The sequence below is a fragment of the Protomyctophum parallelum genome, assembly GCF_964188405.1.
Source record: "Protomyctophum parallelum genome assembly, chromosome: 1".
NCBI lineage: Eukaryota > Metazoa > Chordata > Actinopteri > Myctophiformes > Myctophidae > Protomyctophum > Protomyctophum parallelum.
Genome location: NC_139697.1, coordinates 44820036 through 44892124, shown reverse-complemented (window position 1 = coordinate 44892124; position 72089 = coordinate 44820036). Strand labels below are relative to the sequence as shown.

The 72089-nt window shown below is 42.2% G+C and overlaps 3 protein-coding genes across 3 annotated transcripts; 1 reads left to right on the top strand and 2 right to left on the bottom strand.

Moving 5' to 3' along the window:
* Positions 1-27422: 27422 nt before the first annotated feature.
* vps72a (vacuolar protein sorting 72 homolog a) lies at positions 27423-36603 on the bottom strand. The gene is made up of 6 exons (XM_083762805.1): positions 36205-36603; positions 34180-34332; positions 33045-33165; positions 31672-31851; positions 30790-30934; positions 27423-28933 (listed from the first exon to the last, which is right to left on the bottom strand). Exons 1-6 carry the CDS (start codon positions 36319-36321, stop codon positions 28543-28545), a joined length of 1107 nt encoding a protein of 368 aa, XP_083618931.1. The 5' UTR covers positions 36322-36603; the 3' UTR covers positions 27423-28542.
* A 5599-nt stretch (positions 36604-42202) lies between these two features.
* LOC310863099 (ATP-dependent DNA helicase PIF1-like) lies at positions 42203-43685 on the bottom strand. The gene is made up of 2 exons (XM_083771223.1): positions 43605-43685; positions 42203-43388 (listed from the first exon to the last, which is right to left on the bottom strand). The coding sequence occupies exons 1-2, from the start codon at positions 43681-43683 to the stop codon at positions 42391-42393; spliced, it is 1077 nt and encodes a 358-aa protein (XP_083627349.1). The 5' UTR covers positions 43684-43685; the 3' UTR covers positions 42203-42390.
* Positions 43686-62966: 19281 nt separating this feature from the next.
* Positions 62967-68531, top strand: ctss1 (cathepsin S, ortholog 1; the record flags this gene model as incomplete). Its single annotated transcript, XM_083783644.1, has 7 exons — positions 62967-63038; positions 64444-64566; positions 65187-65339; positions 66016-66240; positions 66940-67108; positions 67303-67408; positions 68435-68531. The coding sequence occupies 7 exons, from the start codon at positions 62967-62969 to the stop codon at positions 68529-68531; spliced, it is 945 nt and encodes a 314-aa protein (XP_083639770.1).
* Positions 68532-72089: the final 3558 nt, after the last annotated feature.

Genomic DNA, 72089 nt, shown 5'->3' with positions numbered 1-72089 from the left:
TGTAAATAGGCAGCTCTCCAGGTTCTATTCTGAATCCCAGCTAATTGTTTGGTAACCATGGAAACAACTACAAGGGCTCCTACGTGAAAGAAAGTCACAGTATGTATCTCTTATTGCTTATGTTCATATCTCTCACTGTGTCCTAAATTGTGCACACTGGGTAGTTTTCTTGTAATTTAAGAGCTGCCAAAAGGAACATCTGGTGTATTTTGTGTTTTCTGCAAGCCAAACATTGTTTTTGTTATTGGAAAAATTAAAGACCAGCCAATGCAGCTATCAGACAAATACCGCAATTCAGACTCCCAAATGAAAGGAAAGTTGAAACACTTTGAAGATATATGGGGTGACAACACATGGATTTAATAAAATGACAACAACAACTTATTACTTTGACACAACAATAATTTGCTGTTGTTTTTGTTTACTTGGGTTTGCTTGTGTATCCGTTTTGTCACACAATAAGTAAAAACATTTTATAAATATATTTGGATAGGAAACAACAGGCTACTCTCCGGGTTCTATTCTGAATCCGAGCTAATTGTTTGGTAGTCATAGAAACAACTAACCAGGGCTCCTATTGAACTGGATAAGAAATTGGCAACACAAATGCACAGAAAGGCGGATGGAAGAGAGTGACAGACATGACAGCGCAGATCACAACAACAAATGCTGCATTTGTCGAAAGAACAAACGCACGACACATGAAACTGACTGACCAGACCCTTGCTGGTGAACACGAATACGTGTATAGAGGCTATTCTGACTGTGAATTGAAGTCAGGATGGAGTATGTGGGTGGCAACAGCCTCTAGCTAACTGTGATACAGAGGGAGAGAGAAAGATAGGAAGGGAAAATAGGAAGATTATGAGTGGGTGACAGAGAAATATATGCAGCCTTTGGCATGTACACTCTCTCTATTAATATACATCTGGCATCTTGATAGAATGTATACGTTCATTTCCTTTTGACGTGCAGATTTTAATAACACACTAAAGGGATATAAAGGCTTCCGTGTACAATCTATGCATTTCTCAAGAAAACTACACTCCATGGCTACATGCAATAAAATTGGTTAAGGTTTATGAATTGCTTAAACACTTTTGACCTGACATCACAGATGACAAACTGACAAAAAGCTGCAATGCAATGCTTTGTGAGTTTGAAGATCGGTTACTTTCACTATTCGTCGTGTGAAGATTAAGGCCCCTTTTGCCCTCGCCCTTTGCCCTCCCCCTCGCAAATGTGCGTTTTCGCGTGAAGAGAGAGGGTCTTCTCAATTCTCTTTCCAGCTAGTGTTAGCGGTAGTAAGTGCAAGGGCTAGAACCCCCCTTGCACGAAGATTCTTTGGGGCCTGACTTAACACTGAGGGATATCCCACAATCCCATGCGAATCTTCAGTGAAATTATTTTCACCAATGTGGAAGGCGGAGGCGGTAAGAAGCCAACACACCATTTTTTGTCTCCACCAGCCGAAGGCATGGGGAGAGTATGTTTTGCACTCCGTCCGTCCGTCCGTCCGTCCGTGTGTCCGTGTGTCCGTCCGTCCGTGACCAGCTAATCTCAGCCACCGTTAACCCGGTCGATGCCAAATTTTGCACACACACTCCCTGGATGCCAACCATGAACCTCTGCCCCAAACTTTCCAGAACGGCCCGTTATAGCGCCACCAGGAGGCCGCTTTGTGCAAAACAAGTTTTTTCTTTTCACAGTACACCTACAGATTTTGTCCAAACATCACGCAAATTAGTACACAGTCTCTCTAGAGCCATTCAACGAAACGGGTCTTTCAGATTTCTCAGACTCCATCCTGATTGGTTAAGATTGGCTTCCAAAGTTCACAGGAGTGCTCAGTTTCAAACAAAATGCTGCAAATCATGAACACATTGCGTGATTTCCCTGAAATTGTGCACGCACATTCCCACTAGGCCGAGGACGAAATGCCACATGAACAATTTCAACTCAGCCTCAAGGTGGCGCTATAACTGGCCCAAAAGTGTTTTTACCTCTAACTGCACGGATCTGTGGATAACCTGGTGGAGACCTGTGCCCAGAAGGGCACTTTTTCTAGTTTCCCTTATTTTTGTTATTATGGAAAAATATGATAATAACCAATGTTATGTTACTTCAATGCATTATCAATATGCATCGCCAAAGATATTGCAATCTCTAGCAAAGATTAACGTTACCCAACTACGGCATTGCATTCATACATAACGTTACCCATTCATATGGCATTGGCCAGCTAGCAGCTTTATCCATAACACAATTATCTGTGGAACAAGTCAGATGCAATGCCATTGCAAGCTAGCTAGCACGCATTAGTCCAACCTCCCATTTCCTCCGTCCAGTCCTCTTCCATTTCCCCTCCCTCTCTCCCAGAATTGCAGTTCTTCTCAGTCTCTCTCTAGCCGAGCTACATTAACAATACAAGTAACAAGCCCTCCTACCTGGCCTTTCTGTGTATGTGTGTGTGTGTGTGTGTGTGTGTGTGTGTGTGTGTCAAACGCCATTTCTGTACTCTGACATAGCACGTACGGGGTCGTACGCACACACATAGGGACACGCATACATAGGGATACACATAGCTGTCTATAGGATTGGCTAGCACCACTAAAAAATAACGAACTAACGGAGTAACACACCATGTAGTACCGGTAACCAAGTTACTGAATTTAAACCAGCGGCCCCATATGCCTGCCACCGAATGGTGATCGTGGGTTAATTGACCTAGACAATGACACACTGGACTGGCTTGCTGCAACGGAGTTGAAGGTCTAAGGACATACGACAGAAGAAGAGCTAGGGAAAGCCACATTTGCCTTTTCTTCTTTGTATACATGATAGTGTTTGTATTTGTTGATGGCATGTATTATTATTATGTATTATTTTTTCATGATAGTGAATTGAATACATGGGAACACAATGGAATCAAGTCCCCAGGACCATTTAGCCTTAATGCATTGACATATAGTATACTATACATCATTTAACAGACTGTCATTGACATAATATATAGGCCTATACCCTCGTCATTTAGTGTTTTCAGTGTTTACTCTTCCGTAAGTCAAGGCCTATTCATAGTATACTCGGGTGAGCGGTGAGTGTTGCATTTTTCGGTGGTCAAAATCAGTTTAGTATAGGATTTATTTAAAAAAATTAGAGCTGGGACTCGATTAAAAAAAATAATCTAATTAATCAGAGGCTTTGCGATTAATTAATCTAGATTAATAGCATTTTAATCGCATATCAATATTCAACCCGAGAACAGCGAGAAACCTTTTTTTTTATGTTTTTTGGTATCCCAGTGAATCAACGAATAGTGACTACAGGATACCACTCATTTTCAACATTTTACTGTCATTAATATACCTGTTGTGGAAATAATAATAAAAAGTCACCCCATTCTGTGTTGCCTAGAACTGGAGGTCTGAAATAAATTTAGTAAAAGTAACAAGTACATCTCAGTGACATCACAAAGCTGTACTTACTTCATATTGTTACTGTTTTTTGTCAGACCTCCAGTTCTAGGCAACACAAAATGGGGTGACTTTTTATTATTTCCAGTTTTCAGTACTATAGAAAAGCGCCCAGTGAGAAACGTTCCGCGGTGAAAAACAAGGTGCGATTAATTTATCTGTAGTTAATCGCGATTAATTTTTCTGTAGTTAATTAATCTAAATTAATCGCAATTAGTCCCGGCCCTATTAAAAATATATATTTTTCTCTGCTTTTAGATCCCAGACAGCATTTTTGGTGAAAACAAGCATATTCAACTGCCAATAACTAAAGAACGAAAAATTGTGGTAACACTCATCTTTCATTTGAGATATTTGGCGTGTACATAGTGATAGGAAAAAATATTCTGTGAGTATTCAATCAATCAATCAAGAGGGCAATATCTCATTCAAGACAAGCAAAGCATTGATTTCTTTCCCCAAAAAGGATACCACTCCAATGTTGGAGCAAAGTAGGACACTGCTTCCGTGTTCAAACAGCAAACGTCCCAAATTGTGCCAAGTAGGACACTGCTACTGTGTTCAAACAGCAAACCTTCCAAATTGTGCCAAGTAGGACACTGCTTCCGTGTTCAAACAGCAAACATCCCAAATGGTGACAAGTAGGACACTGCTTCCGTGTTCAAACAGCAAACATCCCAAATTGTGCCAAGTAGGACACTGCTTCCGTGTTCAAACAGCAAACATCCCAAATTGTGCCAAGTAGGACACTGCTTCCGTGTCCAAACAGCAAACATCCCAAATGGAGACAAGTAGGACACTGCTTCCGTGTCCAAACAGCAAACATCCCAAATGGAGACAAGTAGGACACTGCTACCGTGTTCAAACAGCAAACGTCCCAAATTGTGACAAGTAGGACACTGCTACTGTGTTCAAACAGCAAACGTCCCAAATGTGAGCACCTTGTTCCCTGACAGTGACAGGTGTCACAGTGCAGCTCCATTGGAGCAGTGCTGGATCAGTGGTTGTTGATAACAGTGTGAAGTTGTGAACACTGTTCCTCATTAACCACGTTCAAGCTGGCCTTCCCTATTTTGGGCACATCATTATATCAGTCAGTGGTGGACAGTAACTATATATAAAGGTCAGTCAGATAATTTACAAATAGATTAATAGCTTTGAGAAAAAGATTTGTGAATATTATATTTATAATTTATATATTACTTCCTGCTCACAGCACATTAGAAAACAACCATTTAAAAGCGGGGAGCCCGCAGAGGAAAGCAGAGCCTACTGGTGGTGCTGGGAGCAAACAAAGCACATACATTAGTGGAATCACTGACAGCAAGAGCAAGTGCAAGCTTAAGTATCGCAGCAATTTAATATCAATAGCCGGGACAGTTCAAATTAATAGTTTGCAGTAAAACAAATAAGGGTATTTAGTTGAGTTATTATTATAATATATATATATATATATATATATATCCAGACAACACATGTTATCTTTGACCCACTTTTACTAAAAGTATATGAAAACCTTAGTTAAGCCTACTATTTTCTTTGTAGATTTTAATTATTACAATACACACTAATCACTTTGGCCATTTGAAAATTTATAGATTTACAAGATCACAATGCATCGCGATGCAAGTCATTGTGAGATTGTAGATGGGCTATTTTCACTAGTTTTCTTCTGGATCTCCGGTCTCTAGCTAAAGTTTGAGAACCACTTAGCCCTTTTAGACTTCGACACGTCTTACAATTTACAATTTAGGCATTTAGCAGACGCTCTTAATCCAGAGCGACTTACAATAATCAAGAACAAAAGCATGGGAATACATCACAAAAGCATTTATCATAAAACATGCGTAAGCTAAGAAAGTAACAGTGGAATATCTATATTATGAGACTATACATACTATATACTGTATATAAACTATACATATAAACTGACTATACATACTATACATATAAACTATATATATACTACTATGCTATACATAATGTACTATGGCGTGCTATGACTATATACAATGCAATTATAGTGCCGTCTACATAACATGCTATAAGTCTGTATCAGATGCTATCTAAGTCTACAGAAATGCTATCTAAGGGGGTAGGGTAAGTGATATAGGCCATGATGGAGTCTAAAAAGGTGGGTTTTCAGACTACGGCGGAAGATTGGGAGTGATGCTGCAGTTCTGACTGCAATGGGAAGTGCCTTTATTCCTGAAACTCTGTCTTCACATTGGGAATGTATAGATTCTATTCCTCTCCCTCTTCACACCAGGCATCCACTTTTTTTTCCTCTTCAAATTTTTATCCCACGATAAAATAAAAATAATTCACCCAGTGAGTGTCTATTATCTAATGTAATCCTGGGCTCTCTGCCAACCGTGGGTTATCAATATGTCTGTACACGTCCGTGACATATTTTTGATTTGTTTTTACACACCATGATAATGTTCTCATTTTGATCATAAGACCCAATCACTGAACGTCAGTCTCCAGTTTTTTTTTAGTTTTTTTAAGAATATGTATGACACTAATTTACTATCACTATGTATGTATGACACATTAGTGAGTCCACTGGCAGTGATTCTCAAACGTTTTATTTTCAAGGACCTCCATAGCTCTTGAGTGTACAAATGGGACCAAATAGTCCTGTACAGGTCCATTTGGTTCCATTTGCACACTCTGTTCACCATAGATCGTGCCATCATCAAAGCAAGCGATACTGGATAATGATTGCAACGCCTCAAGTACATCCCCAGAAGAAATGATTCAGTGCCAATCAGTTGGTAAATAGGTCTTCATTCAAAAATGATGAAGGCACTTCATTCAAAAATTATGAACTGGGTCCAACCGGATAACCTAAGCTGGTGCTAAAAATAGCAATACCCAAATTCTCTCGGAGAGGTACTAATGAGAGTGTCGTGTTACATAGTGTAATGGGAATTTTAGAATGCCACGTGGAACAATTAGACATACACATGATTAGGGTGCTTCTCATCCTTCCTGGCCAGTCTATTTTCACCATTGCTCATTCTGACTGAACGGCAGCTGTCAATCTAACAGCTGAGTCCCAATGCTCACTATACCACTGTATTTGTGTAACTATCCCATTTAGAATAGAAACAAGTCTAGCACCTATAGGTGCTAGTAGGTGCCACCTATGCCTTGCTCTGTCAACCTACAACCATGAAAGGACAAAGGACAACTATTTTATTGTTGTAAATGTGGATCTGGGAGGGAATAAAGGGGGGTGATTTCATTGATGCAGGGAGAGGCCTGGAACGCAGTAATGCTACCATTTTGCTGTACTGACTGAGATGAGAACTCTGAATAAAGATGACGATGCCTGAATCTTGAACCGGAGTACTGTTTCTGATGCTTCCTTCTGCTTGTGAATATTGAGTCCCATAACTGCCACTACAATAGTGCAGCGACTATTCCCCTATACAATAACAGACAATGACACTCCTGGATGTATATATATATATATCTCCGTATACCGGAGAACTCGCCGGATTACCAACTCGACACAGCGGAAAGTGGAGAGAAACAAGTGTCAATGTCTCCATCGTTATGCTAACATGCTGCATTCATGTGTCAAACCCACAGATGTTATAGTTCATTTCCAAAGTGATCAAATTATTTTGTGCAATTAAATGGTCAGCTAGGTAATGATAAAAGGTGAGTATGTGAATACCAATGATAGTACCAATGATATTTCAGGATATTGTTTACGAATGAAGTACATTGTTTTGGTACTTTGGTGTTTTGGCATTCCTAATTTCCTACTAAACTCTAAACATCTCTCCATATCTCCACTTTTCTGTCAGCATGGTCATCAGCATAACTAGATGATACTATGGCAGCTGTCACTTGCACTCATTATTCCTAATTCTTACACAGTCATGCGAAGTATATGGCATTATATGCATCCTACTGGCTTACCGGCGCCATTTTGACTGTGATGGCCTACATATTTGATCTGCATCAAGTGTATAAAGTTGGTGTTTGAGTGAGAGGGAGGGATGCTAAAAATGATTGCTGCAAAGTCACTGCAGGTGTTGTGGCAGTGAGTGAAAACAAATCCCTTGTGTGGCCGGATTAAAAATAATGAAATTTCTGAGTAAAATGAGTAAGATATGTACACTGTGTAGGCCTATTCTGTTACATCACATGCCTTCTCCAGAGAGAGAGAAAGACACACACACACACACACACACACACTCCTTAATTAACTCTCTCCAGGTGTACACACTCCATTGTCTCCATGCCTACTCTGAAATATCTGTTGTTTTGTCTTGTTTGGTACATGGGGCGCCTGGGCGGCCATGGCAGAGTGGGTATACAGTATAGAGACTGAGGCTGTCTGGCAATCGGAAGTTTTGACCTCTGACCCCAGTCAATGTTTCCCTCAGCAGCGAGTGCCGAATGGCCTTCGCGTTCGAGTAAGGATGTGCTGTGATTGGCCAGTAGCGTGGCAGTCGGGGGAAATGTTCTTGCCAGAACATGATATACTATTCTGTTGACTATCTGGTCGCAACTCGAACAGGGCTAAGCAAACTTCCCGCACTTCAGTGCGCTCGTCAGCATCTCTCGTGTCTCAACTTCTCTTGAGACGGTGAACTTCCATCGTGGTCTATACTTACTTTTAACAAATAATGTACACTTTTGAACAGAAATCTTCCTCCTTAAATAATAAAACCTGATGATCATGATTTAGGGTGGAAAAGAATCACGGCACTCTATCTTTAACATTACTAACAACTGTGGTGGATGTAGTTGGTCAATCTGCTCTTCCATCGAGAAATCTATATCCTGTGGTCAGGTAGGACCACTACTGGTTGACAAGTGGTACTGCATGAAGGCCAAACATTTCTTCCTTTGCCCAAATGGGATTTCTGTAATGGCTCAGCAATAATTCCGGCACTCATGCAGGAGACCCCAGTTCAAGTCCTGGGTAGGACATGAAAAAACTGGATTGCTGCTTTAAAGACTTTTTTTTTTTTTAACTCGATGGGTATTTTTGAATTGGAATATTTCTTTATGACCTAGAGAGAATCAGTCTTTGGTACTCTTATTTGGTCTGCATGGTATAAAAACGTCTAAATTCGAAACAATCATCAACAGTCAAGACATTCATGTGTGAAACTAAATAAATAAATAAAAACAATCTGATTGGCGGTTAGAACAAGGATGGAACAGCACAACTTTACATATAGACTACCGGTATAATAATCAGCTTCAAGTGAACCATGCACGCAATGACGCAATCTGCTGCTTGTTCGCCCATCTCTAACAGGCCAGTAGGAGCTTAACACCAAAAGAATGTGTTGTTTGTAGTGTGGACGAGACAATGCTCTACGCAGTTGAATTATTTGGCAGGCTGTCATATTACTTTTCATAAGCGAATCTCAGAGCTCCCACAGAGAGCGAAGACAAGTCCGATTGATCGGCAAATGATGTATGAAGGTACAATTCACTAATTAGGGCCCTCAGAACTCCGTCTTGGGGGAGGCATGTGGAGAGGTGGTTTTCTGGCTTGGGCGCACAGCTTCTATTCAGATGAAAACAGGCTCCAGGACACAGGAAATGCATGTGGATTTGTTGATTCCTGGAAAGTCAGGGTCAGACTCCCATTTTTACCCATTAAAACCAGGAAAAAAAGAATCAATGTAACCACTTTAACCATTATTTTATACTTTGGTTATGCAAAAATGGAAAATAGGCTGTACAAGATCTTCCAGAGGGTCCCTGGAACGAAGTATTTTTAGATGGGGATCGGCAGCCAAATTATACACCATTTTTCGGCCTCAAGTTTCTACCTTTGATGATGGTGTAATTCCGTTCAGGACTAGGATCGGTGTAATGGTCGGTGCTTTACAGAGTGTAAGGCCTAACAAAATGATACTTTGGTTACGATTTGGCTGTCATTTTTGGGCTGAGTAGGTAGGGAATTTATTTTATTATATTTATTTTTTCCCCCCTCTAAATAACTCTCCGTCATTTAGCTGGGGACCACCTGGAACCCCCTCAAGGACCACTGGTGGGCCCCGGACCACCAGTGAATGAGAGGAATGATAGACAGAGGAATAGATGAAAAGCACAGGCTGGGGCTGACAGAGAGGAAAAACGATGGTCTGGTAAATTAGCTTAGGAGGTGAGAGAGAACTCCTTCAGCCACTGGTGGTTCCCAGACCACAACCACTGACTAACAGATTGAAAACACACACACACACACACACACACACACAATATAGACGTTTAAACAACCGCTAATCAACGTCTAATCTAAGAATAGACGTCTAAAAAAACTTTCATTTTTAGACGTTTTTTATCCCATTTTTAGACACGCGTCTAATAGCCGGCTATTGCTCAGTGGGGGGTGTAGCTTCACAACTAACTGCTATCTTTGTCAAACAAAACTGTCTGAGCTTTTGTTTTTGACCAATGCCCACTTCAAAGAGCATCTGATCTTACACATGGAGCAAATTAATTAATAATGACCACAACGGCTGCTCTGCTCTGCAGCTCTGACAACTAGCTGCAGCTATGATGAGCAGTCACACAGAGCTGCCTGCTGAATGAGAGCGCAGAGCGGAGTGAGAGAGAGAGAGAGAGAGGAGGGGCTATCGTGGAGGAATGCAAAATGCATGCATGTCTATCTTCATTTATAAATTGACGCCGTTAAAATTAATTTGCTTGATGATTAACGTGTTCACTTTGACAGCCTGAAATAAAACTTTATTTTGACTTTGTGCGACCAAGTGGTCTCACCAAAGACAATTTTAGTGATCAAAGACCTCTTTGGTCTGACTCGATCGGATTCTGACTTTTTTTTCCTTCTTCACCAAATGCCAATAAAAAGTGTCAACCGGAGACCAAAGTATTATTTTGTTAGGCCTAATACATTAGAGATGCTGTGAATAAGGGTGGGAGTTGTTGATTTCCACAATTTCGTCATCGCCAAAATGGCAAATCCCCCCATGTGTACTGCAGTCCCCCGTCTCTGCCAACCCCCACTGTTGGCCTGGAGAGAGAGTAGACAGACTAACACATTCCTCCTCTGATGCATGTGGGGTCGCCAGCCGCTTTGTTTCAACGTACACTACAGACTAGGTATTTCAGCAGAAGAGAGTACCGTGTAGAGCCCCATCTTTCCCAGTTTCTCTCCCCAATGAAAAACAGACACCCCATCAACGGACAACCCCAGTTGTAGCTAGAGGGGCGGAACAAACAGCACTGGAAACAGACACAGACTATACCTGTTGGTTCACCATCCTATGAGCCCAACCCATCCCCAGTAGAATGCAGTGGAGAACACTGACGTCACCACATTTGACTGCACTGTAGTGCTGCCATAATTGTCCAAAAATTGGATTTGGATATTCGTTTTAAAAACCCACGTGGATTCGAGCAATTCGAGCCATTCGGATTTCAATTCGAGCCATTCGGATTTATTAATAATTATATTTACACCAATACAACCTGAGACATAACATTTAAGATCGCATTGCTGGCGCAACTCTCTCTCTCTCTCCGTGCATTGGTGCTTCTGAAAACGGAGTTGGAACGCAATATAATATAATTTTATATATTCGGTTATTCATTAATTTTTTTGATTCGAAAATATATTCGGATATAGAATATTCGTCGGCAGCTCTACTGCACTGTCTGCACTGTACACATTACCCCAGGTGAAGGAGTTTAAGTATCTCGGGGTGTTGTTCACGAGTGAGGGGAGGACGGAGAATCAGAGCAGCAGAGGCGGTATTGCAGTTGCTGTACCGCACTGTTGTGACGAAAAGAGAGCTGAGCCAGAAGGCAAAGCTCTCTGTCGACCGAGCAATCTTCGTTCCTACTCTCCTATGGTCATGAAGTGTGGGTCATGACCGAAAGAATAAGGTCGCGAATACAAGCGGCCAAAATTAGTTTTCTTTGACGGGTGGCTGGCATCTCCCTTAGAGATAGGGTGAGAAGTTCAGTCACTTGAGAAAGACTCGGAGTAGAGTCGCTGCTTCTTCACCTAGAAAGGAGACAGCTTAGGTGGTTCGGGCATCTGGTTAGGATGCCTCTCAGGCGTCTCCCTAGGGATGTCCTCGAGGCACGTCCCATTGGGAGGAGACCCCCGGGCAGACCAAGGCGCAGATGGAGGGATCACATTGACTCACTGGCCTTGGAACGTCTCGGGATCCCCCACGAGGAAGTTACTAATGTTGCTCTGGAAAGGGATGTCTGGAGTTCTCTGGTGGAGCCGTCGCCCCCGCAAACAGACTACGGATAAGCGGTTGAAGATGGATGGATGTCTGCACTGTTATTGGTTTAGCGAAATACAAGGTTCACTCTCATGCCACATTTCCTGACTCGTTCGCCAAGGCTTTTTTTTTTCCATTGAAAACAAAATACCTGTGGTTTCCGAGGCTACCCCAGTTGTGACATTCTCAGTTTTTAAAACACACTGTCCTCTTTACTTTGAAGTTGTATGTTACTAGAAGCTCTCACGTCTAGCACCATGGATCTGTGTCGCAGTGTGATCCAAGTGAGACACAGTGCCCACTGACCGTGTGTTTTCAGTGCTGGGCAGGTTGTGTGTGTCGTTTGGTTTTGTTGTTTCTCTGTGAATGTTGTGTGTCCGCTGCTCCGTGTTGAGTGCCCACTGTCCATGCATATTCTCGGGACATTGCATCATGGAAAGGGAATCCACGGAGCTGTGTTGAAAACACTCGGGTAGGGTCGGTGTCGTTATCGTGGCTGCGGAGCATGGGCGTAGGTGGTGCTTCCGAATGCTCAGCATGCGTCGCGATCTATGACTTGCTCACAACTTGTTACCAGCTCAAATGTATAGGCCTATTGGATTATCGGTAAACATGCAATCATACCATCATAAAATTCTTTCATTCGTTTCATTCTTGTTTTATTATTATTTAAGATTCACGTTTTGTTTTGACCATGACACAATATATAAGATTTGTTTTGTCTACTCTATGGTATGCAACGCCTGTGACATGTACAGTATTCATGTTGTCTAAAACGAGACAGTCCATCTCAAGGCGTTTATCCTATAAAGAAACTTGAAACAACCATGTTCGTTTTAACGCGCAGTCAAACCAACCAGAGGCACTGCTTGCTGGAAATGATTAGCCTTTTAGTTCTATGGACAGTGTACTGTAATTAGGGTGCTGTGTCAACTGTCAATGTCATTAGTCCGGCGGCTCATTATTCTGACGGCGAGTTGGTCCGACTCGCCGCATTACTAACCCTGACCCCAACCCTAACCGCACACGAAGCCACATAGTCAGAGTAATGGATATGGGCAGAGCCCATAACTAGAAAGTGAGAAAACACAAAACAGCCAGCAGACAATACATAAATGTCCTTTTCACAACACTGAGGAAGACCTGTGAGGTTAGAACACCTCCGTTGCTGAGCAGTGAGCAGTGCACCTTGATATTTTCATTTAAACGGGATTGTTGCTGCTGGGATTCTGCTTGCACTGCTTTCTCACACGCATAACTTGCCCCGAGTATTTTAGTTAAGAACAGGAAACTAAGGCTACGATTTGCACAAGCTCACCAAAAATTGGACAATATAGAAGATTGGGGAAAATGCTGCCTGGTCAGATGAGTCTAAATTTCTGCTGCAACATTTGGATGGTGGGGTCAGAATTTGGCATCAAAGAAGACAGGCTCTATCCTGTCTTGTATAAACAGTTCAGGCCACGTTCAAAGTCACTTAAATCATCTTTCTTCCCGGTTCTGATGCAAGGTTTGCAGCAAATAATCCTGACCATGTGTGCATGCCTAAATGCATGGAGTTGAAATCAAATGCTGAAAAGGGAACTGGATCAGTACCAAGACAAGACATAATATTAAAATAAAAAGGGAAGACAGTCACACAAATACAAGGTCATTAAGCACAAGCCAACACTGCTGACTGTTTCCCAGGACATACGAGAGAGTATTTTAATAACTCAAAATGAATAAGGACTACCGGTGCACACAGGAGCTTAAGTTTTGGAAGTAAGGGGTCAGTGTATTGGTTGAGGTCTTGAGGATGCAGTATTTGTCAGCAGTTGAGTGAGTGGCTGAGCCAGTGGAAGGCTCATTGTTCATGAAACGCCAATACATTTTAGAGGAAGAGAAACAAACCAAAACATATCTCCGACATTTCACAACTCAACAGATATTTTGCAAGCCAAAAAGCTAGTTCATAATGCAGGTTCATGTTCATGAGTTACTGCATTATAATTGATTGCAATGCACTGTGGGAATGCCATTAGAATGGCAATTGGTAACCCACTAAACATTTGAAACTTTCCTTGTGTCATCAGTTTTTGAGTGGTGCTAGCCACTCCTATATGCAGCTATGTGTGTCCCTCATGTATGTATGTATGTATGTATGTATGTATATATGTATGTATGTATGTATGTCCGAGCACGCTGAAACACCTCGCCAATACCACTGGATGGCACTGTTCACAGCAACACTCACACTCACTAACACACACACACACACACACACACACACACGAGGAGTACAGTACAGTAATATACAGAGTAGTACAGTATGGAGTAGTACAGTACAGTACAATGCGTAGAACTAACATTGAGCCCGCCAGAAGCGTATAATTACTTTTGTCCGGCAGCCTGCCAACAGTGTAGCCTACGTTTTCTAGGATTTATATTCTTTAACCCATTTAGTCGGGGGGAAAAAAAGAACCGTTCGCTCTGAAAGAATATATACCTATTCAAAGATTTGTGCCGCATTTTTAAGATTTTCCAAAAATAGCAGACCTACAAGCTCATAGCGCGCCACTCGGTGGCGCGCTATGAGCTTGTAGATCTGCTTTTTTAATAGCTAAAGTATAACAGAATGATCTCTTTATATGTATATATATATATATAAAGTAATATTAAATAAAAATAATTATATATATATATATATATATAATTATTTTTATTTAATATGACTTTGTTTTATTTTTATTTACCCGTTTGTGTTATTGTTAATCTTACCCCCCGATTGAAGTTGTTTATTAACCATAACCATGTGATCCCTTTCTTTGTGTCTTAGCATCTTATCTACCTATTGGTTTTATACCTGTATATACTGTATGTTGTGTGTATTGCTTTGTACTCAAATTATTGTTTTTTTTATACCTGTGTTTGTATGTTGTTTGTATGTCTGGCCTCGTGGGGAAAGATGGTGGGTGGGTGGGGAGGACTGGGAAAGGAGTTGTGGGAGAAAATGTAAAAAACGAAGAGTCGTATTCTCTTTCTGTGAATCAGATATATAGTATAACATCATTTTGCATTTTTTGTGACAGGCCTAAACATTCTCTCCTTCCTCCCCACCCACACACAGGAACAGTTTTGACGTGGGTTTTGACATATAATAATTTTGGAAATATTAAAATTTGCAACATTTCACAAGATCAGTATCGGACCTATTGGTATCGGCCGATCATGAGAAAAACAATCGGTGATCGGTATCGGTCCTAAAAAACCTGATAGGAACATCCGACATAGGATTAAGGTTGGTGAGGGGTGTGCTAAAACGACCGGATTAATAATGAATTGCAATAATGAATTGCATTTTTATAGCGCTTTTCCAAGTGCTCAAAGCGCTTTACAATGGTTCATTCATTCATACATTGGGAGGTGAAGCGGCGAACAGTCGACGCCAGCGTCCTCACTTACCACATTCACACACCAATGGTGGCGAGCTCACACCGACCAACTCATTGGAGGCAATGTAGGGTTCAGTGTCTTGCCCAAGGACACTTCGACATGTAGACAGGAGGAGCCGGGATTCGAACCGCCGACCCATGGATCATTGGACTACCTGCTCTACCTCCTGAGCCACAGCCGCCCACAAATTAAGGTTGGTGATGGGTGCATTAAAACGACCGGATTAAGTTTGGTGAGGGGTGCGTTAAGGGTTGGGAGAGGGTTAAGGTTAGGTTTAGGTGTGCTGCCCTGTGGGAGGTTAGGGTTAGGGTGAGGGTTTTGAGATAGCCTGTATCTCCAAATCAGGGTTTTTTTCCCAACGGCCGACAGCAGGCGCTGTCATACTCGCAGTCGGGTTTTTTATGCACAGAGCGAGAGAACAACAACCGGTCAAGACACCACACACAGCATTACGTCATTGTAACACCCGGTTACGGATATTTGGCTCTTCAAAATAAGGGTTGAAAGGGGAAAAACCTTGGCAATGCCCGATGAATAGATTAATTAATCCTGGCGGTCAAACGGCTAAAACACTTCCGAGATGGCTTGATGTGAACTCTATAATTGCGGCTAGCTGTTAGCGTAAACCCCAGTTCCCAGTTCCACCATATGCGTTCACTTTAAAAGACGGAGTTTGCCCGCCCCCACACACACACTCGCTACACATTGGAACAAGCACACACCGTTTACCTTTCGTCAGAAGCTTTTACATGGCGGCAGCACCGCGGTACAAATGTACAAATTAAATCTGAAAATTGGCAGAAGATCCACCAAGGACAGCGATCCTGGAGTCCGACTTATGGAGGTTTAAAAATCCTCCTTTCAACTGCTTTGCACTGTGATTCGTTTTTATTTCAATATATTTTTTGTGGCTTTCGCCAGACTGGATTACCAGCCAAGGTGCCCAGACGGCTACGCCAGCCGCCCGGGCCTATGATTCGTTTTTCAATCCCATAGTTGGAGCAGTGGGGCGTTGCCATAGGAAGTGGACCAATGTTAAAAGCTTCCGTAGGACTCAACCATTATAAAGACGGAGTATACTTTGGGGTACGTATATATACTGACACGGGAAAGAAATAATTACCTGGAAGCAGTTGTAGTATAGTTTGTGTGCATGCACTGCTATTGTCTATAGGGCATGGGTTTCCCATGATCACAGCCATTAATATTATACTGATAAATATGCTACCCTTTAAAACACTCAAAAGTAGATTATATGTACGAGAAGCAACAAATCAAGCTTAACATCTCCAATCTAACATAATCCACAACAATTAATTTGCATAATGGTTTCATTATAGTAATTCAACATGGCACATATTGGATTCACAGAAAACACGATTCCCCGAATATTTACGGATTTAATGTTTAAGGAACCCACAGCTACATTCATTTCTGATCCTTCTCTTGGAAGGGATGGAGAACATTGCTTTGATCCAAGTACATCAAGAGGACACAGATAAGAGTAGAAATATCTGATGTAGGATACAACAACAACAAAAAAATACAAATTAGGCAAAAAAGAATGTCATGATGAAACTCTAGGAAATTGAAAACCACATGACTCAGGGGGTGTTAATGGACCTCTGAAGAGGGAAGTAAATAAAGAGGTTCATTTGGAGGGGTTCCTTTTGTTAAGCTTCTTTGTACTATAGAGAGATAGGGAGGCAAAAAATAGATATGAGGACATGGCAGAGAATGAAATGGAGTCCTTGGATTGAGTTATCACCAGACTGGGCTTAGTTGATTATAGCCAGTGAGGAAGAGGGTAACCTAGGAACTAAGAAACCATGCTGACTGACTGACAGGGTATGCCACCTGGTTATAACTTGCCTTATAGAGGCTTACGGGAAACTGAGGAACACAGGACTTTGTTTGCAAACAAGCATCTGTCTCTGATAAAACTACCGTAAGGTCCGTAAGTCTAAAATAGTTTTGAGTCATTAAAAGGGAAGAAGTATATGTGATATACTTTATGGCGAGATGCATGCCACCAGAACCACACATGCCTATCTAAAGCCTAATGTTTGTCACATGACAAGCTTGGTGCTTCCGGGTCACACTCGGGGTTAAGGTTCCTACTACCGTGGAGACTGGTGTTCCTGCACATTGCCATGGCCCGTCGCTCTGACAAACACAATTAGTCATACTTGCGGGAGGGAAGCTGGTATGATATGGAGAGGGCATTCTCGGTCACTGCACTAGGGACTCCTACAGTAGTGTTTGGTGGGTGTTTGTTCAGCAGGGAGAAGAACTGGGAGGGATGGCGCGTTTCTCCACACGCAGGCCCTCCCAGAGATACTCCTCGCGTGCAGGTGAAGAGAAGCGGCTGGCGACTCCATAGCCAAATTCCAATATCCAGAATCTCGGCCACTCGCTCACTCACACTCGCTCACTCCAGCATGGTGGTGTTACGGTGAAATTGGTGACCTGCTGAAATATGTGAAAATCTTGCAGACATCACATAATGTCAGTGTCCGAATGAAAATCGTTGCAGTTTGTTCATTAGCAAAGTTCAACCTAACTGTATTTAGGCCACATATTTAAAGACCTCCATGTAGTTGTGTGAAGTCCACAAGATGGTAACATATTTCGGCAGGTCACAAATTTCACCATAATTTGCCATGCTGGAGTGAGCGAGTGGGAGTGAGCGAGTGGCCGGGATTTTGGGTATTGGAATTTGGCTCATGTGTATCAGAAGAGGGACACCTGCCACAAGACCAACACGTAGGTGTCGGCAGTGACAGACAGGGAATATATTGCACAGGTGGAGAACTGGCAATGACTAAATTGGAGAGAAAATGGGGCTATACAGTATAATAACCATGAGAAGGAATACTGCCAGTTTTCCTTCTGTCAATCTCCATAAATAAATGAAAAAAGAAAAAGTGATGATGGAGAGAAGGAAAGCGTTTGCGAGGTGGAGAGCGGACTAGACTACCAGCCAGGTTGGGTGATAGTGAGATGGCAGATTAAAGGGAGGTTAAGAGTGGTAGAAAAGTACTGCCGTAGCAGACAACCCGCAGCACTCCAGGTTCAAACAAAATCCTTCTAGGTGCAAGGCTCGAAGATATAAGTTGAGGTGAAGAAAATGCCAGCACAGCGCCAGTGACAAACGCTGAGGAAGGCCTTACAGGGCGAAACGCGTACGTTTTCATTCTCAGAGGTAAAAGAAATAATGTAAAAGGACATATAATGAGTGCTGGCATTTTCTTCACCTCAAGGTTAAGAGTGGTGCAACAACTGCACTGCATTGAGATGACCAGATAAGGAAGAGAGTGCAATTCACCAGCAGTGTTCACCAAGAGTGTTGATGACTATACACTATACAGATGGTATACCATCAGATGGTACTGAGCTGGAGGCAGGGAAACATCATAAGGAGGATAAATGTGACAAGTGTATTCCCTGGAGGTGAATTGGATTCCTGCGGGTGGAAATAGATGGACTGAAATAAAAATAGATGGCCTGAAAATAAAAGGCAAAAGAAAACAAGATGGGTTGCATGACAGAGGGTTGCTGAAAGCAGCCCTGAGTCCATTAAAATAGAGGAAATTAACCTTCTGGTCTGTGTCAGCCAGAGAACAGGTCTCGACTGGTAACGGTCACCCCGATAATACAATCTAAACCTGACTCGGAACAAGTGTTACTTTAACTCAAGAGCAAAAAAAAAAAACAGACTTGCAATATGGCTACAGCAATCGTCACGTAAAAGCTACAGGCTGATTGTGTGAATCCAGAATAAAAAGATGGTAAGCTTTCTGTTATATTATGAGTTGCCCATGTACATCTAAGTCTGTGTACTTGAACTTGAGATACACTTGATATGTATTGTGTACTGCCTGTACTGTAGCATACTTTATAGATAGGCTACGAGAGACATCTCAGCTCCAGCAAGGTCAGACTTGCTGCTAGCCCCTCTCGGAACCCTCCATAAAGCTTTTCTGAAATGTTGATGTCGCTTTATTGTAGGGTCCCTGTTCATAACTATATTTTCGTATGGGAATTTTGGAACGCGGACATAAATATGCTCACCAACATCGTATCTGCGGCGTTTGACGGCCTTTTTTAGTTTAAGTTATTCTGAATTCGTGAACTATAAGTACCTATACAAACCGCTGCGAATATCTCCTGTGGCGCAGAAGCCGTTAAGTATTTTTAATCTTTGTTTGACCGATTTGGTCGCTTTATTTCTTCTTGTTTGTTTACCGTTTATTGTACCGCCTCCCGGTGTGCGGTTGGCTTGTGCGGCTACGTCCCTGCCTCTGATCTGCTCTGTCATAGCTATAGCGCCACTAGCTAGCCAGATAGGCGGTACAATGAGGTGTCAATAAACAAGGAAGGAAGAGAAGAATCAAAGCGACCAAATCGGTCAAACAAAGATTAAAAATACTTAACGGCTTCCGCGCCACAGGAGATATTCGCAGCGGCATGTATAGGTACTTATACTTCACATATTCAGAAGCCCTCACACGAAAAAATGTCGTCAAAGAGCGCAGACAGGCCGTGCGCAGACAGGCCGTAAACACGGTGTTTATGTTTTATTATGCCCGCGTACCAGGTTGCAGGATACTGCTGGAACAGGACCCCATGGTCTGTGTCGTCAAAAATGTCAGAAACTTCAGTACCATTTGGTTCTGCTTGGAGGGCTACCTTGCTGCATTAGTCACGGTACTTTGTATCGAGATTGTAAGCAAAAAGCATAACTGCCTGTGGCCTATTTCTAGTTGTCTGCTCAAACCGTCATATAGTGTAGCTAATGTCAACAGAAAGTATGATTTGTGTATTTTTTCCCCAAAATGTGCACATTTCGCACCATTAATACTGATCCTGAGGGAAATTCACTTGTCACAGCACAGCAGCACCACAAGAAGGATGAAACACAGCTACAGTAACAGTAATTAGCAACAATATAAAAGAAGACTTAAAGTCTGATCTGGTCATCTCATCACCTGACCAGCCGGTCACGTAGATAGAATATGAATAAATAGATCTAGGTGAAATGGTGAAACATTTACACTGCAGAACGCCTAGCCAGGCTCTGGCTGTTACATCCCAATAAGCCTACAATGCATTGACAGTAAAACGTTAGGTCATGGCAACAGGACTATGAATGGCAAGTTGTCAAGATTGCAACAAGCGTGGCTGCTTTGCTCCACAATCTTCCACATAAAGCTGCATTTTCTAGGATCGTAGAAATATAAATTCACAAAACCTGTTGTGCGTGTGCATGTGTGCGCTGTAGTCCAGAATCCATAAATAAAGGATTTCAAAAATGTATTCCAAATCTGGTATGTATTCCTTTTCTCCTGGTTTTCGACACACTCTATGTAAAGAATTGACTCCCCAAAGATAGCAATAGGGCAGAGTCAATGTTACATAGATAAAACCAGTGTGGATGTGTGAGTAGTGTAGTAGGAGTGAGAGTGCAGTGGAAAGCTACTTCCAGAACTTGATCTGCCCAACTTGCAATAAAATTAATCTAATTTTAGGGCAGTGGTGGAAGTACTCATAATGTACAATGTAGAATGCTGTATTTCTTTATCTTTCCACCACTGTTTTAGGGAAGCGTATGATTCATTTTCTGTAAGTATCCACCAACACTGTTTAAATCATTTTGACTATAGCCTATGAGCCTCGTATAATTTGAGAAGTTTCATCATTTACGTTAATGTTATGCTTATGCATAAAGAAAGGACAGGTCTTTAGAAAATTCACTGATGGTGTTAAAATAGTTTTTAATGTGGCAATACTTGGGACAAACCAGATAAATACTATATGTAGCAGTTAAATGTAGTCTCCACCAAACAAACTACCACAGTTTACTGTACAGACTGGCAGTCAAATTAAGTCAGGAGATCAGTCGGTTGTAAGGTATGAAAAAAAAGTAGCTGAATGCACCTGAGAGCCGACACCGACAGACGGCTACTATGGAGATAAAAATAGCATATGGCTTGATATCTTTTTCAACATTCAAGCCCGCTGCTATCCGACGGTCAATGCTTCAGTACAACTTGCAAAACGACAGATTAGTGTACCTTTAAACAGCTATGTCCAATGTCCAATACAGACATGTGTGTGGTGGAGAGCTACCTCAACATGTTGTGGAGTTGTGGATCTGCCATTTTTGGCAAGCAACACAGTAATGTAATATGATTTTACTCTGAAAAGCCCCACCTTCCATTTCCCCCCAAAACCATAATGATAATGTTCCATTACTACCTTGTGCTAAATCTGAACATAAGTCTGATATCTCTTCAGAAGCACTAATATTCCAAACGAGATGCTTGGTTAAATCAGAAATTAGGACAGAACATCAGCGTTCTGGTCAAAACCATGGAGAGTGCCGTAGATTCAGAGAATAGCATGTTTTGTTGGCATGTAAACAAGGAAGTGAATGGCTGCGCGCATGCACAAAGTATGTCCAGGAGCTCTGAGCAAGGCGTTGCCTAGCAACGGCCACTGTCAAAAAATTGATTTTAGCGATCCGGTTTTCTTTTTAATATTTTTTAAAGGAGAATTCCATACTAAAAGGCTTTCTTACCTTTCTTTGTAGTTGTTACGTCCCCACCAAAGAGGTCCAGGTGTTATTTTGTGCAAAAGCTCCTTATTGGCTATTTCCCCTACCATAAGCCCTAAATGAATTGCATTGAATTGAATGGGAATTGAATGGGGCTATGGGGTGTTGTGCTAATTCGCTTATTTCCATTGCTCAAAAGTATAATTTCTTTGTATATATCCTCTCTTCATAATGTAAATAATATCCCAAGCGGCACACTTTACTACTTCTTTCGATGGAAATAAGCGAACTAGCATAACACCCCATAGCCCCATTCAATTCCCATTCAATGCAATGCAATTCATTGAGGGCTTATGGTAGGGAAAATAGCCAATAAGGAGTTTTTGCACAAAAAAACACCTGGACCTCTTTGGTGGGGACGTAACAACTACAAAGAAAGGTAAGAAAGATAAGAAAGCATTCTAGCATGGAATTCTCCTTTAACATTTCAGAGGTTAGCTCAGTTTCATTAGATAAACCTGTTATAAATGATGAGGCACCACAGGAGGTCAATCCACGGGCCTGGCATCTAGGCAGAGTAAGGTTCACCAGACAAACATAATCCCCCGAAAGTGTTGGAGCCGTCTCTGACAAACAAAGTAATACGTAAGCACCAATACATAAGCACCAAATTGCATTGCCTAATGCCTATGATAAAGATTCTGACTGATTAAGTCTTGTTGGTCTTCTTGGCTCCCATCATAGACTATAATGTGTGTTGTTCATGTGGAGTCATAACATGATATGTCATAGATAGACGACTGACTTCATAGGCTGGAGACACACCATTCCCATGTGGACCCCAAGATCTAAATATGATTCAATTTGTTTTAAACCCTCTTATTGTTTATACCTAGTTTTAGCAATCTATGCCTCACCACCTGAACTTAAACAACACATTGGAGAAGGTGCACTCCATCACACTTGACCTACAGTGAAGTGTCCAAAAAAAGTTTTTGTGTCTAACAGGCTAGCTAGGCTATGTTTTCTTGCCTGCTCGGTCAGAAATGGAGAGATGGAGTAACACTCCAACACACTTCCAAAACTTGAGCGGAATATGTCCTTTCATGAAATCCACATGCAAGATCTATGTTATTTACAGTAGAGAGTATGCCCTGTTCATAGGGTTCATTGCATTGTATCTGCTTGCATTACATAAGTCTCCATAGATAAGAGGGTCAGCTAAATGCCTACACTGTCCATCTAGATTCTAGATACACACACAAGCTTGTCCCTATGCAAATGCATATCATAGCAGATAGAGGACCATCTGTAGTGTGTAGTGGAACAAATTAAACACTAGGAGGTAATTGAAAAAAAGCCAATTCCACCATGTATAAATTGGGCACCTAATCACATTAACTCTATAGGTTAAGACAAGCAACATCTGTCAAAAATAGATTCATATTGGGTGAAAAATTGGGAACATGACGAAAATACCAGATTTACAAGCTCACGTGTCTTGTACATCGACTGTTTTTGCTACTGACGTACAATGAAGTGTGTTGGGTTGAACCAGTTGAGCAATGTTGGTGAGAGATTTAAGTATAGATATTGTAAATGTACATCCACTGTGATCACTATGGTTCCCGGTGACAGCTGAGAAGCCACTTGGGCACCATGACAATATCACACAGTATTTATTCAAATTAGTATAGACATCATGCCATGTTTGACACCCGATTCTTATCTGGACCACTCACAGCATGTGTCAGGGCTTGTAAACATTCAGAGGTTAGGTCAGTTTCATTAGATAAACCTGTTATAAATGCTGAGGCACCACAGGAGGTCAATCCACGGGCCTGGCATCTAGGCAGAGTAAGGTTCACCAGACAAACATATAATCCCCCATAAGTGTTGGAGCCGTCTCTGTCAAACAAAGTAATACGTAAGCACCGAATTGCATTGCCTAATGCCTATGATAAAGATTCTGACTGATTAAGTCTTGTTGGTCTTCTTGGTTCCCATCATAGACTATAATGTGTGTTGTTCATGTTCACACTAAAGCGATTAAAGCTTTGTAGCTTTAATCTCGGACATACATTGAAAATCAATGGTACTATAGCCTGTAGTTGTGTGTGTGCCAGTGTGAATGCACCGTGATGATGAGAGTGGCATTTGGCACATGTACATCATTCATTAGTGGTCCAATTACGTCTAGTCTCCACATGTGGCATCATGCAGGGCAGGCTGAGTAAGCTCCATCTCCCTAGCCTAGTCTCTATCCTTTAATATGCATTAGTATAATAGTATAATGACATTATGACACTCACCCGGGGGCTGTCAGGAGATGCTTCCCAATAGCTTAGTCACATTAGGACGACTATATGTCCTGGGCACTTGGGAAAGGCTTGAGGTTCCAGGTTCGCTTTCTCTCTGGGTGAAAGTAGTGGTTTAGATAGACCTGAGACTTGAGGTTCAAGTTAAAGCCAGTGTATCCTGTCCAGGCCAACTTGCAGTGTGCCCGTCAGTGTCCGTTGCACCGCCAATCCTTTGCACGGTGATTAGCATCAATTTCATCGGGACTTCACTGACTTCAGTCAAGCATTAATGCTCAAACTTGCCTACTTGCAGCAGCAGCAGTGTTAGCAGCTCCTCCTGTGTGCTTCTCCTCTCTCGCTTCTTCCTCTGCCCCCTCGCCTCCAACTGTATTGCGATCCCAATGCCGTTTCCTCGGTATTCGGTAACATGGACGGAGAATCAGTTCCGAGCACGATTCTTGTCATTTTAATTGTTTGTTTGCTCCGTGCGTGTATAGTATGTAGCTGCGAATATAGCCCCGCGTCATATTTCACAAAATGCCAAATCCGAGCCAATTCACAATTCAATATAACCTATGGGAATAGACAGAGCAAAGTAGTTGATCATGCTTTTTCTGCTCAGCTCACACAGGTAAATATAAAAACTATGCATGTAGCATTACAGGACTGTACATTAAGTAGAACTATGTTAAAATGTGTGGAGGCTGAAGCCCAATTCTAAAGCTGCAGCTTGGCTATGCCAACTCTGAACAGTAGAGCTTGCTTTACTGCACATCCCGCGCGCCCTCGGAGACCACACGGCAGGAGCCATCAAAATAATGTGTAGTTTTTTTTTATAACGCCTTTGCCTTCAAATCCGGAGGATGTGTATCTGACTGCAACAAACCCCGAAACAGTATACTCTGTGATTCATTGTCTGTCGGTACTCCTCGTCCTCGTGTCTCGCCAGTACGGATCTTGAAACGCTTCCGTTCCTTCCACATCGAGCGAAATATCCCAGGATTAATCCAAATCCAGACGCGTGCTGCTGAATCGGGTGCAGAATGTGGTGTCTCTGCTCTCTAGCGCATTTGGTGCAAGTCGCACCTAAATGTATGTATTAGGTAATTAATGGCATCGCATGCAATGTGTTGGGAAATCAGAGAATTCTGTCAGTCGATCTGGGGCGGAGATATAGTGCGTAATAGACATTTAAACCAACGCCTCCAAAAGGAAGGACGCAGGAGCAACCTACCAGACCGGTCCTGTGCCATGATAATATGACTGCCATCTAAATCTGAACATTATTTGTAAGATTATTATTCACATTTAAAACACGGGGAACTAAAGCGTACTCATTTGAAATAGTACAGGGAATTGTGTAAAGTTCTATGTTATAAAATAAAATAGGCATAGGCCTATACTGCTGCTGCCAATCGCCATCCCCAGCGCGCATGCATATACACGCGCGTTCCCGTTAAAATAAAAATCTGCCATGAATCCCAAAAGTGGGCTAAATGCCAGAATGAACGACAGTGAATGAAAGTGCATTCTATTTTTAAAACCATCCATTGCGGTTTGCTGCACTGAGTAGGCTAGGTATTTGTTAAAGTAACTGGATATCTTTGAAACAAACAAATGTAGACAAACAGATTTAGGCATCCTTATTGCAAAGGCAGGATAGGCATTCACTCCGAATAGGCCTATATCAACATACATGATTAAAAACATTTTAAAGTTGAGTTACAGGCTGGACAAAATGCCATGGAAATTATTAACTAATCTCAATATCTTTGTTGGTTGGTCTAGTCTAGTGCTCTTCTTACCCAAATACAGTCACACGTGCACACGCATGCATGCCCATCTCCATGGAAACTAATAAAACAGAGGGATTGCAATGAGAAGACATCGACAAATGAACTGAAATTACATCAAATCTGAAGTGAACTGTGCTGGTCTATATTTATTGGCAATGGGAAAACATCTCTGAAACGATTCTATTAGGCAATTTAGGCTAGATAAATGAGCAATATGAAAATTCGACTTAAAAAAAGAAAAGCCATCTTCATGCATGCGCAAAAAAATCACACCCATGTGAAGTGAGGGGCGCTAATATAAAGTCTAACTTATGTTGCTTAGGTGATGTATAGTGATGTGAAACAAACGGTGCCAACACAAACATTACACGCCATTAACAATAAAGAGACAATATGACGTAATGAGGCACATTATCACGTACATTTTCCCTTCATTGTCAATGGTGTTTTTACTGTATAGGCCTACTGTATAGCCTCAAAAAAGTGTTCCAATGCGGCTGCATTTATTACTAAACTAGGCTAGAGGTTTGACTGACTGGCCAGTGGGATTTGGTTCAAATAAAGGAGCGTATTGCTATTGGTCCACAAATTGAGAGAACCACAAGAACGCCTTCAAGTAAACCTGGAGAATGAAAGGTCTATTATTTGTTATTTGTTGCGGAGAACAACAGAGGGTGAACAACAGACAAGCCGAGAGGACAAGGGAAGGAGTACAACACGAAAGAGTACACCACCTACACTCGTTTCCATGGCAACTACCACACTAGAGCAAGCAATGATAGTCCCCATCTCTTCCTATTTAGAACATTGCTCAGTAGGTTCCATAACACCATAGCACTGCTGTGCCCCAAACAAGCTATGATAGCAGAGAGCTTGTTTGGGACATAATTGGTGCAAAATGAGGACATTATCTTTCAAATTGCATTTAATTGTTGTCTGAGAGCCCAGATGAAAGTGACACAATAGGGTTATCACATTAATCGCCTGATTTCAATTATTTGAGATAATCACTAATGTTTTTGCATCATCTGTATAATTTGTTCGAAAAATGTAGTCTATTATACATATTATTTTTTCTTTTTTTTAAGAAAATAGCAGATTTACAAGCCCACAAGTAAGCTTTAGTTATTACATTTTTACACCTGGTTTTAATTCAACATGCATTGGCCCTGCCTATAAAACGGGTCAAATCCCCATTGTCAAGCAGCCTACTTTAAGAGAAAAGAAACATGTTACCAACTTGACATCAAATGTAGTCATTACTCATGCAGATGACTCTCTGTAAACAGATTTCAGGTGAAAAGATGCATTAATCACCCATAAATTGGCCCCAAGTTGATTATGGAAATGTTATCAAGCCTCCCTAATCAAGCTTGATTATACTCTGTCACACTCACACAGCAATAACACATGCCAAAAATAGCCATTCTACAAGCTCACAATGAGTTTCAGTGGGGTGTGAGCTAGTAGATCTGCTATTTAAGGTCTTGATCCTCGTTAAGAAGAGGCAACTGCCTTGAGGAAGTGTAAGGGCCCTATGCATGTTTTACTATTTTGACAAACATTTTAAAATTGTGAAAATAGTGTATCTACAATTCTACATAGACACCTTGTGAGGTTGCAGATCAGCTATTTGAACTGGTTTATTTTGATTTTTTAAGCATAAGCAGATATATGTCCAATACACTCAGTTCCACTATGTCACAACAGATGTTTCTTCTGGGTGGAAAAAATATATATATAAAAAGTCTAACAAAAAAAATACAAATTCAATTGTTTACAATTAACATTTTTTGTTCAACAATGATGTCTAAAAACCCCATCTTAAAAAACAAACTATATTTATTTCTGCCAAAAGGTAAGGCCTCATCCACCTCATCCTAAAACGTGAAAAGTCACTTTTTTAACAGTTGCACAAGGAAAGTCACATTTCAAGAAATTACGTTGACGACTTGACGTGATAATTGTGGCAATTGATAAATGTGGCAATATAAGTGGAATTAATCCTTCCAGAGGTATTCTGAAGGAAAGAGGACAAGAGTAGATTATTCGGGTTGCTGTACAGTATAACGGGGTTAAAATACTTATTTTACCCAGCCTATAGCAATCATACAGTAGCCTGGCTAATAAGCCAGACTAATATCACACAACACTGTCGCAATCTTCGGTCTGGCTTATTAGCCAGGCTAATCATACAGTGTAATGAGGCTCTTACACCTGTCAATCAATGCCCCAAGGCAGACTCGCGCGAAGGAGACACGTGACAAAAATAACAGATCTACAAGCCAACAACGTAACTTAGTGCAACGTGTTAGAATTTCAGATGTGAAATGACTGTATACATTAGGCCGCACTCTTGTAAAGCGTACGACTAATTCTTACCATGTTACGTATTTCACGTAATATGTTTTGGGACATAGTTTAAATCAAAAATATATATTCCTAAACAATGTATATCCAAACATTTTCCAAAACACTTGATGAATTTCTAGCTAACTTTATTCTGATTCCAAAACTGTGGGGACTGGGGACCCTGTTACATGCTTATGCATCAGCTTTACCTACCCATGCCCATGAACATGCTTGAGAGACTGTAACGTTTTCATACTTTGAGAGCCAGAATATGTACACTCACTGTCATTATTGCCGCCCTTTTTGTGTCCATAAAAAATAAATCAACTCAGTCAAGGTAACAAATAAATAAAGAAAAAATGCATGTTTCCTTAAGTCTCATGTGGCAACGGCACTCTGCTTGACAACCATCTTCTGACGGCTGCCTTTTGATGCCGACGCATCAAGTCCTGTCACCACTCCCGAGGTGCTGGGGAACCCGTGAGCAGCCACATACTTCCGGTAGGCTTCCCGGATGATGCGGAAGGCTCGTGCATTGGCGTAGGGGATGTCGGTGACTGGGTCTCGGTACAGCGCGGCCTTGTGGGTAACGGGGCACACCTCCTGGGCGGGCAGCTGGGGACATACCTGTGCGCTGCCCGGGAAGCCCACCTCCAGAGCCTCGTCGTCACTGAACGTTATGTAAGTACGAGAGCACAAACCTCCCGCTGTTAGCTGCGAAGGCACGGTTGGGTTTGTTGGGGCTGTCTGAGGAACGTCCTGATCCAACCTTTGAGAAGAGCATGAATCATAGAAAGAAAACATATTGACACTTCTGAATTATGCACTGCATTCTGAGTCACGTTCTCTGCCATTACAATGAGAAGAGTAATGAGCACTTTCTCTGCGTCTAACCAGTAGGTATACTAATCTCCCACTCCCACCTCCCTCTCTCAACTAATTTTAAAAAGTTTCAACCAGGCACTCATGTGAATAAAAGTCACTTGAAAATTATAATATCTAGTGCTCTTGCAAGGAAGATATAGCCAAACAACAAATGAAGGTCACGGGCAATCAAAAAACAGTAACAGCCAGTTAAAAAGCCTAAACTGGCTTTGTAAATACATCCTACATCCAGTTTTTTTAATGCCTGGGACGTCGTATATTTCCTTGTCCGAGTCATTTAAAACAAAGGTTCATAAACTTTTAAGATCAAGAGTCATCATGTCTTCCCGGGACTCAAGCTATAGTGAAAATACCTAATTTACAAGCAAAAGCTGCTATATTCACTACAATGTTTTATGTATAACTTATGGAATTTCTTAGATTTATTCATCTATGAAATAATTCTGAAAAAAGTTTGAATTTGTTTTTAATGTAAGAAAAAATGTGAATTCTTTGGATATTTGGGGAAAAATAAAATAAATAAAACAAAGGATATTAAAAAACACATTGACAATCCAAAAACAGGTCCCGACCGTCTGTCTGGGAAACGGTGATTTACGGTGATCTACCTCCACCACACACATTTTCCTATTACTACTGCGTTCAGAAAGGATCCATCTACCCATTTTAGTGATAAAGCTTATGGCCCCTACACACTGTAGGAGTTTTAAAGTTGTCGGCGAGTCATCAGATTGTTATGTATTTCACACTGCAGGAGTCTTTTTTTTAAATCGTCTGTCATTATATCGTTGTGGCTTTCACACTAAACGATTGGTCGCTGACTAGGCATTACACACTGCAAGAGTTCACCAAGATCGATCTAGACCCGATACATATAGGCAACATAATTTGTTTTTTATTTCAATTCATTTTGACATCTCACGCACGTGCAGGATACCGTGATACAAGCGCGATACCGACACAGGACGCATCTCTCTCTCACACACACACACACACACACACACACACACACACACACACACACACACACACACACACACACACACACACACACACACACACACACACACACACACAGGGTACAGGCTACAAAAGGTCAAAAAGTTTGCTCTGAACTGTTGATTCCGGTGCGACATTATTCAAGTGAAATGCGTTGGTTTTATAGACTATTTAACAGCAACATTGGGCTAATATAGCTTGCATGTAAGACACAGGACAGGGAATTACCCAAGGAATAAAGGTTATATAATTTATCATCTTACAGTCGACACGACAGACAGACAGTGTCAGTGAGTGCTCTCATTGGCTGTAATACAGGACTTCTCTGGATCGCAACCCATTTCATACTGTACAGTCGGCGACAGAGCCAAATATCAACACTGCTTGATATTCAGAAATGGTCAGGAAGGCGTCGGCGAGCACTTTTATCGGCGAGTTTTGTCAGCGAGTGCCAAAAATGGTCCCCAACAGCATAATCGGAGCAAATATCGTGCAGTGTGTACGAGCCATAACAAATTTCTCTAGAGACTAACCGGAGGGGACTCCCTCTTTCATTGGTGTGTCGCCCCGGTTGAACCTAAACCCCAACCTTTAACTTCATAAAAAACTATGCCTAAACCTAAAGTTAAGCCTAACCTCGTTAAAGCTTAACCTTAACCTCACAGAAAATATGCCTAAACCTAACCTCATAACCACATCGTCCTGGGGGAAAAAAACAGGAAAAGAGAATCTCGTCCTTACCCTTCCACGTCCACATTTTCTTCCTTTAGCATGGAGTGCGAGACGAGAGGCATGAGGACTGAATGGTAGCGAATGGTTGGGCCTTCAAATTTCCGCTTCTTGTGCACCTGTTTCTTCTTATCGGCCTCCAACCTCTCGTAGTTCTCTTCAGGAATGGAAATAATCAGTTCAATTGCATCATCACTAAGCAGCACACCCAATAGACAATAAAAATAACATTTCCACGTGATTTTAGATTTTATACGTTGGCTATTCAAAAATAGCACATATACAAGCTCACAGCGTGTTAGCCTTTGTTGCTAGTGAGGAGTCACTTTATACTGCGCTGCGATCTTGTACATCTGCTTTTTTTAACGTTTACAAAAAATCTTTTAAAGTGTGAGAACTACTGATTTAGAAAGAATATGTAGAATTGGCCTAAGCTCTTAATGGGTTAATCCGGTTGATGCCAAATTTTGCACAACAGATGCCAACGATGAACCTCTGCCCCAAATTGTCCAGAACGGCTTGTTATAGCGCCACCAGGAGGCCGACTTTTATATTACCGGTACTCCTCCAGATTCTGTCCAAAAATCCCGCAAATCATTACACATCCAATCATCCAATTGCCATACAAAGCATAAGAAGAAATGGCACCCTTTTCACATTGGCCTATTATAGCGCCACTAGGAGGCCACAACCTGACCTGCCCTGGTGGAGACCTGTGCCCTGAGGGGCACTTTATCTGGTTGGTGTTTATTGTGTTGTGCTGAGACAGTACAATGCCTGAGAGAGAATACAGAACTAAATAGCCTACTGAACCGAGTCAGGCAGAGTTCTAAGTGGTACGAGTGAGTGAGGGTAGCATTGGTTGCAAATGCAAACATGTTTTCTTATTCTTACCTAAAGATCTGATGTTGATTTCAGCCGTTAGCTTGGCCTCCGCCAGCAGCTCATCCTGTGTAAGAGGCCGGTCGCGGTGAGCTCCTCTCCGGCGCCTCGGGGCATCCTGTCGTTCTTGCAAGCGCAGATTTGTTTTTCGAGTGTGCTCGCTGGTCGACTGCCGCACAGACTTCCGAGCAGCTATAGAAGATAACATGTGAACAGCTTTATGTATATGGTTGAAGTCTTTAATGAATGTGAACCCTTTTTTTGATATGAACAAAAACAGCATGTTTCATCTGAAAGATAGGATAAATGTTTTGCCAATAATTAAACACACATAGTTGTCATTCAAATTTAGGTCTTAATCAGAATTATTTTAACACATTTGCCTCGATGAGGTTGGTGTATTACAGTGCATAACAATGCAAACCCGGTTGAAAATGACTTTAAAAGACTTATTGTATTATATTACTTATGGCTCCCTAAACCCATTTAAGCACGACTATAACGGTGGAATTAGTTCTCAAAGCACCTCATAAGTTTTAAAGGAATTACTTATGAAAAGTGGCTTTCAAATCTGTGTTTTTAGGAACCTCTGTGTGCAGTACAAGGCCATTTCTGGTGGTATGGTAGGTGCCAAATGTTCCACGTCCAACAGGGAAGATAATCTAAGGTGGTAGTTTTATATTAAGCACAGACAAAGCCCTTCTTAGAGAGATGGCCAGTCAATTTTCATTACTGAAGACATAATGATCCGTGATGAATGTAAGAGTGTTGGTATATGGCATCAAGAGGTTTAAAAGTGATACAAGTGGGTGCTGTGTGTGTCTATAATTAATTACATCTCCATAATCTAACGTGGGAGAACAACACTGCCTTGATTACTCTTTTTTCTGAACATGGGAAAGAATGCATTGTTCCTAATAGCCCAATTTTATCCGATACCATTTCTTGATGAGATTGTCGTCATGGTTAAGTAATTTTGTCGCTCAACCAAATGCCACAGTGTATAATACAGTAAAGGGGAGATCTCTCAATAAGAGAACCGGAATGACGAAATGTATGTGATCAATTTCCTTTGCTCTGGACACTTTCTCACTGTTTCTCACATTCTTGAATCTTGAAATCCCTAAAAAGCTCTTTATGGTAGATCTGCAGTGTTCAAAGAATGAGAAACAACGACTTATTCATACAATTGGAAGCTTACACGGATATGAGTAATGGCTCTGATTTCACCAGGATATGGTGACTAAAGGAAGATTAATCATCACCTGCAAAAATAATTTGCCTATATTCACAGTGGCAATTTGCTCTTACATCATACTCGGGTGTAGATTGAATTTGATTCCCACGCCATTGGGGTGAGGTAAGAGTAATGGAAGGTATCTTACTCTCTCCAAAGTCAGGGAACTCTTGTGGAATCTTCCTCTTAAACTCAACCTTGGCTTTCTCCGTCTTCTTCAGCTCTACAGCAGGTCTCTTGGGTTTGGGCTTGGCAACTTTCACAGGTTCCTTAGATGAAACAAATAGAAATGAACCACGTTTGTTTCGGTTTTAGAGTAGTATTAAACAGGATATGGGGAACCGGAAGATAAGTCATCCATCCCATAGACCAGGGATCTTGTACCTGAGGTCTGCAGACCACTTCTAACTTAAGTCTGTGACGCCATGCCTCACAAAAATGATCTCCCATATGGGCCTGTTTGCTATGGCTCAATACTGCTTTGTGGGTAGTTGAAGAAAATAGCATGTCCGAAAGTGACGTGTTGTAAGCTTGTAGTTCTGCTATTCTATATATATATATATATTTTTTTAATGTATGGACATTTTTCAACATGAAAACGACTGAGTGATTATGAAAACATAATTGTGATTAGCTCAAATAATTGCCATTAGATGATTATGTAATAATTGTGACAGGCCTATTCAGTAGCCTAGTTAACCACTTAAACCCCAGCATCCGTATTGTGGGGAAAACATTTGCAGAAAATAGCAGATCTAAAAGCTCATAATGTGTGGCAAAGATTCTACAATCTTTGCCAGAAGCAAAGATTTGAGTTAAAAACGTTCACTCATGAAATAATATATATTAAAAGAACATTTTGTAGATCTGCTATTTTCATGAAATGTGTACTAAAAACCTTTTTAACTACCGGTATGTCATGCCCAAAATAGGTATTGATTACTAATCAATTATCTTATTAAATAAATAAAGCATTTGTGCTAATTGAGGGACTGTATTTATATACATCGGCCACATGACGTCTCACGTCGTCAATGTTTAACTGCTGCCCTAAAGACACTGCCATTCATGTCATTATTAAGTGCTCTAAACAAACATTAAAAAGTCCATAGACCTGGCCGCCATATGATGTAATCTTCAAAAACCATGCATTGGAAGGGCTATAGTGCCCGTCAAAAAAGTATAATCGATTAAATCGATTTGTTCTATTAAAGGTTGTGCCAGACTAGCACTACTTGATTCAGACAAATTTTAGCAGCATAACTTTGACTCTTTAAGTTTACCTTGTAAGCTTTAGTGATGACCCGCATCTTCCTACGAGGTCCTTCATCTTCCTGGTCACTGTCCGGCTCGTCGCCCTCGTCAATGTCAAAGTCACTGTCCACCTCGTCCTCTGTGTCTGAATGTTCTCCATGGTACTCATCATCTCCATCTTCCTGGGGGGGGGGGGGGGTAGACATATAGTCACATTATACTTTCATGTATCGTTGCCGTCGGGCAGAAAGTTAAAAACCTCATCTCTATTTGGTACATAAAGGCCCTACTGGCCTACTTGATCATACTACAGTACACTACCGTCACACAAAAGCATCAAAAGTACTTTGTAGCTATTTTTTAATTTGAATCCTGAAAAGTCACATATCAGGTAGACACTTTGAATTTCACAAAGGCCTGCAAGCCAGATTTATTGTTGCCATATCACTACAAAACATTGGCAGTTTTATTGAGTGGCAGAATTTATTTCTTGTGCAAAAGAAAAAAAGGCTCAACGGTGTGTAGCATGAGGATTCGTCTAAGCCAGTGGTTCTCAACCTTTTCTGGACGCGAGCCAACCCCCAAAATCTGATAAACATTGTGAAAATAGCCGATCTACAAGATAAGATCACAACCACTGGAAGTGTTGTGAGCTTGTAGATCAGCTAGTTTCGCATTTTGTACCTACTTTTTATAGTAGTTTATTGATTATGCCTACTTTGTATTCTTTTTTCTAATGAACTTTTCTTCTTTATCCACCCCAGGTATATTCTTTTTTGATTGTCACTTTACTGTTAACTGCGGACCCCTCCAAAAATCGCGCGGGGAGTCGGGGACCCCCAAGCCACGCACTGCGAAGTGCGAACCACCAGCTCTGATCCAGTGCTAGCCCCTTTCGGGACCCTACATAAAGCTTTTCTGAAATTTAGATGAGTTTTATGTTGGGTCCCTGCTCACTACTGTATTTTCGTATGGAAATTCCTATATGCGGAAGTGGAGATTCTCTCTAAAATAGGACCCGCGGCATGTGACGCCATTATTTTCCTTGAGTTATTCTGAATTCGGTAACTTTAAGTAGCTATACATCCAGCTGCGAATATCTCCTGTGGCGCGGAAGCCGTTAAGTATTTTTAATCTTTGTTTGACCGATTTGGTCGCTTTATTTCTTCTTGTTTGTTTACCGTTTATTGTACCGCCTCCCGGTGTGCGGTTGGCTTGTGAGGCTACGTCCCTGCCTCTGATCTGCTGTGTCATAGCTATAGCGCCACTAGCTAGCCAGATAGGCGGTACAATGAGGTGTCAATAAACAAGGAAGGAAAAGAAGAATCCAAGCTTCCAAATCGGGCAAACATATATTAAAAATACTTAACGGCTTCCGCGCCACAGGAGATATTCGCAGCAGCATGTATGGTATTGGGTACTTATACTTTACATATTCAGAAAGCCTCATACTGAAGAATATCGTCAAAGAGCGCGGAGAGGCGGTAAACATGTAAACATGAGCCAGTAAATGTTTTAATCAGGTGGCATGGACGACGTGGAACAGGACCCAATGCACTGGGTCGAACAAATGTCAGAAACTTCAGTAGCATTTGGGTTCTGCTTGGAGGGCTAATCCAGTGCATTGGACCAGGGCTACGAACCACTAGCCCTCCAAGCAGAACCCAATGCTACTGAAGTTTCTGACATTTGTTCGACCCAGTGCAACTCATAGAATTTTCAGAAAAGCTTTATGTAGGTTCCCGAAAGGGGCTAAAGAACCACCAGCTCTGATCCAGTGCATTGGACCAGGGCTACGAACCACCCATCTAAGCTGCTGTCTGCTAACTAATAATCGTTGCAAAACATCAACGGGCAAGCAAGCGTAAAGGATCGCTCAGTAACGATTCGGGTAATGAATCAGATAGATAAAAGAGGTACTGTATAGTCCCGACAAAAGGAACCATATCTGTCAATGTCCAAGATGCTAGCATTAGCATTGCTAGCTATCTATGGGTCGGCTAACAGCTAACACAGCTAATTTACGTTACGTTGACTTTGTAGTTTGTACTCACATCGTTGAATCCGCCGTAAGTGGTCTTATAGAAGTCGTCGTCCTCTTCAACATCCAGTAGTTTGGACATGCGGTTCCCCGCAGTTTTGCGGGGCTCCCGTCCCACGGCCAGACTCATGGTTGCAGTGCTACTGCTAACTCTAGTTAGCTAACTCCTCACTAGCAACAAAGGCTAAGCTGCTGCTCAGCTACAACCTTAGGATGCCTGCCTTGCCTGGATGACTCGTTTGGTGACTTTGGTCACTCCGTAACTAGCTGTCCTTTCATAGATTTCTATCACAACTGTTAGATTATACGTTACAAAGGCAGTTTGTGAGTCTCACTCATCAAACATCACAATGTGTGGCGCTGTGAAACCACACAACACTCAGCCACCTCTTCTTGTTGTGCTTTTGCACAATTTCAATTTGCAGCGACTGGAAACTATAAGGTTAGGTGCATTGTCGCCATCTACTGGTTCGTCTGGTGTGACGCGAGGTATCTGACCTATCTGACTTAAAATAACAAGTGAAAGTGTACACTGTACAATACAACAATCGCCGTTATTTTAGATTGTTTTGTAGTAATCGTACAACATAAACTAAACATTAAAGAGACTTTAGTTGTTACTGTACAATACTCTAAAACAGTTGGCATGTTGCACACATGCTTAAAATAGCTCTTATTTCCTTCCTCGTTGAAAACAATGTATTTCCAGTTCAGGCTGCATGAACAGCGCTCGAGCGCTCCGTTTCTACCCCCTCAACATCGCAACTCTGGCTCTGAGTACAAATGGAAGCAAATGGTCCATCCATACACTGTAGAGCAGTGTTGCCAACTTTCGTGAGAGAAAATAAGCCAAATATACCTCCAAAAACAAGCCAACTCTTAAAGCAAGAAATAAGCCAAATCTCCCCTCGAAAAACAAGGCAAAACAATCCCAATAATATGGCCATATAATAATCCTAATAGAAAAAGATTCAATACATTTATCATTATAAATACTATATGTCTATAATGTTTAATGTTTTGATCATTTACTATCAGTATGCACATATACTTGACTTGAGCCAGGTAGAGACACGTACCAGACAGAGTCGACTGACCAAACCGATTCTGTCACTCAATGTGATTCACACACACACTCCCCCATAGGCCTACTTTATGGGGAATATTTATAGTATACACGTCAAAGAAATGTTGGCTCATTAGATGTTCTGATGATTAGTATTGCTTCTTGTCCCCTGGATCCCTGGAACAAAACATTTTCAGATGGGGGTCGGCGGCCACATACATTTTGGTGTCCTTGACATGAAACAGTTTGAGAACCACTGGTATGGCTATTATTAGCAAAATACGTTTCTTTCCTTTTTTCTTTCTCCAGAAAACTCTTAGAAAACTCTAGAAGACACCAGAATCACCCTCAAGTCAAGGATTAATACCGTTTGTTTTTAATCTCACTATATGTAAAGCACTTATGAGATCTCTCTCTCTCTGTGAGAAGTGCCATGAATAAAATGTATACTTAATTAATAAGCCTGCATGACCTCATCTCTGTTGATTGCCTCAAACCAGCTCAGTATCTACATTCATGAACGTAATGAGCGGCGGTGGCTCAGGGGTAGAGTGCCTGGATGGTAACCGTAAGGTTGCCAGTTCGAACCCGGGCTCCCCCAGAGTTACTGTCGAAGTGTCCTTGAGCAAGACACTGAACCCCTAATTGCTCCTGATGTGCTAGTTGGTGCCTTGCATGGTTTCCGCTGCCATCGGTGTATGAATGGGTGAATGTAATGCACAATCTCTGTAAAGCGCCTTGGATAAAGGCGCTATATAAATGCACCATTTACCATTTATGAAAATATGCTCATCCAAGTTATATTTTGTTCATACACACATATGCACTGATGGACACAGAGGTGGGTGATACATACAATACCCTGCCACACATTGTAGCAGGGTAAACATAACAAACAGAACTAAGATGTGATGCCTGAAGACGTTTTGCTCACCAAGGATGTGGGTGGTGAACCATACATATAACCTTGGCCTCTGATGAATGAGCTATCAGAGCCTCCAGGTGACAACAGCAGTGCTGTCAAAGTTACTCTAAAACGGTAATATTATTACTTAATACTTATTACGAGTTACTTTAAAAAAATATATATATATATTTGGCTACTTTACTTATTGCTCCCTGCCAAAAGTAACTTATTGCTTTCTTTCTCGCCCCCAGTAATTGCATCGTTTGTCCCCAAAAGTCTTACTTCAGCTTCTGCATTTTCAACATTAGCAGTTTTTCCCCCCTTTTTGCAGCCTACATTGTACAATCATCATTGTTTATTTAACTCTGCAAAGTGTATACTGTATAGTGTACACATCACGATAGGTCCATTTGGTTCGAGTTGTACACTTTTTTGAATGAAATGATCACTAAGACTTTTACTGTGTATGAATTCATAAATTCATACACAGTAAATTACAGACTAAATGAAAACCACACCTGAGCTCTATAGGGTTACTTATTTTACCCCCTTTTTCTCATACTGTAGATGCAGATGGATCTCTGATCTACACTTGTCGGTTTATGCTTGTAGATCGGCTGTTTTTGGTGATTTGCTGCAGTGTTGGGTCAGACTTGATCCCGTTGCATTCGTTCAGCCTAACAATTGGATGTTTTGGTACTTGGGTCAAAGTATCGGGGCCGGTTCTGAGTACCGAGTACGAGTACTTGAGGGTGGTATCGGTGCGAGTAACCGATACCAGTATCGGTATTGGAACAATTAACTCTACTAATCAGTGACCAACCATCGTTCCCCACAGAACAGTGGTTGCTCTGCATCTGAGCAAATAAGCTAGCAAAACAAGATGGTCTTTCTAGAGAGCCAAAGAAAAAGTGCGTCAGCCGTCAGGTGCGCATGTGAATGTGTGCACAGCATGTGTGTGCGCTCACCATTGAGTCCTTGCCAGCCTGTTGGCCGGTTGTCAGAGGACCATGGCTACAGCAAAACCCCAACCTTTTCCTTGCTACACCTTTCTGTTGGCCAAGGCATGTCATCATACACCAATAGTGGTACATGGATTTTCTATAAAACATTGCTAATGATAATGAAGAGGACATGCCTTTAGTCATTCTATACTTATTTGTTATTTTCCATACTTCTGCTATTCTTATTGAATTATACAAGTTTAATGTACAAGTAATACGCATAAGCAAAACATTCCCCCAACCACTGATCCTCAGAGCATCAACACCATTTTAAAATGCAGCATTAGATTAGAAAACCCATGATGTCTTTCTCTTTAACCAATTACTTGCTGAAGTAGGTGGTGGAGATACAATTGACTGAATTGAGCAGGATCCTTTGCTCCATCTCTCTCTGCAAATAATCAGGATGTCGGACCTCTTTTATAAACAAAATACATATCAATAGAGATGCAATTAAAGTTTAATTGTAGACGACTGGACGTGCATCAGTACCAGGTCATTTTCAACAAATCAAATATACAAACACATTCAAAATGGTGGAAACAAAGTAACCATCATCAGAAATTCATAACAATGAGATCTAATACAAACCTAAATCTCAATTACCGGTAGGCCTATTCTACAATGCCTATTTGTTTAAAGGAACAGTTCACAGAGAAGATTGTGTGCACATCTCAATGCCTATATTCAGGCCAGGTGCTGGATGTCAGGCATCAAGGCAAACATCATATTTGCCCGATGAAGACCTAGACGGTTGCAAAATTGTTGTCTTAAAATAAAGTAAGTCTCTGAGTTCTACAAACTGGTGTGCGGATGTTCTTCCTCTTCTTTGATATTTGTTTAACACCACTTTTCAACTAATCTTCATATAATTGGTCTCATAGGAGGGCTGTGGGCAGTTCAGAAACCCGTCCACCAGTGGCATCATCGTTAGACCGATTTTTGTTTTTTCAACAAGATAGTTTTGAAGAAATATTTAGATTTTTATTATCATGAGAACGATGACTGCCATTATCGCATTGCAACTTTTCAGGAATAGAAAGCCTGTAGTTTCTATTAGCTTGGATTCCCCATCGATGATGTCACTGGTGGACGGTTTTCTGAACTGCCCACAGCCCTCCTATGAGACACAGACCGAGTAGAATAATATTGTGGTATTTTATCATGAACATTACTACATTAGTGTCCAATTATATGAAGGTACGGTAGGTTGAAAATTAATAGTGCAATAGAAAGCAAAGGGCACCGCAGTGTGCATCACAATGCTATTTTTAGACAGTGTGCGTCAGTGCGTGTGTGGCTTTAGGACCCTATGCACAATGACAACATTACCTGCAGCCTAAATAAAGAATCCATGGTCTACTCAGCTGAGCTTACTGCCTGAGTCATGGCATTTATCTGTGTCGAATGTGGGAAGCTGAGTAGGAGGTACCTATATAGGTCTACTGTATAGCTGATAATCTTCTAGATTAAAGCTGAACAGTGCACATTTAAAATATATACCTCATAAATATCAGAAATCCATTGATCTGCAGTATTAGAATAATATTATTTAAAGTATAAATGTATGTAAAATTACATCTATTACAAAATCATAGGAAATATAGAGTTAACGTTATTACAAATGAAATGAATTATCTATATATCCCCAAATGTTTCATATAAGGTTGTATTATGGTTGGCCTAACAGACAATCATATTCTCCATCTCATGCACATTTACTTCTGCAATTATGAACTATCAATCCTGAAGTCTCAGTTAACCTTTACTTAATTTACATTCTTCATTCACTTCAATATATTTGACCGTTCTAAAATCATTAATAATTATATCACCAAACATCTGAATTAATTTGCTTTACTATTATTGGATAAACTATTGTGACATATTACATTCATTGGCAGTGCATGCATATAGGATGCTGCCAAATAGCCTATTCTGAGAGATAAATTAAGCTGTGTTGCCTCAAATTAACTTCACTAGTCCTTACCCGTTCTGAATATATGAACAGCAAATGATGTTCAGTGTGGGTAATGTGATAGGGGGGGGGCGGTTGTTTACAGATGGTGTTGTGAAGTTGGGTTGGGCACAAAAGTAGGCTAATTAAACGTAAGTTTAATAAGGAAATGCTGTAGTACAATCATAAGTACACCATTGATGTGTGATGTAAATTTGGTGGTGATATTCTGTCTATAAATGGAAGTTATTGAATTTTTTCGTTCACGTTAACATGCCCCCATCAGAACTGTCAGAGCTGGCTTTCAGGTGCCTGTGCCACGCAACCCGCGCGTTGGCTGCGATGCTTCCCAAAGAAGAAGTTATGTCGACTGACGCAAGAGTAGCTAGTAGTATCTGGGTCCAAGTTGTTTTTCCCGTGTGGGTCTGTTGCGCAGAGAAATGTGTCCCAGTATTAATGTGTGTCTGTCCCAACATGCATTTCACTGGTGGTGACACGTGATCAGCGGGGAGATGTTTTTTATTGTAACGCAAATTAATTAAATTAAGATGAATGTTACTTTATTGTATGCTGGTACACCATATCTGCTACCTTCAGGAAGGAGATAACATTTTCTTCGTGGCATGTTTGTTGTATGTAATATCTGACCATATGTAACGGTCAGATATCGCTATCACTGCTACGAATTATTTATATCACGGGTTGTGAATGATCTCCTCTTAGGATACGATTGATAAAGGGAATGTAATGAAAATAGCCTAAATAAGCAAGCAGAAAACAGTCAGAAACAAAACTCACGTTAACCTTTTATCTCAAGTCAAATGAAGGAATCGACAGTATTTGTATAAATGCATGGTAGGGAAATGTTTTCATGGCTAGGACTGTAAAATGTACACTTATTAGCCCACAGACCCCCATTTGAAAAGTATGAAAGACCCCAGTTTGACATGCAGCATAGAAAGTATGGACTGTCGCACAGGTATTCCCAAATGTACAGTGTGGGTAATGTGATGTAATAGATCATATTATTGATATATGTATTTTGAGGAAGAATTGCTTTAATATAGACTTGTTCACTGGAAATGGAAAAACAGTACATCATAGTCATATATAGAACTGAAAGTGTCAAACAGTCATTGTCATGTTAGTAGTGTAGTAATTGCATTTATGTATGTATATACCGGTAGTTTCATGGGCAAATGTGGTTATTATGTATGTGGCTTGGCCCAGTGAAAGAGGAAATGTTCAGCAGTTCAGTTTGATGGTCAATGTGTTAATATTTCTTTGTATACAACATTGTTCATGTCGGTACGTTTGGTGTTGTCCTCCTCATTGATTAGCAAGATTCGGAGTTGCTGGGGGTTGCCAACTCTGCTTGCTGCCACATAGAGTTGTCCATGTGAAAAGAAGTCTTTCACAGAGTATACACCCACTCGTGACAGTGACTGACCTTGTGACTTGTTAACAGTCATGGCAAAGCAAGGGCGTACAGGAAACTGTTTGCGGGTGAGTGTGAAGGGGAACATATTCTCAGACGGTGAGAAAGGTATCCTAGGGATGAGTAGCTGGGCGCCGGCATGGACCCCAGTTACCAGCTCTGCTAGGAGAAGATGTGGGCGGACTTGCTTCAGGATGTAGCGTGAGCCATTGCAATGGCCATGTACTGTGTCAAAGTTTCGCAGTAGCATTATGATCATGCCGACCTTCAGTGACAGGCGATGTGGTGGCATGCCTGATGGACAAAGTGTGTTGAGGAATTCCACTGGGTACTGATGGTTGTCATGTTGTTCCACAGAATCCACACTGTGGAAGATGTGCTCCTGACCTGGGAATTTGTGGGCAATGTATTGATTGACTGTGTCCACTTCTGCATTGGTTGGGCAGAGGATTGCTCTCTCACAAAGCCACTGATGGTCGGTCATATTGTGTGCAAGGTTGTGAAATACCCAGTCGACCATTTCGTGCAGAGTTGATCCTGGCATGAGAAAGCGATCCATTATTGTGACTGTAAATTCTCCCTTATCCTGAATAGTGGGGATGTTCCCCTCGCCCAGATCAAGCAGAAACTGGTGGAACAAAGTGTCATCTTCCATGCTCCCTGCTGTTGCATGTGTTATGCGCATGTTGTTGGTGAGTTTCATGGTTTGAACATGGTTCCAGAGAGGGGAACTCTTCAGGCATCGTGAAATTATCTGAGGTCGTGTGCCATGGGGAACGACTGGTAGGATCTGGCGCCAGTCTCCACTGAAGATGGTGGTAATACCTGAGAGTGTAATAACAAAGTTGCTGCATTATAGACAATTATTATGGAAGTGATACTATATTGTGTTTCTTTTGTAGTTGTGTTTGTCTTGTAATGAAGATTGGCTGGCAAAGGTGTTGGCAGCTGTTATTGTTGTACATAAAAAGGCCACAATATAGTCATTCATGCCGTCAGAATGTACAGTAATAAAGTGTATACGTTTGAATGAAGTCTTACCTCCAAATGGTGAGTTAGGACAGTCCCTGAGTTTCCGGAATGTGCGGTCGGCAGCTTCAACAGCACGGCGATCCATCATGGACACCTCATCAATGACGAAGAGAGAGCACCGACGGATGAGCTCTGCTGTACTGGACGTAGTACCGATAGCACACATTGACTCCTCTGTGAGTACAATGGGACACTTGGTGCGGCTGTGAAAGGTGGTTCCTTTTGGAAGTAATGTTGCAGCAATTCCACTTGAGGCTGTTGCAAGGGCTACTTTTCCATCTGCACGCACAGATTTAAGGATGAAGGTAAGTGTGAAGGTCTTTCCAGTACCCCCACTTGCATCAAGTGCAATAAGCTTGCCACGGTTGTTCTGAACACTTTCCAGGACACAATCTGCAACTGCTCTCTGTTTGTCATTTAGAAGGTGTTGTGTTGCATCAATGTAACGCTGCAGCTCAGGAACATTGTGTTGTGTCTCATGTCGGATGTCATGGGGTTCGGTTTGTCGAATGAGATCACGATTTGGCTGAGGGAGATTGAAGTTGATAGTGAGGTCATATCCATATCGTTCAAGATGCTGCTGAATCTCCAAAAGTACCTGGTTGAGTATGTTGTCATTTGGTTCGGTAAGGCCTGCAGCATGTGTGAGGTCTTCTGAAATGGAATGGTTGTGTCTTTGCCAGAATTGAATGTGGTCTTTCCTTAGTACAAATATGAGTATGTGTGCGAAGATCTCACGTAGCTTAGGGCCAAATGCAACCAATGCTGCTTCTTCCATAACCATGTCTACTTCATGGTCATCCTCACAGATGCCTCGTGCAATGCAGGCAGCAGCGTATGTGTCATGCACAACTCCATTAACAGAGCGAAGGTCGTTGTAGCAGGTTGGACCTTGAACACGGTAGAGCAACATCCGCATGAAGTACAGGTCAGTGTTGTGAGGAGTAAAGGCAAGTACAGGAATGCGCCCAATTGTGTCAGCCAGTTGGTCTTGGTTATGACCACCACTCCTTCTCTGTTTCCTGCGCTTGAACGTCTTGTTGGTGAAGGAGAAATGCTTGAAGACGTCTGGGTAAGTGATGTGTCTCTTATCAGGATTATCTTGCATTGCTGTGAAGTAGGCTGTGAGAGTTGTACGCGGTGGTCCGGAATCAATGAGGGCCTGGGCATCTTCGTCATTGTTGAAGGTGATGAGTTGCTCTCCTTCCAAATGGATTGCCAATTGTTCAACAGGTGGATATTTCTTTTGGATAGGGAAGTCATAAATCCTCCAGAAAGCTTCAGAGGCAGTGATGTAGCGTGCCACCTCATATTGTGTGATTTCATCATAGCGATCAACACTGACCATGCATACGTCGGGACCTTTGTCAATGTATTTGTAGAGATACTTGACTGCAGTGACAGAGCACACGACCTCAACATTGATATGAGCCTCATATCTGAGAGATAGGTATGGGTTAAATGGAACAACCCACTGGTTGGTGATGAGGAATTGTATGCCACCCCTGCCAGTCTTCAAAAACGAACAGCCTGGTGCTCCATGTGTTTCTTCTCGACGCCTATATAAAGGGTAGGAGCTCTCAGACATGGCTGTGTCTGTCCTGTATTCTTTTGGGAATCCTTTTGTGCACTTGCCCTTGTCCATACAGGAAGAAGTCATGTTCAGTGCACCACATGGTCCATGTATCATGTTATTGGCGATCACACGATGCAGTGTAGGGTTAGTGGTGGCATCGGGGATTTCTGCGGATACAATGCGGTCAATGTCAGCAGGGACGCGAGGCTTGTCAGCAGGAAGCAGCGTGAACAGTGCATGTGCATGTGGGAGTCCGCGTTTTTGTGTTTCTTTGACTGTGACATATGCATCTACACGACCAAAGATTTGTTGGTTATATACGTCGTTGATCATCGCGTTCCACTTCATGTGGAAGACCCGTGCAATGATGTCAGGGCGGTCGTGAGGCTGTTGGCCTGGCAGAAGTGACTGGGTTATTTCCTTCCATTTTGGATTACAGGTCATAGTGATGAATAAATCCGGTTTTCCTTTTTCACGAACGATAGCCATTGCGTCTTGGAACTGGTGTGTATACCAACGTGGTGATCCGTAGAGAGTAGAGGGTAGTATTGTGATCCTTCCTGGAAGGATGGCTTCATCAGATGCAATGGCATCTTGTACACATTTGTACTTTTCTGCTTTGAGTGTCTTCTGATTTTTGCGCATGAATTTTAGTCTCTGGCCCTCAATTTTCACTTGCTGATCACATACAAACTGTTGGCTCAGTTTCCCTGTAAGAAAAATAGTAAATGTAAGACAATGTCATGTTGTAAATGCAGGGCTTAGGGTGGAGGCAAATGCAAAATATGTGGAATGAGGGTATGTGAATGGAGGTATTGTACTGCGTAGTTGTAAGTGTGGAATTAGGTACATTACATATATGTGTTATGTGAAGTACCTGCACGGAGGAACAAATTGAAGTGAGTTGCTGGGTCACGTAGTTGAAGATGGTAGCGATAGAAGTCTGTGGCAGTGATCCCCTGTCGACCACCAGGTAGTCGTTGATTGAGTGCGAGATGATAGCCATAGTTGCCTTCAGGGTAGAGCAGTACATAACTGAGGGGATCATAGAGTGGGTGAAGAGGGTGGATCCGCTTTGGCCCACCACTCCGAAGTTGTATCTGTACGTCGATGGGTCCAAACTGTTGGTTTTCTGTAGCTCCTGGAACAATGACAGCAATGTCTGTGCCACTTGGGAGGTTGACTGTACCTGTGTGGAGAGGGGGGAGGGTGTTGTGAAAATTGTCTCTGGAATGAGTATAGTAGCTGTAGTAATGTCTGTGAAAGGTTGTATTTGCGATATTGTGATCAAGGATGTGTAGTGTCATGTGGAGTGGTGTAGCGAATGTGAAAGTGTTGTGAGTTACAAACCTGGGTGGATGTTCCGTGGAGCGTTGGCACTGAGGTTGATGTACATCTCTGTAGCAGGATCTTTAGCAGCAAGTTCTGCAGCTGTTTTAAACTGTTGTATGAGAGGGTTACAGTTGTGCAAAGCTGCCTGTGCTTGTTCCAGTAGGTGTTCGTCGAGGTTTTGGTTCGAATGGTGTGCTCTGCGGTTGCGTAGTTCATGTTGTGGATCATGCACATAGATTTGTGCAAAACAGGGTATAGCAGAATCGGATTCAGGAAGTAGAGGGCCAATTGTATGATACATCTTGCCTTGAATACGCAGGGTTGGGTTGAAGCCAGGTTCTGGTTGGGGTTGTGTCATTCCAATGGAGGCCATAGCCAGAGCGTTGTTGTACCTTCTGGCATCTCGCACAAACTGTGGGTTTAGAAATAATTCTCTGATGGTCTGTGGAGGTTTGGGAGGGATTGAACCTGGTTTGGGGCTGTCAGGTTCGTAACGGAGATCGACACGACCATTGGAACAGCAGAATCCTGGTCTCTCCTCTTTCCAACAATATGCGCCACATGCTGAGCACTTGGAGCATTCGAAAAGGCTGACTGTGCCGAGTGTGTGTGTGGCATCATACAGAGTCTCATCAAAGTATTGCATGTCATCAGGACATGCTGTGCGACGTCCTTGTTGCGTTGTTTGAGCCAACCTCTGAGAGTACAGTGCTGCGCGTGCAGTAGCGTGTGCAGTAGTGTCAACACGCTGCCGGTGGTCATGTTGGGCAGGTGTTTCAGCTGCGCGGGCAGTAGCTTGTGCAGTAGTAGCAGCACGTCGACGGCGCTCATGTTGGGCAGGTGTTTCAGCTGCGCGGGCAGTAGCTTGTGCAGTAGTAGCAGCACGTTGACGGCGCTCATGTTGGCCAGGTGTTTCAGCTGCGCGGGCAGTAGCTTGTGCAGTAGTAGCAGCACGTCGACGGCGCTCATGTTGGGCAGGTGTTTCAGCTGCGCAGGCAGTAGCTTGTGCAGTAGTAGCAGCACGTCGACGGCGCTCATGTTGGGCAGGTGTTTCAGCTGCGCGGGCAGTAGCTTGTGCAGTATTAGCAGCACGTAGACGGCGCTCATGTTGGTCAGGTGTTTCAGCTGCGCGGGCAGTAGCTTGTGCAGTAGTAGCAGCACGTCGACGGCGCTCATGTTGGGCAGGTGTTTCAGCTGCGCGGGCAGTAGCTTGTGCAGTAGTAGCAGCACGTCGACGGCGCTCATGTTGGTCAGGTGTTTCAGCTGCGCGAGCAGTAGCTCTTGAAGTAGCTTCAGCATGTAGACGGCGGTGACGTTCGGCAGGTGTTTCTGCTGTGCGAGCTTGTTGTTGTGCGTTTGTCCTAGCACGCCTTTGCGTGTCAAGTGAAACAGTGTTTGGGGTTGTTGTGGGGTTCATTTTTTTCTTTTTCTTTTTTGTGCTGAACTTGGTTTTCCGCTTTGGTCTAGTTTGTGTATTTGGGGCACGGGGAGGAGCAGTAGCACTGGTGGTGGATGGGTTAGGGTCGCCTTTGAAGTCAGCAGGTTCTGAAATGTGTAGCATTCATGAGTTATTAATAGTGATGGAGAGAGTTGTGTGCATGATGACATATTTTATGGTTATGTTGTGAATGAGTTTAGTAGCAAAAATGCAGTACAGGGGATAAGAGGAGTAGTTACCTGTGGCCAGAGGCCTTTCCAATGAGGGGAAGTGTGTCGTTGTGTGGTGACTGTCCGCATGGTGCTGACCTGAGAAGGTAGGGATGAAATGTAAATATTGTGTTATGAGAAGTAATGAGAACATGTCATCTGTGGAAGGAAGGTAATGTGATACATGTAGTACGGTATATACAATTTGACTGGGAGAAGGAGAGTAGTTTCTGGGCAATGTGTGGGCAATGACACACACAAACACACACACAAACACACACACACACACAGCAGGGGAGTGGGGGAGGTGTGACACTGGTACACACACACACACACACACACACACACACACACACACACACACACACACACACACACACACTATCTCGATCTTCCCTTACATTTCAATGTGCTGATAGTTGCACATGCAGTCACACACACACACACACACACACACATACAGCAGGGGAGTGGGGGAGGTGTGACACTGGTACACACACACACACACACACACTATCTCGATCTTCCCTTACATTTCAATTTGCTGATAGTTGCACATGCAGTCACACACATTGGCAATACATCACATAGATAGAAGTAGTCATCATCACATGTGTAAGCTAAGAACGTAACAGTGGTGCCTTGCTATGCCTTGAACTGAAGTCTATTTGCATATCAATTGTTCCACCCTCCACAGGCAGGAAGTCAATCTATGGCTGAGAAGACAGTGATTCCAAATTCTTTTGAGTGATATTTGATCTGATATTATCTTTAGGGTCTTAAAATAGACCACCTGGGGGTTTTGACCTTCCTGCTTAGCAGATAAGTGACACTATGCATTTTACGACACACACACACACACACACACAGGGACAAAGGTGAGTCCCACTTCAGCGACGTTTAACATATTTTGCCATTTTTATAAATTGCAGCATTTAACTCCAATTTCATTTTATATGGTTATACTGTGGTTATATTCATGTAGAAAACGAAGAAGAAATTATTATTATAACTAAAGGTAGCAAAATAAATTAAAATAAAATAAATAAATAAACATTCATACTACATATTATTTTGGCTATATGAAATCTATAATAATTCTGCCAGTTTTAACTGTTAATAAAGGAGGTAGGCTGTGAACAGCAGCACACATCATCATCATTAGCAGATGATGATGTTAGATTTAGAAAATAGGGTTGCTAGTATTTTCTGTTGCCCTGCAGTTGGCTTTGGCACTTCTTTTTCGGGGGGGGGGTGGGGGGGCGGCATGTTAATCTGTGATGGCACCGGTCCACAACACACAACATACAACAGTGTCGGCGTTTGTTACACAATGTGTTTCCCATTAAATCGGGTATACTCCGTTTATGCTCAACAATGTTCCCGTCTTTCTGTCGGAGGCTGCAGCGCCGTGTAGAGGAGAGAGTTGCGACAACCCCGTTCACTGTTTATTCACGGAGCTTCATGGGTCACTGAACGGTATGTTGTCGTCACTCTCTCTCTCTAAACGGCTCTGGTCTACAGGCTGCGCTCGCAGCGCAGCGCTCCGCTCACTACTCAGCGCTCTCTCTGAGCAAGATGGTGGCGCCCGTCAGACTATGTTGTTACAAATAGTACAAAGATTCTTACGTGGATTTTATCGCACACACACACACACGGGGTGGAGATTTTGTCATGCCTGCGGTCCTGAGTGGAATACGCTTTGCAGTTAATGTACACGGGTTGTTGTCGTCACTCTCTCTCTCTAAACGGCTCTGGTCTACAGGCTGCGCTCGCAGCGCTCCGCTCACTACTCAGCGCTCTCTCTGAGCAAGATGGTGGCGCCCGTCAGACTGTGTTATTGTTAATAGTACAAAGATTCTTACGTGGATTTTATCGCACACACACACACGGGGGGTGGGGATTTTGTCATGCCTGCGGTCCTGAGTGGAATACGCTTTGCAGTTAATGTACACGGGTAGTGCGTGCGTGAAGTAAATTGTGAGGTAACTTGTTCGATACACAGGCATGCAAGCAAAGAAGCAACATGAGACGGAATGCTTACCTGTTGCGTTAGTGGTGGACTGGTTGTTGTTGGTACGGGCAGGAGCGCGAGTGAGACACTGACGCTTTGCATTGCAGCTTCCAGAAAGTGAAAGTGATGGTCGTTTTGTTCGTGGCATGTTGTTTGATGTATGTAGTAATTGTGTCGAATCGATGCGTAGGCTACTGTTACTAAGGTGGAGTGTTCGCCTCAACCCTCATTCGCCTGTCCATGCAAAGGACAGTAGCCAGATGGGGAGGGGCCTGAGGTGGTGTGTGTGGAGCAGATCAACACACACACACACACGCGGCGCCAAATTGTATAGGGCACTCTTTGTTGTGTGCGTTGTTGTACCTTCTGGCATCTCGCACAAACTGTGGGTTTAGAAATAATTCTCTGATGGTCTGTGGAGGTTTGGGAGGGATTGAACCTGGTTTGGGGCTGTCAGGTTCGTAACGGAGATCGACACGACCATTGGAACAGCAGAATCCTGGTCTCTCCTCTTTCCAACAATATGCGCCACATGCTGAGCACTTGGAGCATTCGAAAAGGCTGACTGTGCCGAGTGTGTGTGTGGCATCATACAGAGTCTCATCAAAGTATTGCATGTCATCAGGACATGCTGTGCGACGTCCTTGTTGCGTTGTTTGAGCCAACCTCTGAGAGTACAGTGCTGCGCGTGCAGTAGCGTGTGCAGTAGTGTCAACACGCTGCCGGTGGTCATGTTGGGCAGGTGTTTCAGCTGCGCGGGCAGTAGCTTGTGCAGTAGTAGCAGCACGTCGACGGCGCTCATGTTGGGCAGGTGTTTCAGCTGCGCGGGCAGTAGCTTGTGCAGTAGTAGCAGCACGTTGACGGCGCTCATGTTGGCCAGGTGTTTCAGCTGCGCGGGCAGTAGCTTGTGCAGTAGTAGCAGCACGTCGACGGCGCTCATGTTGGGCAGGTGTTTCAGCTGCGCAGGCAGTAGCTTGTGCAGTAGTAGCAGCACGTCGACGGCGCTCATGTTGGGCAGGTGTTTCAGCTGCGCGGGCAGTAGCTTGTGCAGTATTAGCAGCACGTAGACGGCGCTCATGTTGGTCAGGTGTTTCAGCTGCGCGGGCAGTAGCTTGTGCAGTAGTAGCAGCACGTCGACGGCGCTCATGTTGGGCAGGTGTTTCAGCTGCGCGGGCAGTAGCTTGTGCAGTAGTAGCAGCACGTCGACGGCGCTCATGTTGGTCAGGTGTTTCAGCTGCGCGAGCAGTAGCTCTTGAAGTAGCTTCAGCATGTAGACGGCGGTGACGTTCGGCAGGTGTTTCTGCTGTGCGAGCTTGTTGTTGTGCGTTTGTCCTAGCACGCCTTTGCGTGTCAAGTGAAACAGTGTTTGGGGTTGTTGTGGGGTTCATTTTTTTCTTTTTCTTTTTTGTGCTGAACTTGGTTTTCCGCTTTGGTCTAGTTTGTGTATTTGGGGCACGGGGAGGAGCAGTAGCACTGGTGGTGGATGGGTTAGGGTCGCCTTTGAAGTCAGCAGGTTCTGAAATGTGTAGCATTCATGAGTTATTAATAGTGATGGAGAGAGTTGTGTGCATGATGACATATTTTATGGTTATGTTGTGAATGAGTTTAGTAGCAAAAATGCAGTACAGGGGATAAGAGGAGTAGTTACCTGTGGCCAGAGGCCTTTCCAATGAGGGGAAGTGTGTCGTTGTGTGGTGACTGTCCGCATGGTGCTGACCTGAGAAGGTAGGGATGAAATGTAAATATTGTGTTATGAGAAGTAATGAGAACATGTCATCTGTGGAAGGAAGGTAATGTGATACATGTAGTACGGTATATACAATTTGACTGGGAGAAGGAGAGTAGTTTCTGGGCAATGTGTGGGCAATGACACACACAAACACACACACAAACACACACACACACACAGCAGGGGAGTGGGGGAGGTGTGACACTGGTACACACACACACACACACACACACACACACACACACACACACACACACACACACACACACACACTATCTCGATCTTCCCTTACATTTCAATGTGCTGATAGTTGCACATGCAGTCACACACACACACACACACACACACATACAGCAGGGGAGTGGGGGAGGTGTGACACTGGTACACACACACACACACACACACTATCTCGATCTTCCCTTACATTTCAATTTGCTGATAGTTGCACATGCAGTCACACACATTGGCAATACATCACATAGATAGAAGTAGTCATCATCACATGTGTAAGCTAAGAACGTAACAGTGGTGCCTTGCTATGCCTTGAACTGAAGTCTATTTGCATATCAATTGTTCCACCCTCCACAGGCAGGAAGTCAATCTATGGCTGAGAAGACAGTGATTCCAAATTCTTTTGAGTGATATTTGATCTGATATTATCTTTAGGGTCTTAAAATAGACCACCTGGGGGTTTTGACCTTCCTGCTTAGCAGATAAGTGACACTATGCATTTTACGACACACACACACACACACACACAGGGACAAAGGTGAGTCCCACTTCAGCGACGTTTAACATATTTTGCCATTTTTATAAATTGCAGCATTTAACTCCAATTTCATTTTATATGGTTATACTGTGGTTATATTCATGTAGAAAACGAAGAAGAAATTATTATTATAACTAAAGGTAGCAAAATAAATTAAAATAAAATAAATAAATAAACATTCATACTACATATTATTTTGGCTATATGAAATCTATAATAATTCTGCCAGTTTTAACTGTTAATAAAGGAGGTAGGCTGTGAACAGCAGCACACATCATCATCATTAGCAGATGATGATGTTAGATTTAGAAAATAGGGTTGCTAGTATTTTCTGTTGCCCTGCAGTTGGCTTTGGCACTTCTTTTTCGGGGGGGGGGGTGGGGGGGCGGCATGTTAATCTGTGATGGCACCGGTCCACAACACACAACATACAACAGTGTCGGCGTTTGTTACACAATGTGTTTCCCATTAAATCGGGTATACTCCGTTTATGCTCAACAATGTTCCCGTCTTTCTGTCGGAGGCTGCAGCGCCGTGTAGAGGAGAGAGTTGCGACAACCCCGTTCACTGTTTATTCACGGAGCTTCATGGGTCACTGAACGGTATGTTGTCGTCACTCTCTCTCTCTAAACGGCTCTGGTCTACAGGCTGCGCTCGCAGCGCAGCGCTCCGCTCACTACTCAGCGCTCTCTCTGAGCAAGATGGTGGCGCCCGTCAGACTATGTTGTTACAAATAGTACAAAGATTCTTACGTGGATTTTATCGCACACACACACACACGGGGTGGAGATTTTGTCATGCCTGCGGTCCTGAGTGGAATACGCTTTGCAGTTAATGTACACGGGTTGTTGTCGTCACTCTCTCTCTCTAAACGGCTCTGGTCTACAGGCTGCGCTCGCAGCGCTCCGCTCACTACTCAGCGCTCTCTCTGAGCAAGATGGTGGCGCCCGTCAGACTGTGTTATTGTTAATAGTACAAAGATTCTTACGTGGATTTTATCGCACACACACACACGGGGGGTGGGGATTTTGTCATGCCTGCGGTCCTGAGTGGAATACGCTTTGCAGTTAATGTACACGGGTAGTGCGTGCGTGAAGTAAATTGTGAGGTAACTTGTTCGATACACAGGCATGCAAGCAAAGAAGCAACATGAGACGGAATGCTTACCTGTTGCGTTAGTGGTGGACTGGTTGTTGTTGGTACGGGCAGGAGCGCGAGTGAGACACTGACGCTTTGCATTGCAGCTTCCAGAAAGTGAAAGTGATGGTCGTTTTGTTCGTGGCATGTTGTTTGATGTATGTAGTAATTGTGTCGAATCGATGCGTAGGCTACTGTTACTAAGGTGGAGTGTTCGCCTCAACCCTCATTCGCCTGTCCATGCAAAGGACAGTAGCCAGATGGGGAGGGGCCTGAGGTGGTGTGTGTGGAGCAGATCAACACACACACACACACGCGGCGCCAAATTGTATAGGGCACTCTTTGTTGTGTTGCGGCGGTAGCTAGAGGAAGCATGCCAGTGGGGTAACGGTGAGAACGGTGGCCTGTGATGCAGGTGTCGCTAAGGGGCGGAGGTGTGTGAGGGTGCGAGGTTAATTCACTAATAAATTAATTAATAATCATTAATGTGTCAAATCGAAAAAAGGGCTCCGTCACGCCCTCCATATTCATATGGTCAATGCCTGTGTGAAAAGTGGGAGCGATTGGTGCAGGCAATGAGGAGATAATGAGGAGATAAAATGCGGTCGGACACACACACACTCACAGTCACACACACTCAGACATTCGGTGAATTATAGTTTGATTGTATACCTGCCAGACTCCTTGGGGCCCCCGTTGATATTTGTCATTGTGGTTCGTGGCACATATGCAATTGTCGCTGTGCGCTTTAGTTGCCCTTTACCCTTACTCCAGAAGAGAATGAAAAAGAAACATATAGTAACAGAGCTGGAGAATGAAAGAAACCCAATCATTACTGCTATCACCAATGTTTTCACATCGAACGGGTGGCTTTCATTTACGGCTGGGGATCGAGAGGGAAACCAACCTAATTTAAAGGGATTCCGGGAAGGTGAAGAAAAGCCCCGGACATGGAGCCTGACGGGGAAGCTGTCATTTCCACCAGCATTAGACGCCACGCAAACATAAATACCACTGTCTTGTACTTGTGCATAACGAACCTCCAGTGAGCCATTAGGAAGTACCCGTATTCTACCAAAAGATGAAATGGGTATCAGCTGTGGGTTTAGCCAGCTGATTTCAGGCACAGGATCCCCTTCTGCTTTGCAGTAAAACAAAACGGTGTGACCGTCATCTGCCCACCTCTCTCGAGGCTTGCAGTTCAAAATCTGCGATCGCCGACAGGTGAACAGGATGGAGAGCTCGGACTCCGAGAAATCTAGAAGACTCCGTCCCTGCAGTTGGACCAAGTTAGTGCAACTCGGAGGATGTCCACCAAAATCTAAATACAGTCGCTTGCGTGCCACCCATGACAAACGGCAGTCACATACTAATGGGTTGTTATTGAATCTCAAAATATGCAGGTTGTCCACTGAATGAAAAGATGCCTCCTCTAGGGTGGTCAGCTGGTTCCCAGAGACGTTAACCAAACGGAGGTGTGCTAAAGTGTGGAATGCTTCAGCTTCAATGTGCAAAAGTCTTCCCCCGACTAGATGAAACTCTTGAAGATATAGCAGTTCTCCAAGCGAGTTCCCTTGAATGGAGGTGATTGGATTAAAGGACAGATCTAAATATATAAGGTACACAAGATGATGCAGCGGGACATATGGCACAGAGCTAAGGTTGCAGTTGCTAATGGTTAAATATGTAAGATTTAGGCCAAAGAGGCTGTTTTCCGCCAGAGTCTCTAACCAGGGGCAGTTAGAGATGACGAGGAGCCTAAGGTGCCCGAGTCCCCGGAAGGAGTTGTTTGGCAGCGTAGTGAGGCCGAGCCGGCTCAAATGGAGGCTTGTCAGCCCATTAAGTTGTGCGAGTGCCTCTGTTGGTACAGTGGTCAGATTACACCGGTAGAGGTGCAGATCTTGTAAACTAGTTAGGCCGTTGAAAGCTTGTGGGGAAACAAATACCAAGTCATTCTCACCCGCCTCGATGCGGGTCAACGCTGCCAAGCCGCTGAATGTAAAATCTAGCAGCACCAGGATCTCATTATGACTTATGTCCAGTAGCTGCAGTCTGGCCAAGCCTCTGAAGGCTCCTACAGGGATGACCTTGAGCCGATTGCGGGCGAGACGCAGACTCAGCAGGCTTTCCAAGCCTTGGAAGGCTTCCACTTCAATCAGAACCAGAATGTTGTCGCTCAAATCCAAGTCCCATAGTTGGGTCACGGTCCTAAACTGCTGGCGTGTTACCGTTTTGATCTTATTGTGAGTTAGATTTAGGATTTGAGAGTCTCGAGGGATTCCGTCGAGCACAGTGGTAAGTTGACGCTCGGAGCAGTTGACTTCCCGCCCATTTGAGTCACACTGGCAAGGCTGGGGACAAAGCGAGGGTGTGTCCAGGGCACATGCTACGCCTGCTGCTGCCCACAGGTAGATAGCAGCACCCCAGCTCATGGTGTCGCTGGACAGCAGCCTGTTCAAACATCTGGTGGCTTGCCTGTGTTTGAGAGAAATAAATGAAGTCATTACAGCAGTGCATGCAGTAGCCTCGGAAACACAGACGTTTTTATTTCCAGGGAGAAAAGAAAAGTCTGGTTCCGAGTCCACTTCAATACGGCATAGAGTAGCGCAAACGTCGCATCACTCTCTGCTGATTTCTGATCGTCTGCACCTTTGTTAAATTGACGCGCGCGCACGCACGCACACACACACACACACACACACACACACACACACACACACACACTCCTCTCTCTCTGTCGCTCTAATTAATTAGTCTCATTCTATAATTAGATCGTCTAGATTCTCCTGGCGGATCCTGCCGGGAGCTGCCTAGAAAGCATAGGTGGATCCCAGGCTATTACAGCAGTGACTGGTAGGAAAACAGAAATGGCTTGTTGCTTGAAAAATGAATATATTACTCATTACTCTTTTAAAAAGTAATTTAAGTTTATTACTCCCTGCCAAAAATAACTTTTCCTTTACACTGTATACAGCTGTTACAGCTCTAAATGTTATTGTTGCTTGGTTCATGTATCATGGAACATGGCATGAGTGTGTCTCTCATGCCATGCCATGTCTCATCATGATGTTGTTACTCACTGTGCTTAGACAAATTGCAGTAGTTTCTCATAACCAGACACATATGAGAAGAAGAGGTTCAGTCTTCTTCCATTATTTCTGAAGAAACACAAAAAGTGTATTAGTACTAGAAGCTCTAAGGATATAACAGCATGCCAGGACATATTGTTGTTCACATACTGTAGCACTAGAGCTGTAATACAATAATACAATAGGTCGGGAAATACATTTATAGAGCACTAGTATTACAGAATGACAGGAAATATGTTTATACATCGCTGATTCTAATTTACAGCATGTCAGGAAATGTGTTCATATAGAACACTAATACAATAGTCTTGTCTTTAACTTTTTGTCTCCACCAGGCCGAAGGCATGGGGGGAGAGTATGTGTGTGTGTCCGTCCGTGTGTGTGTGTGTGTGTGTGTGTCCGTGTGTGTGTGTGTGTGTCCGTGAGCAGCTAATCTCGGCCACCGTTAACCCGGTCGATGCCAAATTTTGCACACACACTCCCTGGATGCCAACGATGAACCTCTGCCCCAAACTTTCCAGAACGGCCTGTTATAGCGCCACCAGGAGGCCGCTTTGTGCAAAACAAGTTTTTGCACAGTACGCCTACAGATTTTGTCCAAACATCACGCAAATTGGTACACAGTCTCTCTAGAGCCATTCAACCAAACCGGTCTTTCAGATTTCTCACACTCCATCCTGATTGGTTAAGATTGGCTTCCAAAGTTCACAGGAGTGCTCAGTTTCAAACAAAATGCTGCAAATCGTGAACACATCGCGTCATTTCCGTGAAATTGTGCACCCACATTCCCACTAGGCCGAGGACAAAATGCCACATGAACAATTTCAACTCAGCCTCAAGGTGGCGCTATAACTGGCCGAAAAGTGTTTTTACCTCTAACTGCACGGATCTGTGGATAACCTGGTGGAGACCTGTGCCCAGAAGGGCACTTTTTCTAGTTTCTTGTCTTTTCTTTTCTTTTTAATCTTTGGGAATTTGGGGAAATGATGGCAAACGTTTGAAAATGTGACTATATCGACATTGCCCAACCTACGGTGCCACATTTAATCTACATTGGATTGTTGTTTTTACACCCTTGTCTATGGTCAATTCAAATGTTTTCTGTACAGCAGGATGTGAAAAGATTCTACTGCTAGATACATGAATTGAAGTAAATACTTTAGATAACATTGGTACTCAGAATTTCATCTAGGACTTGATCATTCTCTTATAGTTGTTTCTATCTCAGTTAGAATTTGTTCTGTTTTCCCCAAACACTATAATGTCTTTGCTCACAACTTGCAGAATCTGCTATTTTCGCTGAACTCTGAAAAGCGACACTATAGGGTTCAAGTGGTTAAAACATGACTCAGACCTACAGAGTGGATGCATTGTAGTAAATTGTTGCTGTCAGACAAAAACCTCGTATCTCCATATTCTACCTTTTTTGTGGGTTGTTTTCGTGAATGAATGCTCTACTGGCCTGCTTGATCATACTAGCGTCACACAAAAGTATCAAAAGTAGCATGCAGATCCACAAGCTCGAAACTTAATAAGACAAGTAAGACGCGCAAACGCGTGAAGCGAACGCAGCTTGTGTGTGTGTGGTTGTGTGTGCGTGTGTGTGTGTGTGTGTGTGTGTGTGTGTGTGTGTGTGTGTGTGCGCGTGTGCGTGTGCGTGTGCGTGTGTGTGTGTGTGTGTGTGTGTGTGTGTGTGTGCTACAGCTGCGCCCTGTGTGTGTGTGTGCTACAGCTGCGCCCTCTGGTGGCGGGCGGGTGGTGTAACAGTGGGACAGACACACACACAGACACACAGACACACACACAGACATTCAGCCCTTGCTGTCATAGTAAGTGGCTCACTGCGTTCGCAATAATAATAACGTTTTTCCGTCAAACATTTTCATCAGAGGTCAGAGATGCCATATTTGCAAAACCATTACTGAATCCACCAACAGGGGACAGTAAAAGCCAGACAAAATGCCAATTAAGTTAAGTTAAACATTAGACTAGAGCATGTTCTGGGACCATAGAGCATATATTAAAAAAAGTCAGTCAAAGATTAGTCATAATGGATTATAAAATGTACCTATTTTAATACCCATTCTTAACATCATTTTTACCCAGGGAGAAAATGCCACCATAGTGATACTATTTGACAGATTTGAGTGGATGCTTTAGTGTTTATTTATTATAAATATACCAAATTACTACTAATTACAGAATTGACCATGAGTACCAGAAAGTCAACTTAAATTGTGGGACATTTTCATTTGTATAGTACGGAGCCCTGGAATGGCCATAGTATGAAATATAATTGATCTCAACCGGTCAAGATAATATCTCGACTGGGACTCGGTAGTACGGTATTATTAACAGATAAAATTAAACATTACAAATTGAAATGACCCTCCACTTTTTGGAACCTACAATCATTTAGTTTTCATTCAAAAAGTAGATGCATTATTAGTATTCACGTTCACGTCTGGCGTTATTTTCCATGAAATAGAAGTGGCTGCATGCTTTCAGCTATTTCCACAGCAGAAATATTTGGAACACACAAGTTCTAGTGATGAAAGAAAATCCCTAGGGCAGCTAATGTTGGAGATTCACAGCTCATTAACTACAAAGGAACTGTGCATTTTAGTATGACATTCAAAGGCAGATATGTTCTCAATACAACTTGAAGAAAAGTATTAAAGTATTAAAACGAGAAAGTATAGAGAACTCACCTTCTCTTCAATTTTGAGGACTTCTCAAGTTCTCAGTACAGTTGTCGGTAGGCACAGTATATGGTTGGATATAGTATCTTCCTCCTGCAGTATAATGCCAATTATGAGACTGGAGGAGAGACCAAATGCAGGATATTTAGTTTTTGGCTGTTGAATCAACTTTACACTGTTAAAACTATAGAAATATCCACAACATTATCTATCAAACAGCCCTTTAAAGAGCCACTTAGCTCATCCTAGTGACCTAAAATGACACTTTTAAAATCCTCCACAGGCTTCATCCTCATTCTGGGATATTCCTTTTGAAATTCAGTCGTGTGGAGGAAGCATGCCGTTACAGCTCAGATCTCCCCTTTTCTCTGATGTCCTCTAGGAAAAAGAGCTGGCTCTGACTGCACTGTATGCTGCTGGGAGCTCACACACGTGTCCATGGAACTTGTCCAGGGCGTTGTCTTGGATGACAGGAGCCAGTCAGAGGTCAGCCAAATTCAGAGGTTTTTGATGAAAGAACAGATGGAAGAAGGAAGTGGGCTTATTATGTAAGTGATAAATGAACAGCGAGCCGGACGTCATAATTAAAAACCCTGACAGGGTGTGATGATTCAAAACCCCTTACCCGCAAAAGGGTCTTGAATCACCCAATTTCTATTCCACTTATTACCCAAACTTCTCACTAAATAAATCAAGCTGACAACGGGTACAACAAGTACATCAGATAACACGATTATTGCGCAACGAATGTGGAGCGTATTCCTGACTTGCTATGCTACAATATTAACTGTAAAAGTAAAAAATATAGGTTTAAACTAGTGGTTAAACTGACTTTAATAGCTATATGCCTACTAAAAAAATAAATAATAATAATCTGGGGACCCCCTCGATGACTCCTGATGTCCTCGGGCCCCAAAGACAGAAGGGACGAGACACTGGAGACTATTTAAATGCCCGGGAATCCATTTTCAAAGAGGAGCGATGTCACAGGCTGTCCACATGGTGTCCGAGTCACGACGTTCCCATGTGGATCCTGCCACACAGAATGCCTGCATGCACTTTGTCATCCAATGTAAAAACCATTATGCCCATCCTACACAATGAAAAAAAAAACAATGAAAGAAATGCCATGCTTTTTCTTTCATGTGATTTTCCTTTCCGTTAAAATAAGTGTTTTAACCCCCCCCCAAAAATGGCTACCTTACCTTTAAGCAAAAATGTATCAGAGAAAGCTGATGCCTCACAATAAATCAACTCAAAACTCTTGACGAATAGAGAAAACTGAGGGAATGTAGAAGCAATCAGTCTGCAAATTGTCTTAGTTCTGCCATCTGCCTTTAAGTCTTCAATCTGCCTTTAACTAATTGCATAACAGCTGCAGATAATTCTGGTAACATCAAATTAAACTGGTAATATATTGAACAGTAAATTATATATAGATCATACTGTATCTTTGATGGACCATGTCAACCTGGGTCATTGGAATAAGTATTTCCTTTCTACCATTAAAAGGTATAGTGTAAGGCATAGTTATTTTGGTAAAACAAAATGTTTTGTTGTTGTGGAAAATGTTAAAGCTCTATATTCAGATAGTGCTGTCATAAAGTGTTTATAATTTCTTTCAAAACATACATTTTCAGGTGGGTTGCCAGTTCAGAGAGTGAATGTATGGGAATGTATGTAAAAATTAATCTAGTGTTCAATGTTTGACCCTGACCTGTCCTCGTGTGAAATGCAAATCTACTTAATGTTAAAAGTTCAGGTTTGTTGGGTAAAATTGAGCTCAGAAAACCAAAAAGAATTAAGAAACAATCCCTTTATCTTTCCCGATTGGATAAAATTGGTTTCCCAACATGAACATTCATTTTCTGTTTGCTAAAGTGCTGGAGACATTGGGGAGGGCCCCTGATACTGCACAATTCTATAGCAATGATTATTAATACAGAGCTATTTAGCACTTATTTTAGCAGAATAAAATCACATACTGCACCTTCAAACAGCACCCATGGTTATTATCCCATTCTGACCGCGGGCACCCATTTTGGTGTCAGCATCATGTTATGTTTTAGCTATTTAAAAATAGCAGATCTACAAGCTCATATCGCGTCACCGAGTGGCGCGATACGAGCTTGTAGGTCTGCTATTTTTGAAAAATCGAAGAGCGACTGACATTTTTAGAATCTGATCTCAGGTCAGAATGGGTTCATCAGGACCAGTGTGTGTCCAGCGGAAACCTCGTATGAATCTGATCTCAGGTCAGAATGGGTTAAGTCAGTCTTTACGGTATATGTACACATGCTACCTTCCCTCTAGAGCATCCCATGCTGAACCAGGCCAACCATCTGGTTCCTTACAACCTGCACTGATCAGCAGTTTTCTGTCCAGAAGAACAGCAGCAATGGGGGGGCAAGATGAGCCTCTGCCAAAATGCTATTGAATGTGTTTATTGCTCTCGTTTCATTCTGTGGTGTTTTGAAGAGGTGTATCAACCACAACCACAACGTAGAAATACTCTGTTACAAATAAAGTCTGGCATTCAAAATTTACTTTAGTAAAAGTAGAAAAGTATTGGCATCAAAATATACTTAAATGAGTAAAGTAGACTACTATGCGCAATGTCCCGTTTCACAAGTTATCATAATATGATAACTGATGATTATGAATGATGTATAAAATTCATAACAAATCTTTTGAAAATAGCAGATTTGCAAGCTCGGTGCGATGCGTTGTGACCTGTGAGCTTGTAGATTGGCTTTTTTTCAAATAAGCAAAGTATATAATATAGGGCTGAAGTGGTAATTTTTTTTTAAATAATAGCCTAATCATAATCTACTAAGTAACTAGTTAAAGTACAACATTTGCCTCTGAGATGTAGTGTAGAGTAGAAGTAAAAGTATGAAAGTAAAAGTAAAAAGTAGCTAATAGAAAAATAGTACTCAAGTAGTACTCAAGTACTGTTACTTTCCACCACTGGTTTCATACCTTAATTGTTTGCATAACAGTGATTTCACATCACAAGTGAATATTAGGTAACACCAGTAACGCAATACAAAACTTAGCCTACTTCTCAGTTGCTGGAGTTCAATTGGTTTATCACAGCAATTGGTTATTGATTACAATAATATTACAAGGGCAAACTGGATAGACCAATGTACCGTAATATATTTCTTGTCACTGTAATATTAGTTGTTTAGTTGTTGTATTTGTCACTGTACATTTTCACCTAATTAGTTCTCTGCATTTACCCAGTTAGCTATTAGGAGAGCAGTAGGTTTTAAATTAGGTTCACATGACTGACCAGAATTCACAGAGGGGCAGAGAGAGGCTATAAGAAAACGGTTTGTATCAGGAAACATTAGCGTGAACATTGTCTAGCATGTTAAATGTGAGCTTTGAGTTCTATCTTCAGGACAAGAGACAAGACCACAACCCACTTGAGTACAGCAAGGTATGTTTAGACTAATCTCATTTGCATTATTATATTTAATCCATCAAAACCAGGAAAGTGTCTGTGTCATTTTAGATTTTATCGAATATATATAGAGCACATTAGTTGGCCATTTAAAAAAATAGCAGATACAACCTCATAGCGCGTCACTTTGTGCCGTGCTATGAGCTTTCTTTTTTTGATTGGTAGAATGTGTGCAAAATATTTCTATAATATATACTTTTTAAAGCGAACATTTGTAACTCAAAATGTTCTTCTCGTGGTCCCTGAGATGGGGTGGGCGCCGGGCGGCCAACTGCATGTATTTGTGGGGGTGACATGAAAAGGTTTGATGAGAACCACTGATATAGATTAGAATCATACGGTTTTCAGAAAACTGTTTTGTAGAGTAAAGAAATTTGTATAGTCAACCTCATGTCTAACAGGGAGGCATGCATGAATAATGATGCTCCACTCTGGGAGGGAAAGTTAGTCACATACTATACAGTGTTGCTGAGAGAGAGAGAGAGAGAGAGAGAGAGAGAGAGAGAGAGAGAGAGAGAGAGACACTCCAGAGACTGATGTTATTATACCGTACTTACTTACTTATGCCTATCGCTCCTTTTCATGGAGCATAGGCCGTTGACTACAGTTCGCCAGAGTCCTTTATCCTGGGCCTTCTTTTCCAGCTGTTTCCATGTCAGTCCACACTGCTTGATGTCAGTCTCAAGGTCCCTGCGCCAGGTGTTCTTAATAACAACAAACACCTGAAAGTTGTTAAGTCAAGTAAAAACAATATTCTTTCGAACAACTCTCACATATTAGTTTGTCAGTGCTACACAAACATCTATTTCTGGCCAAACAAGAAATCAAGAAATAAAACATAATGAAAGGATGTCATGGGATGACAGGCAACTGCCAAGAAGCCGTGCAATACAAAGGCGCACTCATCCACAACATTATTCATTTAGAGTTTGATTTCACGAGGCATTGACACTGTTATGTTTTCTAATTGGTATACTGATTATTTGCAAGGCAATTTGGATGGTCTATGATATTTGTAGTTAATCTAAATTTGTTTATAATGGATTTCTCTAAATCGCCAGAGCAAAAGCAGAATTAAATCACTGCGGTGACCATCAGTGTCTTTTGCATTGTTTCAGCATGCACATCTGGGTTGCCGTGCTGCTTCTGACCGCTCCTGTTCTCGGTCAGATGTTCGCTGACTTAAATGAACAATGGGAAGATTGGAAATCCAAGTATCAGAAGATTTACCAGGACCGGGTAAGATATTGAATACTTTTCATTCATTTTGTTTCTCTCATACAGGTGAAACCTAATATGCACCATGAATGAAAACAATATCAAACCTATATCAAATACATTTAAATCTATCCATCAGTCAGTGTGGTGCTTGTTGTTTCAGGAGGAGATGGTCTACAGGAGAACGGTTTGGGAGAAGAATTTAAAGCTGATACTGAAACACAACCAGGAGGCCTCAGCAGGGTTGCACACCTTCACAGAGGGACTCAACCACCTGGCTGACACGGTAATACAATGTCCTCAAGCGCACATGCAGGCTCCCCATGCGCTGGTTTGATGAACATATTTAACTGCAGTATACTGTAGATACAAATGCAAAAACAGTGCCAATCATGTCCCCTGTCAATTTACTCTAGAACGACAATGTTTCATCCAAAGCTACCAGTAATCAGGAGATTTGTCACCCCACTGTGGTGATATATGGTATGGCACACTACATCATCTGATAATGTGCAGATTCAGAATCCTATTTTCTGCTACATTAAAGGGAAACTTCACCCTTTTCCCCAAAAAAATATATATGTTAATGACATTTAGAAGATTTAGAACACTTTCATGGGGGTCTTTATGTATGTAATATGTGGTTTTAGATATTTTAGATTTTAGCAGTGAGCCCAGTGTCTCTGATGTCATGGACACTGGGCTCACTTACTTCCTGGACTACATCAAGGACTGTCTAAAGAGGACGAGACGCGAAGACCGAAGACCTAACTATTTCTTAGTGGGTCCAGAAAACCACACCCACTGCTATGCTCTATAAGGACTCTTATCAGGTACAAGACAGAGATACCTGTATTACATACATTACATACATTACATAAACGGACCCCCCTTTTATCTTTCAAGACAGCAGAGGAGATCAACACAATTCTGAATTGTTTAAAGATGGAGGACAATATTCATTGGAAAAACTGGACCATCAAACAAGGAAGTGGCGTGCAAGTGCCCCAGAGAGTGGACTGGAGGGAGAGAGACATGGTCAGCCCAGTCCAAAACCAGGTACACCATATATTCTCAGCATATCCAGACAATTGGACAAAACATCTGGCTACATGAGACTATAGGTAGATGGAGGACAAGTCTGAGTGTAAACAAGAGTGAATAATTTCCATTGTATTAGTGACTACACTCTGACGCAGTGATTCTCAACAATTTTTCACAGGGAAGAAATGCTGGAGGTCAGGGCCAGACATTGAATAATACATTAATGTTGACCCTGTCAAGATCCACCACGATGCACATTGTGCTCTCATGAAACTGGTTGAGAAATGCTGAAATGCTGCTCTCAAACTTTTTGTGCCAAAAAAATTTATATATTTGCCCGCGGAACCCAATTTGAAAATGTTTTGTGCCAAGGACCCCCCCCCCCCAGAAGAGAAGATTTATGTTAAAACAATTCAAAATTATTCAAAATGTTCCTACAAGCTCACAGCATGGCTCAAAGGGACATCATGTGAGCTTGTAGATCTGGCATCTTTCAATAGCCACAAATGGACAATGTGGTTAGAATGATTACGATGCTACATTAACTACTTTTGCTGGGGACCCCCGGACCTCACCTTGAGAAGCACTGCTCTATTCTAAAGGGTACCTACAGTATAGTGGGAACTTGGCATGACGTTTCTGAAATGTCTCTCTTTCTCTCTCTTTCCGTTGTGTGTATGAACCCTTAAAGGGAATGTGTGGGTCATGCTGGGCCTTCGGTGCAGTGGGGGCCCTTGAGGGCCAAATGAAGAGACATACAGGTATCCTCATCCCCTTAAGTCCACAAAACCTGGTTGACTGCAGCAGCCAGGATGGAAACCTGGGCTGTAGGGGTGGATACATCAACAAAGCCTTCAACTACATCATCCGCAACAAAGGCATCGACTCTGAGAGCTTTTACCCCTATGAACACAAGGTTGGTTCAACCCATTTAGTTATTAATTATAATAAAATCACACCCATGTGAAGTGAGGGGCGCTCTAATCATCGTACATCATCATCAAGAATGGTGGTCCCTTATTGGCCAAGGGTTCCCAGACACATAATGACAAAGACAGTAAATTATCCGTTCATTGTCAATTGCATTAAATGTTTGTGTTCAGACAACACGAACATTAAACTCTGTAGCTGTTTATAGGAGGGGCTAGCGCCCCTCAATAATAATATAAAAAATAACTATTATTATAATTGTATTATTATTATTATTCATTTGTGATGTCTTCATTGTTAAATTATCTTAGTTCTGAAAAGTTAATTTTTTTAGCAGTAACATTGTTTGGTAAATTAGCTATATTCCGTTGGATGTAAAATTACGGAATGACAAATAAGTTAAAGAAAATACTACCAAACTTGAGGGAATTGACATGACAGTATTATATTATATTTTAGTGTGTGAGAAACAGAGTAACACAATAAATCAGATATAGAAATGTATACAACTGTGGGGATGTGTTTATATGATAAATACGCCTTTTGATAATAAAATGCATATTGCTTATTTGCTTGAAAGACGTAGGCCTATACAGTATAATGCGCAACATAGTAATTGCACTGTACTCTGAAGAGAATGTGAGTGAAGTTAATCTAATTTGGATTATGTCACTTTTAATTTAAGGAAGATGCATGTCGCAACTCCATCAAGGGGAAGGCTGCATACTGCTCTGGGGTCAGGGTCCTTCTGTCTCATGGCAATGAGAACACTTTGAAAGCTGTTGTTGCAACAGTGGGGCCAGTAGCGGTGGGCATTAATGCCATGCAGCCATCCTTTCACCACTACAAAGGAGGTAAGGCAGGCTGCAAACAGTGGGTTGAGAGTTGGGACATTGGGCAAAGGCGTAACAAGTAGTTGTTGTCGTGATTTAATGTTCACAATCAGGGAGAAAGTGAGTACCATTATACACAAAGATTCTGGTTAGTGTGTTTTCCATCGTTTCGTTCATTAACCATCAGGTGCAATTTGAACCACAATGATTCTCAGGTGTATACGATGAAAAAGACTGCACCTCCCAGCAACTAAATCATGCTGTGCTGGTGGTGGGCTATGGTGCAGCCAACGGACAAGACTACTGGCTTGTGAAAAACAGGTGAATAAGTCATCTTAATACTAAACATATCAAGCTCCTTCGATTTTTAACTAAAGTTCCTATATTTTAACTAGTTTCTATTGATCTGTATCACAATGATTTATTTTCAAGGTTTCAAAGAACGGCCCCATGTGAGAATTGCTGCCCTAGATCAAAACAGATGAAAAGCTTTAGACCTTTTCATGTGTTTAGATAGATGCCAGAACCTTAAAGCTATGGTGTTCAACCCTTTTCATATCAAGGTCTATTTATTATTTATTTGGCATTTGAGCCACGGATCACAGTTTGATGAGCTTTAGCCTTGCAGACCCAAAACAAAAGAACATTTTGTTGTCGTTCGATACGATTTCGCCCACAATTCCATGCCGTATTGATATGGGTATATGACAAGTAAGACGTGCAAACGCGGGAAGCGAACGCAGCTCGTAAATTGCAATAACAACAATTAGAATAAATTACGTACTTTTATTTTTTATTTTTTTTGTAATTTTTTTAAGTTTAAGTGTGTGTGTGTGTGTGTGTGTGTGTGTGTGTGTGTGTGTGCTACAGCTGCGCCCTCTGGTGGCGGGCGGGTGGTGTCACAGCGGGACAGACAGACACACAGACAGACAGACACACAGACATGATCTGCAGGGTCTCATAGTTAGTGCTCACAACATTCGCAATCACTGCGTTCGCAATAACGGGCAAACCAATTTAACTCTTGAGAGTGTACAATTAAACCAAAGGTATGAGTAAGGGTCCATTTTGGTTTCATTTTACACTCTTATTGTTAAAGATCAATAAGAGTCCATTTGGTTACCAACTTTCCATCATTTAGCTTTGGACCACCGGGAACCCACTCAAGGACCGGTTGAGAAGTTGAACCACTGCCTTAAAGGAACCAGTGAAATTGTACATGAAACTATAGTCCTTTTATTTAGTCATTTAGTCAGTGGAGAAGTCAAATTAATGAACGTAAGCATATCAGTCTTATCAGGTATTTAATATTATGACAAACATTCCAACTGTGTGTTCTGCTTCCAGCTGGGGGACTAGATGGGGTGAAGAAGGGTACATGCGAATGGCCAGGAACAAGAATCTCTGTGGCATTGCAAACTATGCGGTCTACCCCACTCTGTGAAGTTGTACTTCTGTCACCCTGACAATAGAGTTCAGGATGTATTTATATGTACAGTAAGTATAAGGGGGCTGCTTGCTTGCAAGTTTGAATTATTGTAATTGTATGTGTATTGAAAGGTTGCAAAACAGTTCATAATGTCAGTGTTCAAAAAGTATTGTGCTGATTTCTTTCTCTGTAAATTATATCACAGTATTCATGGTGTACTGTATATATACACGTATACGGAAGTTTATAAAACTATCAAACTGATCAGTTATCATGTTTAAGATACATTACCAGATAAATCAGTATGTTTAATAGGTTAATACATACTGTAGTTAACCCATTCTGACCGGGCACCCATTTTGGTGTCAGCATCATGCTTTAGCTATTGAAAAATAGCAGATCTACAAGCTCATATCGCGCCACCGAGTGGCGCGATACGAGCTTGTAGGTCTGCTATTTTTTGAAAAATCGAAGAGCGACTGACATTTCTAGAATCTGATCTCAGGTCAGAATGGGTTCATCAGACCAGTGTGTGTCCAGTGGAAACCTCGTATGAATCTGATCTCAGGTCAGAATGGGTTCAAATAAATAAATGTCTCCACATATGGGCACAAAAGGGACATGCAGTGGGTGTTCCTCAATTCCCGATCAATTGTAGTACATGACAAAATTTAATTTATTTAATACTGTATATACTGTCAGGTTTTCGAGTGTACAATCAATCGCAGTATTACATCACATGCATCTATGTACTGTAGTGTAGATCATGGACATCTAAACATGAACACGAACTTCTCTGTCAGATGAAAACCTCTTATGTCCAAAACAGGATTCAAATTTTTTAAATAGCAAAAGTAGCAGATCGACAAGCTCAAAATGTGTCGCTTTGCGTCGCATGTCAAGCTTGTACATCTGCTACTATTAATGCTTTTGTGTAGACACTGTAGTATGATCAAGTAGTACTAGGGCGTTATTAATTAAAACAAAAAAAAAGTTAGAATATGGAGATGATAGGTTTTTGCCCTGACCGTCCATTATAATACCTGCATTCTGTCTCTGCAGCTCCCACACTTTGCCCTCGGTGGCATCCAGCCTCTCTCTCTCTGTCGGCCCATAGTGTGCCGCTGTCGTTCCACGGTGTCTGTCAGCTCCTTCACAGCTTCCCAGAGGTCAGTCAATGAGGGGGTACTTGGTTCAGCATTGCTCTCTGTCTCATTGACTGATCCTCTCTCTACCTGAGCCCCGGCTTCAGACATGCAGGACAGTAAAACAAGCAATGATCATTCTAATCACAATGCCAGGAAATAATTGGACTCAATTTCTCAGTATCCCTGGCACTGTGTGTTGTGTTGTCTTTATCGGATGGAGCTGTAAAGGAGTATTCTATTCCCTATTTTTAGGGCTAGCATGGGCTTTTAGAGAGGGACAAAAGTAGTGCAAATATGGGAGGAGTCACATATTGATTATTGTGTCTGTTTAGTTGTCTTCAACAGTGTTGCCATGTCTGCTTATTATAATGTTACTGTATCTGAAACTAGGTGGAGATAGTACCAGCAGGCAGTAGTTCACAAGGTGTAACAACTAACAAGGTAGTGTGTGTGTGTGTGTGTGTGTGTGTGTGTGTGTGTGTGTGTGTGTGTGTGTGTGTGTGTGTGTGTGTGTGTGTGTGTGTGTGTGTGTTTGCATACGCGTATGTGCACACACATGTGCAATGCATGCATGATGGTAATGTCTGTCTGTCTGTCTGTCTGTCTGTCCCTCCACTGATCATGTGACTGGGTCACATCTTCTGGACAAATCCACAGAGGGGTGCCCATAACTCTAGGGGGGTGCTCTGGGCGCAGCCATTACTGAAGTGTAATCATCACTGATTAGCTACACCTGGCCAACAGGCCACTGCTCAGGATGCAGTGCCTGGTTGTTTTTAACATTAATGGTTCAAGTGTTTAACTAGTATGTCATCATCTATAAATGTCACCCACACTCCTCTAGGACATTATGACCTGACAGATATTGCTTTCCAGAACTCTGCTGCTCAATAGATTTCATGATAGAAAGCTAAACACCGCCCCCTTGTGTCTCAACATGACATAACAAACTGTACTATGCACTGTTTTGTGTTTTCTCTGACAATGCAATGAAGGATGCAAAAATGTCAATGTTTCGACAATATAGTATTATATCTTGCTCAGGGTTTAACAGAAACGTAATGCACACATCACTTAGTGTGAATAGGATACAGGTGACCTCATCTCGTGGGAGAGTAAAATGCCCTGCATGGGCAGTGAGATTAGTCTGGCCATGCCAGGCTATAGGTGAGGTGTGGGTACCCATTACTGACAATGAAGTGACCAGACAAAACACAAAAAAGTACTATTTCAGTATACCACAGTGAATTATATACAAAAATACATATTTCTGGGACACTATGAGAAATATAAATATACATACATGGTAGCAATTGCAAAAGAAAACAAAAAACAAAACAGCAACAGCACTGACGGTGGCTCATTTAACGCAGATTTCACATCAGCAGCATGGTTTTGCTGCCACTTCTTGAGAATGCGGTCCATGGTGAGTTGCAACCGCTGCATGCTTTTCCCCACTGCGTCAGGGGACGCTCTGCGCCTCACATCTACAAGCCCCAACAGTCCAAGGTTTCTTGATAATAAAAGGTTGGTAGTTTCAAGGATGACATTCTCATGGTCTTCCTTTCACGCACACGTGCAGGGATTGCGTGCATTTCAAAATATCCTTACATCTCTGTAAGTATAAACATCTTTTGCAGGTCTGTAGGTAGCATTTGCCACATCTTGTGGATTACATTTGACCTTTTCATACACCAGCGTCACTGGAGTCCATGTGCCAGCGGAGGTCCAGGTACTTATCTGGCTGCCTGCCGTAATTACAAAGCCAGTAACACAGTCAAAGGTAACTTCAGAGCCGTAGGGAAACGTTGCATTTACAATATATCCGTCACTCAAAGTCATGTTCATTGGTGCTGTAGGTCGGTCAGTTAAAGTGTTCAGGGCAATCTGCGATATCTCCTATTAACCCACCCTGACACTTATGGACAAGCACACACACACGTGCACTAAGACTGGGAGGGAGAAACATGCACGCACACACACACGCATTACATGACATACAGCAGGGGTGGATTCACACACACACACACACACACACGTGCACACACATGCATGCCCACTTGCGAACAAATTCCCACAGCCAGACAGCACGAGAGAGCAGGGAAAAACTCGTATGAGACAAGGCCGCATAGCATGTACACACACACACAACTGGCCCGCGCACACGCACACACACACAATATACACACCACCGGCACAGGATTCACACACACTCCCACGCCTCCCACTGACCTTCCCGAGATAAGAAAATAGGAGAACAAGAGAACACTCTAAAATAGAGAGTGCCTTCACAGACACTAATGGATGTTAAAAGAGCTAATATTAATTTAAAAACAATGGGGATTAAATAGGCAAAATGTAATTATGGTATCAATAATCTTATATTGTTTTGGGATGTTAAAAAATTGAATTAATTAATTAGTGT

Coding starts and splice junctions, on each gene's coding strand:
- vps72a (XM_083762805.1), bottom strand. CDS start 36,321: ATGAGTCTGGCCGTGGGACGGGAGCCCCGCAAAACTGCGGGGAACCGC. Junction 30,935..31,671: donor AATCAACATCAGATCTTTAG/GTAAGAATAAGA, acceptor CCATTCCTGAAG/AGAACTACGAGAGGTTGGAG. Junction 28,934..30,789: donor GAAAATGTGGACGTGGAAGG/GTAAGGACGAGA, acceptor CTCTTCTCAAAG/GTTGGATCAGGACGTTCCTC.
- LOC310863099 (XM_083771223.1), bottom strand. CDS start 43,683: ATGATGGATCGCCGTGCTGTTGAAGCTGCCGACCGCACATTCCGGAAA. Junction 43,389..43,604: donor TCCTAACTCACCATTTGGAG/GTAAGACTTCAT, acceptor TTACACTCTCAG/GTATTACCACCATCTTCAGT.